The sequence below is a fragment of the Zea mays genome, chromosome 4 (genome assembly GCF_902167145.1).
Source record: "Zea mays cultivar B73 chromosome 4, Zm-B73-REFERENCE-NAM-5.0, whole genome shotgun sequence".
NCBI lineage: Eukaryota > Viridiplantae > Streptophyta > Magnoliopsida > Poales > Poaceae > Zea > Zea mays.
The window spans coordinates 163,767,668-163,838,673 of record NC_050099.1 but is presented as its reverse complement, the minus strand read 5'-3'; the positions used below and the strand labels follow the sequence as shown (position 1 = coordinate 163,838,673).

Sequence of the window (71,006 nt, the reverse complement as noted above, 5' to 3'; positions counted from 1 at the left end):
GTCGGAGGGTGGAGCGCATGACGTAACTCGGGAGCGAGCGGGGCATAACGAGGGGATTTTTTTAACCAAGCCGAAATTCGCCCTGAGGGTATTGAACCCGGGACCTGGAGGTGCTATTCGGAAGCCTTAACCATTAAGCTAGAGGCCCTTTCGCTTATATATATATATATATTAACACAAACATTCTAGAAAAAAAAATATAAATAGTGACTCAATCGTGCTACCACTACTTTGATATATCTGGCTGCTTGTGAAAAAAATTCCTTTACTCGTCTTCAGAACATCAATTCATATACCAAGATGCACCTTCGTTTCAGTTTTTAATGAAGAATACTATGCTGCATCTCATTGCATTGCAATCAGACTCTGTTATCTTAAAGAATGGTTCAGTCAGACCTTTACGTATTATCTTATACTGTATTGATTTAACTCCCAGTGTTTAGTTTAATTTATGTGTAAATGTGATTGTTCTTCGCTGGCATCCGCAATTCAGGGTGAGTGCTGCATGAGGAAGGTATACTCTACCATGAAACATATCATTGCTTGCAAGACGCGTTTCATTTATTGGCCTGTTGTTAAGGACAATATGTGAAGAATATGTCTGTGTCTTGATCAGATATGTTCTTGTGCATCTGTTACATAAAACACCCTCTGCACTTAATAAGTACACCTGTGTTAGCTGCTCCTCCCTAATGTAATTTTCCTTGTTTTTTTTAGAAAGGGGCAATGACACCAATGGAGGTGTGTGAGGGCCTTGGCCTCTACGATTTGAAGAATCGCACCTGGCACATCCAAGGCTCCTGTGCGCTTAAAGGTGATGGCCTTTATGAGGGCTTGGACTGGATGGCAAGCACTCTGAAGGAATTGCAAGCTTCAGGTCGCCTACCCTCTGGAGGGACATCGTTGTTCTAAGAAGCAAATCTGCATGTAAGATCCTTGGGTTGATACTAGTAATAATGGATCAAGAGATCATCAATGATGTTAACATCTTGATGAGAATTTCCTTTCAAATTCATGCTGCACTGCTCAGGCTCCGTGGGGTGATTCTACTAAAGAAAAGGTGAAACATGGGCCTGACCGCATAAAAATATCGGTCATGCGTTTGTACTCACCCCTGGGGATTTCTTGTCAATGATCTAACCTGTGATATAGGCCTTGTAACTTCCGTTGTGAGTAAGTTTCATTCAAAGCTAACCGGCGGATGCATTTGTCACATATGAGAATTGAGGAGTCAACTTCCACATCCTGTTGTTGTAAGAATTTCTGTAAATCGAAGTTGGCAAACATAATTTATCTCAACAAGTTGGTCCGGTCATTATTCAGGATTGGGTTTATTTTTGTGCATGCTAAAATGATGATTGAATGTGTTTAGTGGGCTGCTTCACCCATTGTTCTCTTCTAAAAATACGTGGTGTGCACTGGTAATTTTATTTGATGCGGTGCCGAATATTGGTATGAATAATCAGATCGAGAACGGGCAACGTAGGCCATTAATTTTCGTCCAGAACACATGTGATGTGTATTGGGGGGTTTTATTTGGTGCGGTGCCTAATATTTCTATGAATAATCGAGGTCGAGAACAGCCAACGTAGGTTGTATCTGTACCATTTCCTTTTCTTAGAAGCAAGTCATATGTGTAGCCAATTTAAAAATAAATGATGATAAAAATATCTGGGAAAAACAAGCCGTGAGGCTAGAAGGACAGGTAGAGGAAGAGGAAAGAACCGTGCCACTGACGAACGTCGACAGCTCCCGTGACCCAGTTCCCAGCCGCAGCCACACAAACAGACCGCCCCCTCTCGTGCTCTCACCCTCCGTTCCTCGTCGCCACTCGCGTGCCGTGCCGTGTGAGTGACCCTCGTCGCGACTCGCGTCGCTAGGATGAGATAGAAACGAAACCGGCCCCCACACCCGGCTCGCTCGCATGAAGCAATCGCCGGCGTCTACTGCAGTCTCCGACTCTGGGATGCTGGGCCGCCGCCTCGCCTTGCTCCCGGCGGCGACCGTCGGGCGCGGGGGTAGGACGACGCGGGCGCGGATGACGATGGGGTGCGTGCTGCTCGACCACGTGGCGCCGCGGCTCGCGGTGGCCTCGGCCACGCTCGTGGGTGCCCGGGAGGTGATCGCGGCGGCTGCCGCCGCGGGCGCGGGGGGAAGCGGCGCGGTGCACGGCGCCGTGGCGTCGACGCTCGCGCAGGTAGCGGTCACGGCCGTGGCGATTGCATCGGGGGCGTGCCTTTCGACCAAGGTCGACTTCCTCTGGCCTCGCATCGACCAGTTGCCAGGTAACAGACGTGCAATTGTGTAGATTTATACTGACTTGGCCGTATCGGCTGCATATTGTCTAAACCTCTAAAACTAACTGTTATTTAGATAATAAGTTATTAGCTGATTTTAGGATGTACTAAAGCTAATAGTTAGCGACTAAAATTAGCTGTAGACATCCAAACAACCTAACTAATAGTTCAGCTATTAGCTATTTTTAGTAAATTAGTTAATAGTTAGCTAGCTATTTGTTATCTATCTAATTACACTAGCAATTTTTAGCCAACTAAGGGAGTGTTTGAATGCACTAGAGCTAATAGTTAGTTGCCTAAAAATTTGCTAGTAGAATTAGCTAGCTAACAAATAGCTAGCTAACTAGTAGCTAATTTACTAAAAATAGCTAATAGCTGAAATATTAGCTATGGTGTTTGATGTCTATAACTAATTTTAGCCACTAACTATTAGCTATAGTGCATTCAAACACCACCCTAACTATTAGCTCTAGTACATTCAAACACCCGAGTTGGAGCAGCTAATAACTAATAGTTATTTGAGAGCTAATATATTAGCTAAACCTCTCAGCTAATTTTGGCTACTAAGTGCTAACAGTTAGTTTGAGGTTTAGAATCGGGCCAGCTATGTAAGAACATCTCGTTAAGCATTCATTTGTTGAAACAATTGCCACCGTAAGCAGAGCAATTATGTTCAGATCATTGTTTTCAGATCGTCCAACTAATTGCGATTAGTCGGGCTGATTGGTACTCTGGGTTCGATTAGGGTGCTCGATTCGATCAGGAGAGATAATCGTCCATATCGTCCGATTAGTCGGCGATATGGAGCGATGAGTCGACCGATGAGCGATCAGTCGATCAGCATATTAATTACTCAGGGTAGTCCAACAGGAGTGAAAGAGCTGCTGTCTTGTAAGTTGTAGACTTGCAGTTTCATAGTTTCATATAGACTTGCTGGTGCTGTTTTCATCTTTTCATACTGCTGCCTTGTTGGTGAATGGTGAATTGGTGATCATTTCAAGCTTGCTACAGCATCTTGGTCATATAGTCTAATCCTTTTATTGAGTTTATTTTAAGTATAGTCTATACTATATAAGTATATATCTATATATAGTGTTATATATGTGTGTGTATATATATGTCCTAGAAATATGCAGGACGACCAGGTGGACGATTTGGGTCGATCAGGGGCTACTAATCGCCCTAATTGTCACCTAATCGCGACTAATCGGCTGATCGCCCAGTTAGAACGATCAGACGATCTGAAAACAATGGTTCAGATATAAGCGATTCAATGACATGCCATTGCCTCTTTGAGAGCACTTAGAGGGGGGTGAATAGGTGATCCTGGGAATTTCAACACTAAATAGCCAACACTTGGTTATGAAATGTTAGTGCAATTAAAACCAAGTTGCTAAAGTGTGAATTCTAGAAGAAAGCCAATCACAAATAAGATGGACACAAGACGCAGTGATTTATCCCATGGTTCGGCCAATGTCTACTTCCACGTTGTGGTGACCTCCTTCGGTTAAGGATTGCACTCAATCTCTCTCAAGTGATCCAATGATCAACTTTGAGTACCACAGCTATCTTCCTTAGTAATCTTTCTCCCGTTTGCGAGGAATCTCCATAGATTGGAGCCTCTCGCCCTTACAAGTTTATCACAAGAGAAGCACCGTAGTGAGGGAGATTAACACACGCAAGACTCAAATCCGCAGCACACACACGCACACAAGCCAAGACTTGAGCTCGAAACACATCACAGAGGATTCACAACTCAAACGGAGCTCAAATCACTAACACAATCGATCAAATGCGTGGAGGCGGAGTCTGGGAGTCTTAGGATGCTTAGTGAATGCTTGGTGTACTGCTCCATGCGCCTAGGGGTCCCTTTTATAGCCCCAAGGCAGCTAGGAGCCGTTGGAGATCAACTTGGAAAGGCAATTCTTGTCTTCTGTCGAGTGGTGCACCGGACAGTCCGGTGCACCACTGGACAACTACTGTAGCAGTCCGGTGCGCGATCTCTTTCCTTTTCTGGCGAAGCCGACCGTTGGATCTTTGGATCTGTTGGCACACCGGACACTGTCCGGTGCGACCATTGGCTAAGCCACGTGTCGCCCGTTGATCGCGCAGGCGACCGTTGGCCGCTGGCGCCGTTGGCTCACCGGACAGTCCGGTGCACCACCGGACGGTCTGGTGATTTTAGCCGCGACGTCTTTTTCTTTCCCGAGAGCGACGAGTTCGTCGCCGAAGACTTGGGCGCGAGCGCTGATGACTCACCGGACAGTCCGGTGCACCACCGTACAGTCCGGTGATTTATAGCCATGTCGCCGCGTCGATTCCTGAGAGCGGCCAGTTCGCCGCCGGGCCAGCCTGGGCACCGGACAGTCCGGTGCGCCATAGGCTGGTGCTGTTTTGGCTGAACCGAGCCAGTCCTTCTCCATTTCTTTTCCTTTTTTCTTGGCTATGTCTCTAGCATTTAGATAAACATGTTAGTAACCAAAAACAATTTACTAAGTCTAGAAACATACCTTGTGCTTTGATGTGCACTTTTCACCTACTTAGCTCATATGAGTTTAAAACAAGGTGTTGGGCATTCAATCACCAAAACAATTATAGAAATGGCCCAATGGCACATTTCCCTTTCAATTAGCTGATTTCAATTCTTGTCTTATTTGATCGAAAGGTATTTTGTTCACTATGAGAATGTCAGATGCTTATGCTATCTCACTATGTATTTTGTGCTTGTAGTTTGACGTAGTAAATAAATAATCTACTTTGCCCCCTACTTTGTAGGGTTTGTTTCTTGGGCGAAACGTTCTTAGTTAGAATTATTGATGCAATTAGCCGATAACAACTTTATGACTAAAGGATTTTCACCTCGTCATTTTTTGTATTCATTCTGATTACTATCTCATATTTGTATTATGTGATTTAGCAGATACTCTTATATTTGAAGGAGTGGAGGTGACAGGATACCAGATATTTGAGGATCCCAAGGTGCAGAAAGCAATAGAATTTGCTAGTACAGCCCACCTTGGGCAATTTAGGAGAACAGGGGATCCATATATTACACACTGCATACACACTGGAAAAATTTTAGCTGCCTTGGTTCCGTCAACTGGAGAAAGAGTATTTCCCTCTCCTGTCTTCCGAGAATACATCTTCATTTTTTTTCTTCACTAACTTAATTGATGAGTGTTTTTCTTCTTTCTTCCCTTATAGGCTGTTAACACAATTGTGGCTGGCATTCTTCACGATGTTGTTTGTGATACATCAGAGAGCTTGAAGAGCATAGAAGAGCAGTTTGGGGCTGATGTTGCTAGCTTGGTATCTGGTGTATCAAAATTAAGCTACATAAACCAGGTGATGTATACCCTGTTGATATTGATTGAGACTCGATGTAAATTTCCATCTCTTTTAGGAAAACACTGTCTAGTGCCTACAATAAAAATTCCAGACTAAATCCAAGTTTCTTTGTTTGACATTGGAGGAAGCAATTTACTTCCCTCAGGAACTATTGCTATTGTTCATTACTATTTTCTGTGCGCTGCAGCTACTTCGCAGGCATCGACAAAAAAATACTGGTGGGAGCACTCTTACTTCAGAGGAAGTATGTTCCCTTCCACTAACCTTTATTGCATAGTGATGAGACTATATTGAACGGCTGTCAATCATCAGTCTTTTTGCATGATTTTGCTTGTTAATGCATGAGTTCAAACAAAATATCAGCATCTTCTGACAAAACTGTTGTGAGATGCCAGAAAAGTATATAAAACTGCTTTCTGAAAGCCGTGGTTTGATTATCCTCTTGTTGTCAGTCAGGCAAATAATCTACGTGTTATGTTATTGGGGATGGTTGATGATCCTCGTGTGGTGCTCATCAAGCTGGCAGATCGCTTGCACAATATGCGGACAATGTATGCAACTCTAGCCCTTTCATCTCTATTTAGCATGTCCTGCTTATTACTTGTTTCCTAAATGTAAAATCACCTTTGCGATCTGAAGTATTTTAGGGATGCAGTTCTTATTGACATTCTCTTTGTTCATCATGTTCCCTTTCCATGTTATGTTCTGTCGTCAATTTCTAATATTTTCATCAAAAATGGCAAGACATACTCAAAGCACTGGGAGGGTCATGAACATTAAAATGCAATAGGGATCTATATTAGATAAACACATTAGGTTTCAAGTAGAAAAGGAGGGTGAATTTTGATAACTGAATTCTGTTTTGTATTATCTGCCTCTCCTCAACATTTTCATTTTATCTGCTGCTATTTATGCAAGATGCATAAAATTCATTATTTATTAATCTATACTCCATGAACATTTCCATTGGCTCCAGTCTAGGCATCAGGCTTACAGAATACAGACTACCTTATTGTGCTTCATACCCATTGCAAAAGTTTTACTGTGTTCTCCTTATCAAATCCACAGCAGTGCATTTTAATCCATTTTAGCATATCAGCATCATAAGACAGTTCAAATGATCTCAATGCTTCTACTTTTGACTTCACTGTGCTTTCAAATAGCTATTGGATTCCATAAAATGTTGATCCTTGTGGAAAACTTTTTTGCAGTTATGCTCTTCCTGTACCTAAAGCTGAAGCTGTTGCTCAAGAGACATTGGCTGTCTGGTGCTCACTTGCTTCTCGATTGGGAGTCTGGGCTTTGAAAGCTGAGCTGGAAGATTTATGCTTTGCTGTCCTCCAGGTATTATTTTTATTCAACATTTATTTTATACCAAATGGTCGATTTTTTAGCTAACAAATGGGTACATTCATGTAAAGTACACAAACCTGTGATGATCTTTAGGGCCGTACCTAGAAATTGGAGGCTCTGAGGTGAAGCAATAAGGGCCCTAGTTTTTTTAAAAAATATAGCAGAAACACAAGCATCAAATTTTGGTAGTTACTAGTTGCTATAAAACAATACACAATTTATTTGTGACAACTGCCCAATTGGGGATGGCTGGATGGGGAGATGTATACCTTGCCTAGTTGCCATTGATGGAGCCATCTGTGTTGGCATTGGACCATTGGTGGCTGGTGGCACAGTGCAGGTAATCAGCATCTTGGTGGCGGCGCTGATGGCCCTAGCATGGTCCACGATGGGACAAGCAGAAGCGAAAAGCCAAAGAAAAAGGAATACAACATCGTCTCACCTGGGCCCTGGCGCCTACTCGGGTACATGTAGTCGCCAATGATCCAATATCCAAGGATCTAAGCACCAAGCGTGTGCCTGAAAGTGGAGGCTGGTGGGTGCCTGAGCCTTAGTTAGGTGGGGTTGAGCCTTTCTTAGTTCTTGCTCTAGCGTGTGCAACTAATGTTTTTTCTAATAACTATTAAACCTTGTTAATTAGTAGTTGATATACATCTGGGGGCCCTAACTTTTGGAGTCCCTGAACAGTCGCACATGTTGCACACTAATGTATGACCCTGATGATCTTCTACATTTTCACTTCTTTGCTTGAGTCTTAGACTCTCAGTTTTGTAGCAGCAACGATTAACCATTTACCCTTTATTTTAAATCAACTTGCTTTTGGAATCCATTTTTCTGTATCTATTAGTATATTTTTACTATTAAATACCTCTGTCTCTGCAGCCTCAAATCTTCAAGAAAATACAATCTGAACTTACTTTAATGTGGAATCGTACCGGAAAATCTAAAAATATGAGAAGATCATCAATTCGAAACGAATTACTTGCTTCAATGAAAGATGGGAATATGGTGTCCATCAATGATTTGTTTAGTTCATGTAACCAAGAAAGACCAAATATGAAGGTGAGTACTTTGTAAAATTGCACATGCGATCCTTGCACTCTTTTGCTCACTTGATCAACACTGACATTTTTCAGCATTCTCATTTGTACTTCCTTATAGCATATTTGTTCTTTTCATTTGTTTTCCATATGACAGCCATTACATCATATGAACATAGATTTGAATAGAAATCAATGCATCATTTTTACGTTTGTTGCCAGGTAGGTTGACCATATGTGATATCCAATATCTTAATATATAAATTGTGCTTTTCTATGTGCAGGACTTATTGCAGGCAGTTTTGCCATTTGACATCTTTTTGGATCGGAAGAGGCGTTCATACTTCCTTAGCAATCTCAATAGTAATTCTGGAGAATCTATACCAAATCCTAAGATAGTTGACGATGCTGCTGTTGCATTAGCATCTTTAGCATCTTGTGAGGAAGAACTTGAGCGAGAATTACTCATATCAACATCGTAAGCTTTTCATTCTAATTTCCAGAATGTGAAAATCTGTCCCTCGTTGTATTAATTGTTTTTTTCAGGGATCAAGAGAAGTTTCTCCCTACAGCTTATATATGTTAAAACTAGATAAAAAAGATAGTAAAGTACAAAAGCAGAGTATAAGAAGTGTAAAAGAGAAATAAAATTTTAAAATGTCACAGCACTTGTAGCTTCAATTAGAGGGAAATACTTCTTTGCTCTATGCATAAGCTTCGCAAAGTTGTTCCTAAAGAGCAGCTTGCAGGTTATTATTCAGGGAACAACAACATTGAAGATGAAACCATTTGTTGTCTAAACAACTAACTCATTAAATTGATAAGGAGCTGCCTCGCGTGGGGTGTGTGTTGAGGTTTGGCAACGACGGCGCACCGCGGTCTTCTTCCTTTTGTGCCGGTGTTTGGTGTAGGTACCGTCGAGTTCCTTTGGCCATGTGTAGCCCGTCTAGCGGAGTCGTAGTTGCTCGTTACTTGTGTTGAGCTCGACAACGATGACTCTGGATGGGTTTTGGGGGGAGGGATACCGGATACCGTTATCTGGGTTGTTTGTGCACTATGTGTAGGTTTCGGACCTGTTTTTCCTTAAAACTGAGTCAATTACATTCTTCTTAATTGAAATGCAGAGCTCCTGCCATTACGTTAAAAAAAATGAAGAAGGGAACCCTAGCTAACTCATCGTGTTAGTTGTGAAGATTACTAACATTGTGGTGGTTTTAATACTTGTATTATGTAATTTCTTGTTCAGGTACATACCTGGGATGGAAGTGACTTTGTCGAGTAGACTCAAGAGCTTGTACAGTATCTACTGCAAGGTACTACTGCTTATATACTGCAAAATATATGTATTGTTTGTAATCACATGTCTCAACCATCATGAACTTAAATTTAAGAAGGAGGGTGTCATGGACATACTTCAAATGGCCCTACACTCATGCAGCGTGGACCATGCCGATGCCCGGCGGTGCACAGCAAGGGCAGAGCCAAAAAAGGATAGGGACTCCTGAAGTCCTGATCTCTGGAAATAGATAACAGCTAAAACCAATCTAATATATCTCTACCAGAACTAAGCCACCTTGGGCCTGGAATGAAAAGTGTTGGAACATGACTCCATGTGGATAGTTATGCACGAGCCCTAGGGAGGTTTGGTGCTGCTCCTTGGGCCCTAATGTGCTGGATATGTCATTATGCTGGATTTTTTAGTCTAACCAAATTATATTTTCTTCTGTGCAGCATTCATTTTTAGTCTTAACGCATTCTGTCTCCACAGATGAAAAGAAAAGAAGTAGGAATTAGGCAAGTGTATGATGCTCGTGCATTGAGGGTGATTGTTGGAGACAAAAATGGTGCCATGCATGGATCTGCTGTCCGGAGTTGTTACAGCATCCTTGATATAGTACACAGGTGACAAAATGATCTATTGCTCAAATTATTCATATCAATAAGACTACTGAAACTAATGTGCTATTCGGTAAAAAAAAGAAAGAATCCGTTATTTTAAGACATTGTACATGGGTGAACTTACATTATATTACCTATGGAGTAAGTCTTGCCATGTTTATATTGTGAATGTTCGTTGTGGCTAATTTGAGATCTGTGTTTATGTTTGATTTTCCGAGTCCACAATTCACTACACAACAGTTATTTCAGTTTAAAACTTTGTTACTTACTCACTTCCAAACTTTGTAAATTGTCTGCTCCACCTGCAGGCTATGGACTCCAATTGATGGGGAGTTTGATGACTACATTATCAATCCTAAGGGTAGCGGTTACCAAGTAAGAATCATCTAAACATAACGTCCATTGTTAGGCAATACCCTCTGCAGCCAGGAGCCACTAGCCCAGTATCACATTCCAGCCAGGATGAAAATATGTTAGAATTCTGAGTTGTGGAATAGCAACCCAGGCTTAGTATTATACCTTACTTCCTCCAATTTTAAATATAAGTCCATCTATGTTTGTTCTAACTCCTAAGTTACCTTGAATTTTGATGATTAATACCTAAAACTATGTATGGATTGACAACACAAGGTTAGCATTAAAAAAACTTGGTCGATAGGGGAAAGACCGGCTCCATGATATTATATTAAGAAGAGGCTCAATTGGAGCCCCAACCGAGAAAAGGTCACAAAAGCTGCCCCCGGTGCAACATGAGGGTCCGCTCTCTATAGGCCAGATCTTTACTCGTGCTTTGAACCCTCTCAGCTCCTACACAAGGATCCGTCCTCCATAGATCAGTCCATATCATGTGTACATAACCAGGGAAATCAGCGATTGACCTTTTTTAACCTCAGCCTGAAATTCGCTCTCATTGGGATTCAAACTTAGGACCTGAGGAGTGCTACTCAGACCATCTAACCAACTCAGCTAGATGCCCTTTCACAAGGTTAGCCTTAAACATGAAAATACTTTCTAATATAATTAATTTAATTTAAGATAATATATTTTTATAGATATTGGTAGTCAAATCTACAAACTTTTGACTTAGATGGACTTACATTTGTGGGATGAAATAGTAGACTGCTGGAGTTCATAGTCTGCTTTCCCATCTTTGCTTATTAATTTGCCGTCGTTTTTCACTTTATAGTCACTACACACAGCAGTTCAGGCATCTGATAGCTCACCGCTGGAGGTCCAGATTAGAACCCAGGTAAATAATTTTGTGCCCTTATTTGAATAAATTCTGATAGTTCATGTTGATGCTGATGGAGGTCTCTTCACAGCGAATGCATGAGTATGCAGAACATGGACTTGCTGCTCATTGGCTGTATAAGGAGAGCAAAGTTGAGTACAGAAGTAGCATGAGTAAGAGAATAAGACAAAGTACATCATATTCATCTAGTTCTTCAGAAGATGAAAGTTCTGTACAGGATGATATCCCATCAAAGTACAGTTCAATGAAAGTGGGGCATCCAGTGCTAAGAATTGAAGGTAGTCACTTACTAGCAGCTGTCGTAGTCAGGTATATCTTCATTCAAAAATAGAAACTGTTGTTTGTTCTGGAAGACCAATATTGCAGCTGATATATGTTTAAATCAATTTGCAGTATAGATAAAGGAGGAAAGGAATTGATTGTTGCTGTAAGTTTTAGTCTTGAAGCTTCTGAAGCTGTAGCTGAGCTAAGGTCATCTTTTCAGTTGAAGCGTTGGGAAGCCTATGCTAGGCTTCATAAAAAGGTCAACGCGATAGCAATTTTACTCTTAATGGGGTTATTTTCACATACTTTCAGTCGAAACGGTAATACTGACTCTTATTTCAGGTTTCTGAGAAGTGGTGGTGTGCACCTGGACATGGTGACTGGTCAACAAATCTGGAGAGGTACACACTATGCCAGGATGGGATATTTCATAAGGTCTGTACAGCTGAAACATTAGCTCTTTATCAGTTTTTGTTTCTTCTTCTCAGCCTTTTGTTCTGTTTTAGATTATATGAGAATGCAAAACTGATATTGCATGCACATTTGGAATCATCGCACCAACTGAAAAATTTAGAGATACAAGTTACTGCTGGTGCCCTAAACTCCTATTATGTGATTATGTCGTGGGTTTGATTATATCCTGTGCGTCTAAGATGTCTTGTTTCAGCAAGACCAATTTGGGAGACTTTTACCTACATTTATTCAAATAATTGATTTGGCGGAAGAGGAAGAGGAAGAGTATTGGATGGTTGTATCTGCCATATTCGAGGGAAAGGAAACTTGCAGTCTACCATCTGAATCGAGTTATGCTGATAAATCATCATCTGAACCTCCAAGTTCTACTCCATTAAGCGACCCCATCAACAATAAGGTTAGCATATTACAGCCATCTATGAGAAAGTAAAGATTGTTTACAATCATTTTGTTGCTGTTGTTCTGTTACCTCTCTTCTTTCCCGTGGAATTGTGATGTATCTCGAAGGAAGAAAATAACATGAATCCTTATTGTTTCCACAATGTGCTCCGGTAGGTGCATTTGCTCAGAACCATGCTTCAATGGGAGGAGCAAGTTCGTCGTGGCGCATCTTTGGCAGAGAAAAGTCTCAGTGCAAGCATCTGCACAAAGGCAATCCTGCGTGAGGTGGCCATAATATTCTGGCCTAATGGCAAGATTATGAGAATGAGCACTGGTAGCACAGCTGCTGACGCTGCTAGAAGAATGGGCGTCGAAGGGAAGCTGCTCTGGGTTAATGGCCAACTAGTGCTGCCCCAAACAGAGCTAAAGGATGGGGATATAGTTGAAGTGAGGGTATAGATGCAAGTACCAGATTCCAGTACACCTTCCTCAGGGTTATTGATCATATTGGTTCCTCAGTTCTTGCCCTATCTTGGCAATGCATCGAACCTCAATTGTACAGTCCATTTGTCGAAATGAATCGAAGAAAGAAGGATTAGGTCCAGTAAGTGTTGTGTCATACAAGAGTTCACTGTGTACATAAGAAACTGCAAGTATAAAAGCTGTCTGTCCAGCTGTGCTTCTCCTTGCCCATAGTTACAGTGGTAATGTAAATTTCCGTAAGTAAAGATGTAGTAATGTTTAGTTAGTGGTCCACATTTCAGCGTGAAGTTATGAAGTGCAGTAGCGCTGCAAGTTTTTTTTTATATATGTCCAAAGTAGATGTCTCATGCTGCCTAAAAAAGATGTCCATGTCCCGTAATTTGGCAAGCCAAGATTTTCAACGTTGTTTGGTTTGTGGAGTCAACCTATGCTTGATGTATCATGAATTCATCCCTTAAATTTTGGTGGAAATCCTCATGAATATACTACTCCGTCCGTCCTAGGATATAAGGCGTAACCACTTTTTGTTCTTGTCCCACGATATAAGACGTGCTCTCTATGCATACGTACATCGATACAATGGTATAGACATAATTAAATACATTTTTTGGTCTTTGAACCAGAGGTGGTTGTGCCTTGTATACTGGGACAGAGGGAGTAATTGTTACTTTATGAGGAATGTGATGGTGATGGATCAACTCATTCTATTCCATAAACTAAACAAAAAATGAGGAGTGAGAATAAGATGGACCACCTCAAACCAAACACGAGCCTGTTCGGTTGGTTTTAATCCGTATCGGCTTCTACTGCTTCTACACTATGGATTCGTTTGACTTTAATCCGTACCGGTTTCTACTGCTTCTACACTATGGATTGCAGTTGCAGCAGGCCAAACAACTGGCTTTAATCTAAAAGTGGATTTGTTTTTTAAGATGATTGTCAACAAGTTAAATAACTCTGTCTCTATGATGCTGGTTAATGGTATGGATGCGCTGATTTTACACGTGTTGAGCACTAAAAAGAGACCGGACGGTCCGACCCTGAGGCCGGACGGTCCACGTTTGTGGGCCAGACGGTCCGCGCAAGCGCAGAACATATTAGGGTTCTGAGTTTCTTGCTATGTTTGTTGGCGAGAATCTTGGGATTAGTTCGGAATTTTGTTGGTAACGGGTCCAGCCCCCCCTCATCTATAAAAGCAGAGGAATACAACCGATTTAATCAATCAATCAAACCTTCAACCAATACAATTTACATTTATTCTTAGGAGTAGTTCTAGTCTAGTTCTAGGTTAGTCTTCCAATCCTCAAATTCTTCGCTTCTCTTCGACTCTACGTCGATTAGAGGAGTCTAGGTCAGTCTACCCGAGCCTAGACACCACCTAGGATCTCTACTCCCGACGGGGTCCCTCCCGAGAGCGAGATCCAGGCACCGTCGGCGACCTTCTGTCACCCCTGCGCACGCGCGGACCGTCTGGCTGTCAGGCAGGGAACCCTAGCCCTGCTCCAGGTCGTGGACCGTTCGGCCCTTGGTCGCGGACCGTCCGCGCCTGACCAGAGAGCACCGCCGCTGGTTCTTGTTGAGTGTTTGGCGCCCGAAAAAGGTGCCAACATACTTTTTGGCGACTCCGCTGGGGATAACACATATAGACTCATCAAATCGGCCCTCAATGGCCGGTTCAAGGGATAGCTCTGATATTTCCCCAAGCAACATTATAGAGCCGACTTGGGAGACCTTGCCGGCTGACGAACAGCTCCAGTTCGAGGAGCACAAGGAGCAGCTGATTCAAGAGGCAAAGGCGAAGTTCCTGGCCAACTTCAAGGTGGACAGGAACAATAAAGTCGTCCGATAACGGGCGACGGATCCAGCTTCGCTCCAACTCACACCATATATCCCCAATGTAAGTAACACAAACGAGCTACAATTTCTTAAGAATTATGTAGATGAACAGCGAGAACAAATGCAAAATATTATAGGGGGTATGCAAAATGATTATAGGAGACTAGTGCGTGCATTTGATAAATCCACTATTACAAATTTTCCTTCGCACAAGGTTGAATTAGGGGGAAACATGCGTAGTACATCAGCTATAGGTTGTCATGACCAGTTACAACCCCTTTATGGGATGCCGATGGATACATACCCTGAGCAGCCACAAATTGGCAGTAAATCAGCCGATCTACACATGGTCGGACCGTCCGCACGTGAGCGCGGACCGTCCGGGCCAGCTACGGCTGGACCCATTTTTAATGAGTTACCCAAACATGCACCCGAGCCACAACATATGGCACAGAATCTAAACTACCAAGTCGGACCGTCCGCATACAACGACGGACGGTCCGCATATAATCATGGACGGTCCGGGCCAATGTCCGGACAGTCCGCGCATGACTTTTTTGAGGAGGATTGTTACCTGAATCCTCACCCGTCCCAGCAACACTTTCCATCACACTATGCGATGCATCAGGCTATTAATACAAAATCCCGAGCTCAGGAAAGCTTTCCGGCCCTACCTAGAAGGCCAGAAAGGAACGATCAATCCTATGAGCCATATAGGGTAAATGGCAATGCACCACATAGCTCAAACCAATAGGGGGAAAGACAACATGCTAATATCCATCCAACCCCACCTATGTTTAACCAGAGAGTCGGTGGTCTCGTACCGGCTGTCATTGATATAGTGAGGGAGAAAATAGCCAGGGCGTTCCGAGATAAGCTCAAAGTAAGCATGGTGCCTGGGGGGCAATCATATCGGAAACCTTATGACAGCCGATTTGATCACCACCCATACCCCAGGGAACCAAGATACCCGAATTCGCAAAATTTTCGGGTGACCAAGGAAAAAACACGCGCGAACACATAGGCCAGTTCTTAGCACAATTAGGAGAATTGGCCTACACAGAAGCATTTCGCGTGCGTTTATTTTTATTGTCTTTAATAGGAACCGCGTTCGCGTGGTACGCCACTTTACCTCCTAATTCTATTTTGTCATGAGGGGAGTTAGAGCAAAAATTCCATGATCACTTCTTTTCCGATGATTATGAATTAGATCTGGTAGACCTAGTAGCCCTGCGATAGGGGAAGGACGAATCGGTTAATGAATACATCCGGAGGTTCCGGGATACAAGAAACCGATGCTTCCAAATACACTTAGCAGAAAAACAGCTAGCAGGATTAGCCTTTAATGGACTGAGATATTATTTAAAAGAAAGACTAGAAGGCATCCATTTTTTCACGCTAGCACAATTACACCAGAGAGCTTTGGCCTGTGAAAGCCGGAGCAAAGAGACTGCCAAAACCATTCGTCATAATGTCCATATAGTAGAGTGCGACCAAAGTAGCTCAGACGACGAATCAACAGAAGTATATGCTGTTGAAATGGTTTGGCCAAAGCAGGCCAAATCTTCGGCTTGTTCCTCCTTGCAGCCGGTTCAAAAGAAACGACAAGAGGAGATTAAGTTTACATTTAATATTGATAAATGTGATAAAATATTTGATGAATTACTCAAAAATGGCAATTAAAATAAATCACACTGTTCCATCCACCGACGAGTTGAAATGTCGTGCATACTGCAAGTGGCATAACTCATTTTCTTATGCCACTAATGATTGTAATGTATTCCGTCGACAAATTCAATCGGCCATTAACGAAGGACGATTGAAATTTCAGGAAATGCAGGTGGACACGGAGCCCTTTCCAATGAACATGATCGACTTTGAGGGCAAGAGGATCCTGGTTCGGCCAAACACAGCCGATAAGGGCAAAGGCAAAGAGATAATCATCGGCAACGCAAGAGAAGCTGATAGGAATCATAAAATTTCTTGCAGGAAAGTGGTGGCCGAGAAGACTCCCGATGGAAGGGAGACTCTTAAGGTGACCATCACGACCTCCAGCGATGGGGGGCAAGCGCAGACCAAGGGGCAGGAGCAGGAGCCTGCTGTAGGATAGGACACCGGCTAAAGGGGGGTGAATAGATGGTTTTGACTAAAATCAAAATCACTAGAGAAATTTAATCAATATGAAAAGAGGTATAAATTCTCTAGTGACAACAAGTAAGTAATCTATGAGAAACAACTATGGTAATTGTATGCAAGAGAGACAATATGTGAAATACTAATTACTTGCACGGTAATAAGTAATGCGAGAAAGAAAAACACCGAATTTTATCCCGTGGTATCGGTGATTTGCCGATCACCCCTAATCCACGTTGAGGTGGACTTCAAGCTCTCACTTGCTCCTCTATCAAGACGCGGCTTGATCTTTGAGCCAAGTGGACAAGAAATCACCCAATACCTCGTTTCCACTAGCGTCGCCTTTGCCGCTCCGGCGAGGTAGGCGCAAACCCCTCACAATCGATATCACGGCTCCTCCACAATCTTCTAGGAGAGCTCGACGGAGACAACACCCGAGCCGTCTAGGAGGCAGCAACCTCCAAGAGTAACAAGCTGATGACGCTTGCCCAGTGTACCACCTAGTGCCTCAAGAATCACCAATGGATGCAAATGCACTAGGAACTCTCAATCTCTCGCTAGAATGCAATCTCAAGCAAGGAGTGTGAGAGAATGAGTGGGAGGATCACAAATGAGCTCAATGTGTGCAAAGAATGGCCAAGAGGACCCTCACACACGAGCTCCCCTTCTATTTATAGCCCACCTCACAATTCCAACCGTTATGTGCAACTAGCACACTTTCTGCGCACACGTGAACGGTCCATGCCCTGAGGCCGGACGGTCCGTCGTACAAGTAACGGCTAGTTTTCCCGTTTAAAATCTGTCAGAGATGTCAGAAAAGCGAGGTCCGGACAGTCCGTCAACCTTGGCCGGACCGTCCGCGACCTAGCAACTTGGAGCACCAGAGCTCTGACCATGAAGAGTTAACACACGTGGACTGTCCGCCCTACAAGGCCGGACGGTCCGCGACCTGGGAGTCAGTACTGTCTGGGCTTAGGCCCCGGACAGTCCGTAGTACAAGTGCCTAAAAACACATAATCCCTGCCCAAACCAATTTGGCACCTGTGGACGGTCCGCCAACCCTGGCCGGACAGTCCGCACAATAATACAGGGACTATGCAGAGAGCAACCCTCTCTGGTCAGGACTGCGGATGGTCCGGTCCCAAGGCCCGGACAGTTCACAATACAAATGTACAGGACCAGTCCGAAGTGAACTACTTCGGTCTCTACTGGATGGATCGTGGATAGTCCGCCCACTTGGCCCGGACGGTCCGCCAGCCCCATGACTTAGCAACTTTTCAAACATGCTTTCGAAAAGATTTTTAACTCTCGAAACTGGAAGCATTGTTAGTCCTCATGCAAATGCAACCACTAGATGCTCTATGAGGCACTAAGTTTTACACAGACCAAAGTCATTGACCCCTCTTAATAGTACGGCCATCTAGCCTACTAATCCGGTCAAATATCTTCTCTAAACTCCTGGAGACCGGCAAAAACAAAAACCTATGTTATACCTTTGCCTTCACTTGATCCACAACCAATGCTTATAAGTCTCCAAGTTTTTCTATTCTATGTGGTCCAACCTGCATTCTTATTTCTTCAAGAACCGTTAGTCCACAAATGGTTGTCATTAATTACCAAAACATCACTAAGGGGCCTAGATGATTCACACCTGTGCTGCGCACCTCGGACGGTCCGACGCAGAGGCGCAGACGGTCCGGGACCACGCCGGACGGTCTGGAGAATTCCAGCGGACGGTCCGATCATAGTCAAAACCCGCAACGACCGTGTACCTTCAAACCACGACGACCAGAGATAGGTACGTGGAAAACAAATACATTTATAGCAGCTGGTTGGCTAGTCAAATCTGGCCTGACTTTCGATCAATTATGGTCCAAATATGTGAAAAAGAAGGCCAGCCCTAGTGACCGGCCAGCAAAGCGACCTCGCTCGCCCATTCGTGAGCAATATCAGGTAAGACCGATTGGACCACCCCACCAATCGAAAGAAATGGAAGGTCATACTGTCCAATTGAGACCTAACATACCTACATGGACACCTCCACCCCCTTATCCACCTATGCCATATCCATACACATATATACCTCCACCATATGTCCCAAATCAAATGTGGGGCATGCCACCATATCCATTTGGGATGCCACAGTACCCCGCTTGGGGGGGGCACCCCAAACATCTGTATTCAACAGGTTGGCACCTCCAGTACAAGATCGATTGAGCGTCGCTCAATCCGGTCACCAGACACAGGCCCAACAAGATTGCCGGAGTACTCGGCCTCAAAGGCCGACCAATCCGACAGGGGGGCATATACCTGCAGCGACCGAAAGAACAACAAAAAAGGATATCATCAAATAAGGTACTACAGATGTCATCATACAGGAACATAATGAAGGGCTGATGATTTTTGGTGAATCGGCCAACACAACCAAATAAGAAGATACGACTACCATCAAAACAGCCGATCCAAAATACTCCATGCCTCGATGGTGCCCAGTGGGATTGACATGGTCCCAAAAGCGAAAATTACAACGCCTAAGAGCAAAAGAGAACCAGGAAAAGAAGGCGGAAAAGATATTCAATGACACACATCCACAGTACCTGCCACCGCAAAAGAAATGGAGACCAAAGGCCGTTGAGGAAAAGCAAACGACCACAAAAATAGAAAATAAAACAACACTTGTGCAGCACCGTGCAGGTATGGCAGACAGCCCGGCTAAAAAGGCTGGACCAGCTACAGAAGGCGCGGACTGTCCGACCCCTGAGTCCGGACCGTCTGCACCACACCAGGACGCCTCCAACAACGTACCGACATCAATGGAGGAGGACGACCTACTGGGAGAAGACCTGGTCGACTACGAAGCTTCTCCAGAATGCCCAGGTATGGATGTAAATGTTATTACATTTTCCGCCGATTGTACTATTGTCGATGACGATGAATTTGTTGTTGCCTAGTTTGATTTTGGTCCTAAAGAAGCCGCCTTTACTAAACCAAATAAATTGGTAAATCATTTAAAGCCGCTCTTCGTGCGCGGTCACATTGATGGGATACCAATTGCTAAAATGTTGGTAGATGGAGGGGCGGCTGTAAATCTAATGCCTTATTCATTGTACAGAAAATTAGGTAAACAAGATGACGAACTTGTCAAGACCAACATGACCCTCAGCGGTGTTGGAACTGATAGTTCGATTAAAGCCAGGGGAGTCACGTCCATTGAATTAACCATCGGGACTAAGACCCTTGCTGTTGCATTCTTCGTCGCTGATGTAGAAGGAAATTACAGTCTAATCCTAGGCAGAGATTGGATTTATGCCAACCAATATATACCTTCTACATTACATCAAATGTTAATAGAATGGGTAGGCGATGATGTAGAACAAGTATATGTTGATGTATCGGTCTGTATCGCTATGGCCGATGCCCCTGTACTCTGGACTTATGAGACTGCTACATGTCTCACATGAGTAGATTTTTCTGATTACTAGTTCATAAGTATAGATAAGAAGGGTTTCATTCCTGTAATGCTAGAGCCGATGGAGAATCGGCTAAATCCTAAATAAAGTTTAAATGATGAGAACACACAAAATTCATGAGTCCTTGGTCGCGGACAGTTCGGCTTCTAAGGCCGGATGGTCCGGTCTTTCACAAAACAGTTCGGTCTTTAAGACCGAACATCTACCACAGCGTAAAGACAGTATTACGGATGGTCCGGCCCCCGAGACCAGAGAGTCCGCCATCACACAAAGATCATCTGATTCCTCTGTGGGGGACATGATAGAGGAATTCAGAGATCTCGATAAACTAGGACAGGGGTTTACTGAGAGCACCTAGAGGGGGGTGAATAGGTGATCCTGTAAAAATCAAATACTTGTAGCCACAAAACTTGGTTAAGTGTTAGTGCAATAGAACCAAGTGGCTAAGGACCGAGCTCTTGTGAAACACAATGGTCACAAAGAAAGACAACACACAAGACACGGTGATTTATCCCGTGGTTCGGCCAAGTGCAATACTTGTCTGCTCCACGTTGTGGCGTCCCAATGGACGAGGGTTGCACTCAACCCCTTTCAAGTGATTCTATGATCAACTTGAATACCACGGTGTTTTCCTTTCTTTTACTATCTCCCGTTCGCGAGGAATCTCCACAACTTGGAGCCTCTCGCCCTTACAATTGATGATCACAAAGAAGCACAGAAGTAAGGGAGGGGAGAGCAACACACACAAGACTCAAAGCACGAGCACAATCACGCACACAAGCCACAACTTGAGCTCACAACATAATACGAGGAGTTCTCTACTCAAATAGAGCTCAAGTCACTATCACAAAGAATCAAATGCGCGAGAATGGAGTCTTGGTGCTTAGAGATGATCAAAGAATGCTTGGGTTACTCCTCCATGCGCCTAGGGGTCCCTTTTATAGCCCCATGGCAGCTAGGAGCCGTTGGAGGCAATCTGGGAAGGCAATTCTTGCCTTCTGTCGGGTGGCGCACCGGACAGTCCGGTGCACCACCGGACAGGCACTATTCATGGTCCGGTGCAGATCGCCTTCCTGAAATGGCACAGCCAACCGTTGCAGAATTGTAGCCGTTGGCGCACCGGACACTGTCCGGTGCACACCGAACAGTCCGGTGCCTCCTACCGACTGTTAGAGCGGGCCACGCGTCGCCCGCGGATTTGGCGGCCGACCATTGCGCTGGCGGTCGTTGGCTCACCGGACAGTCCGGTGCACCACCGGACAGTCCGGTGAATTATAGTTGTACGCCACCGGTGAATTCCCGAGAGTGGCCAATTCGCCAGAAGCCAGCCTGGCGCACCGGACACTGTCCGGTGCACCACCGGACAGTCTGGTGTGCCAGACTGCGCTGAGTCTTGGCTGCTCCAGCCAAGTCTTTTCCTTTTTCTCTTTTCTCTGATTCTAGCACTTAGACAAATATATTAGTACACAAAAACCAATGTACTAGGTCTAGAATCATACCTTTGCTTTGATTATCACTTTTATCTTGATTTAGCACAAGAGGGCTCATTTAAATGTGTTGGGCACTTAATCACCAAAACATAATGAAAATTGCCCAAAGGCACATTTCCCTTTCAATCTCCCCCTTTTTGGTGATTTATGCCAACACATCCAAAAGCAGTGCAAAACATGCAACATCGATTCAAATTGAAGACCAAATTGTTTTAAACTCTAATTTGGCATATTTGGATCATTCTTTGCCACCACTTGGTTTGTTTTTGCAAATCAAAATCATTTTCCTATCTCTAAGTCAAACACACATGTTTAGGCACAAAGAGAGATATTCCAATTGAAAAATTGATCGAGTGCCAAAACTCCCCCTTTTTCTCATAACCATTAATTCTCCCCGCCAGAGACCAAATTTTGACAATAAGAGTATTTTGACAAATCAAAAGTTCTAACTCTACTATTTTCAAAGTTCCCAAGTGGTAGCTGATCCATTTGCTTTGGCCTTAATTTCTCCCCCTTTGGCATTAAGCACCAAAACGGGATCATTATTGGCCCTTAAACCCCATTGCCTCACCAAAATCATCAATTAAGAGTAAAAAGGCAATAAGAGCATGGAGATGAACTTGGAGTAAATTACCCTCTCATCGGAGTGCAGTGGAAGTCTTGCATGGTCCAAGTTCACATTTCCCTTTCAATCCACCTTTGAGACTAAATTAAGTAAACTCAAGCACACGATTAGTCTCAAAAGGTCAAGTTGTAGCATTTCTCCCCCTAAATATGTGCATCATTCACACATGGACTTGTGAGGTCCGGGGATCCCTTGCACAACTTGAGCACCATAAATAAGCAATAATATGCATAAAGGAACATGATCAAGGACATAAAACACATGTATGCTATAGATCAATCCAAGTTACGCGAATCTAAGACATTTAGCTCACTACGCAGCCTGCAAAAGGTCTTCTCATCTAAAGGCTTGGTAAAGATATCAGCTAGCTGGTTCTCGGTGCTAACATAAAACACTTCAATATCTCCCTTTTGCTGGTGGTCTCTCAAAAAGTAATGCCGGATGTCTATGTGCTTTGTGCGGCTGTGTTCAACAGGATTGTCTGCCATGCGGATTGCACTCTCATTATCACATAGGAGTGGGACTTTGCTCAGATTGCAGCCAAAGTCCCGGAGGGTTTGCCTCATCCAAAGTAGTTGCGTGCAACACTGTCCTGCAGCAACATACTCGGCCTCAGCGGTGGATAGGGCAACGGAAGTTTGTTTCTTTGAACTCCAAGACACCAGGGACCTTCCTAGGAATTGGCACGTCCCTGATGTACTCTTCCTATCGACATTGCACCCAACATAATCAGAGTCTGAATATCCAATTAAGTCAAAGGTAGACCCCTTTGGATACCAGATCCCGAAGCAAGGCGTAGCAACTAAATATCTAAGAATTCGCTTAACGGCCACAAGGTGACACTCCCTTGGGTTGGATTGAAATCTAGCACACATGCATACGCTAAGCATAATATCCGGTCTACTAGCACATAAATAAAGTAAAGACCCTATCATAGACCGGTATGCCTTTTGATCAACGGACTTACCTCCTTTGTTGAGGTCGACATGTTCGTCGGTTCCCATTGGAGTCTTTGCGGGCTTGGCGTCCTTCATCCCGAACCGCTTGAGCAAGTCTTGCGTGTACTTCATTTGTGAAATGAAGGTGCCGTCCTTGAGTTGCTTCACTTGGAACCCAAGGAAGTAGTTCAACTCGCCCATCATAGACATCTCGAATTTCTGTGTCATCACCCTGCTAAACTCTTCACAAGACTTTTGGTTAGTAGAACCAAATATTATATCATCGACATAAATTTGGCACACAAATAGGTCACCATCACAAGTCCTAGTGAAAAGAGTTGGATCGGCTTTCCCAACCTTGAAAGCATTAGCAATTACAAAATCTCTAAGGCATTCATACCATGCTCTTGGGGCTTGCTTAAGTCCATAGAGTGCCTTAGAGAGCTTACACATGTGGTCGGGGTACCGTTCATCCTCAAAGCTAGGGGGTTGCTCCACGTACACCTCCTCCTTGATTGGCCTGTTGAGGAAAGCGCTCTTCACATCCATTTGGAACAACCTGAAAGAGTGGTGAGCGGCATAGGCTAATAGAATGCAAATAGACTCTAGCCTAGCCACAGGAGCAAAAGTCTCCTCGAAATCCAAACCTGCGACTTGGGCATAACCTTTTGCTACAAGTCGAGCCTTGTTTCGTGTCACCACCTCGTGCTCGTCTTGCTTGTTGCGGAACACCCACTTGGTTCCCACAACGTTTTGCTTAGGACGTGGCACTAGTGTCCAAACTTCATTTCGCTTGAAGTTGTTGAGCTCTTCCTGCATGGCCAACACCCAGTCCGGATCTAGCAGGGCCTCTTCTACCCTAAAAGGCTCAATAGAAGAGACAAACGAGTAATGCTCACAAAAATTAGCTAGACATGAGCGAGTTGTTACTCCCTTGCTTATATCTCCCAAAATCTGGTCGACGGGATAATTCCTTTGAATCGTCACTCAAACTTGAGTTAGAGGGGCCCGTGGTGCTTCTTCCTCCACAACTTGTTCTTCTTGTGCTCCCCCTTGATCACATGCCTCCTCTTGAGGAACCTGTTCTTCATCTTGAGTCAGGGGATGCACCAGCGGTGAGGAAGAAGGTTGATCTTGCACTTGGTGCTCCTGTGGTCGCACATCTCCAATCGCCATGGTGCGAATTGCGTCTGTTGGAACATCATCTTCATCTATATCATCAAGATCAACTTGCTCTCTTGCTGAGCCATTAGTTTCATCAAATACAACGTCGCTAGAGACTTCAACCAAACCCGATGATTTGTTGAAGACTCTATACGCCTTTGTATTTGAGTCATAACCTAGCAAAAACCCTTCTACAGCTTTGGGAGCAAATTTGGAATTCCTACCTTTCTTCACTAGACTGTAACATTTACTCCCAAATACACGAAAATAAGACACGTTGGGTTTGTTACCAGTTAGAAGTTCATACGACGTCTTCTTGAGGAGGCGATGAAGGTAGACCCGGTTTATGGCGTGGCAAGCTATGTTCACAGCTTCCGACCAAAACCGCTCGGGCGTCTTGAATTCTCCAAGCATCGTCCTTGCCATGTCTATCAGCGTCCTGTTCTTCCTCTCTACCACACTGTTTTGCTGTGGTGTGTAGGGAGCGGAGAACTCGTGCTTGATTCCTTCCTCCTCAAGGTACTCCTCCACTTGTAGGTTCTTGAACTCAGACCCGTTGTCGCTTCTTATCTTTTTCACCTTGAGCTCAAATTCGTTTTGAGCTTGCCTTAGAAAGCGCTTGAGGGTCCCTTGGGTTTCTGATTTATCCTGCAAAAAGAATACCCAAGTGAAGCGGGAAAAATCATCAACAACAACAAGACCATACTTACTTCCCCCGATGCTGAGGTAGGCGACGGGTCCGAAGAGGTCCATATGAAGTAGCTCCAGAGGTCTTGATGTGGTCATCACATTCTTGCTGTGATGAGAGCTTCCCACCTGTTTACCTGCTTGACATGCTGCACAAGGTCTCTCTTTTTCGAAATACACATTTGTCAGTCCTAACACATGTTCTCCCTTTAGAAGTTTATGGAGGTTCTTCATCCCAACATGTGCTAGACGGCGATGCCACAGCCAGCCCATGCTAGTCTTAGCTATTAAGCATGTATCTAGATCGGCCTCCTCTTTCGAAAAATCAACTAAGTAGAGTTTGCCATCTAGTACACCCTTAAATGCTAATGAACCATCACTCCTTCTAAAGACAGACACATCAACATTTGTAAATAAACAATTGTAGCCCATGTGGCACAATTGACTAACAGACAACAGATTATAGCCTAGCGACTCTACTAGAAATACATTAGAGATAGAGTGCTCATTTGTGATGGCTATCTTGCCTAAGCCTTTGACCTTGCCTTGATTCCCATCTCCAAATATGATTGTATCTAGGGAATCCTTGTTCTTGACGTAGGAGGTGAACATCTTCTTCTTCCCCGTCATGTAGTTTGTGCATCCGCTGTCGATAATCCAGCTTGAGCCCCCGGATGCATAAACCTGCAAGGCAAATTAGGCTTGGGTTTTGTGTACCCAACTCTTGTTGGGTCCTACAAGGTTAGTTATAATAGTCTTTGGGACCCAAATGCAAGTCTTATCTCCCTTGCACTTGGCCCTCAACTTCCTAGCAATCACTTTCTTATTCTTACAACAAATTGCAAAAGAAGTATTGCAAACATGGTAAATTGTAGAAGGTTCATTACATACTTTCCTAGGCACATGAACAACATTTTTCCTAGGCATATTTCTACCATGCACAAGAGAAGAACTTGAAGCAATCATAGCATGTGAATCATAAGCATAACTGAGAGCACCTAGAGGGGGGTGAATAGGTGATCCTGTGAAACTTAAAAACTTAAGCCACAAAACTTGGTTAACCGTTAGCACAATAATTGCCAAGTGGCTAAAGAGGAATCCTCAACAAAACACAATAACCAACAAGGATCAATCACAGAGATGGCACGGTGGTTATCCCGTGGTTCGGCCAAGACCAACGCTTGCCTACTCCACGTTGTGGCGTCCCAACGGACGAGGGTTGCAATCAACCCCTCTCAAGCGGTCCAAAGACCCACTTGAATACCACGGTGTTTTGTTTGCTTTACTCAATCCCGTTTGCGAGGAATCTCCACAAATTTGGAGCCTCTCGCCCTTACACTTGAAATTCACAAAGAACACGGAGCAAGGGAGGGATTAGCAACGCACTCAAGACAAGAAATCACAGCAACACCACGCACACAAGTCGCAACGAGAGCTCACAACACAACTCAATGAGTTCACCACTCAACTAGAGCTCTAATCGCTATTGCAAAGAATCAAAGGCGCGGAATCGATGTCTTGGTGCTTAGGAATGCTTAGGAGATGCTTGGTATACTCCTCCATGCGCCTAGGGGTCCCTTTTATAGCCCCAAGGCAGCTAGGAGCCGTTGAGAGCAATCTTGGAAGGCTGATCTTGCCTTCTGTCGACTGGCGCACCGGACAGTCCGGTGCACACCGGACATGTCCGGTGCCCGATTTCTTTCCATAAATAGCACAGTCGACCGTTGGCAGCATGGGAGCCGTTGGTGCACTTGACATGTCCGGTGCACACCGGACAGTCTGGTGCCTTCTTCTAGCCGTTGGCTCGGCCACGTGTCCCGCGCAGATTGCGCGGCCGACCGTTGGCCCGGCCGACCGTTGGCTCACCGGACAGTCCGATGCACACCGGACAGTCCGGTGAATTTTAGCCGTACGCCGTTGATGGTTTCCCGAGAGCGACGAGTTTGCCTGTGAGCGGCCCACCGGACAGTCCGGTGCACACCGGACAGTCCGGTGCACACCGGACAGTCCGGTGAATTTTAGCCGTACACCGCCGTCGAAGTCCCGAGAGCAGCCTTTTCCCTCGAGCCAGCCTGGCGCACCGGACACTGTCCGGTGCACCACCGGACAGTCCGGTGCACCCAGACTGAGCAGACTTTTGGCTGCTTGAGCCATCTCTTCTCCAACTCGATTTTTTCTGTTTCCAGCACTTAGACACAATACATTAGTCCATAAAACAATGTACTAAGTCTGAGAAACATACATTTATCCTTGATTTGTACTTTGTCCACCTTTTTACACTTAGGCACTTGTGTTGGACACTAAACCACCAAAATACTCCCCCTTTTTGGTGATTTATGCCAACACAACATAAAGCTAGTAGAACAAGTACAAAATCAATTCAAATAAGAACTCAAATTGTTTTGATTCAAATTTGACATATATGGATCACTCTTTGCCACCACTTGATTTGTTTTTGCAAATCAAACTCAAATTCCTATCTTTAAGTCAAAACCACTTGTAGAGACATAAAGAGAGGTTTTCCAAAGAAATTTGATCAAGGATTTCAAAAACTCCCCCTTTTTCCCACAATCAACACTTCTCCCCACAAGAGGCCAACTTTTGACATAAGAGGCAATAAAAGAGTTTTGACAACCCAAAAACTCTAATCTACTATTTTCAAAATTTCTCAAGTGGTAGCTGATCCATCTATTGCTTTGGCCTTTATTTTCTCCCCCTTTGGCATCAAGCACCAAAACGGGATCAATCTTGGCCCTTTAACCCCATTGCCTCACCAAAATCATCAAATGAGAACACAAAGGCAATAAGAGTATGAAGATGAACTTGGAAAGTTACTCTTTGCATCGGAGTGCAGTGGAAGTCTTGCATGGTCCAAGTCCACCTTTTCCCTTTCAATCCTCCTTGAAGACTAAAACAACCAAACTCAAGTACATGGTTAGTCTCAAAGGGTCAAGTTGTAGCACAGCTCCCCCTAAATATGTGCATCACTTACAAAATGGACTTGTGAGGTCCAGGGAGTGTTTGTACAACTTGAGCACCACAATAAGCAACAAAATGCAGAATGAACATGATCAAAGGCATAAATACATGTATGCTATAATTCAATCCAAGTTCCGCGAATCTAAGATATTGAGCTCACTACGCAGCCTGCAAAAGGTCTTCTCATCTAGAGGCTTGGTAAAGATATCGGCTAGCTGGTTCTCGGTGCTAACATGAAACACTTCGATATCCCCCTTTTGCTGGTGGTCTCTCAAAAAGTGATGCCGGATGTCAATGTGCTTTGTGCGGCTGTGCTCAACAGGATTTTCCGCTATTCGGATAGCACTCTCATTATCACATAGGAGTGAGACTTTGCTCAGATTGTAGCCAAAGTCCCGGAGGGTTTGCCTCATCCAAAGTAGTTGCGCGCAACACTGTCCTGCGGCAACGTACTCGGCCTCAGTGGTGGATAGGGCAACGGAAGTTTGTTTCTTAGAATTCCATGACACCAGGGACCTTCCTAAGAATTGGCACGTCCCCGATGTACTCTTCCTATTGACCTTACATCCAGCATAGTCGGAATCTGAGTACCCAATCAAGTCAAAGTTAGAACCCTTTGGATACCAGATCCCGAAGCAAGGCGTAGCAACTAAATATCGAAGAATTCGCTTCACAACCACTAAGTGACACTCCTTAGGATCGGATTGAAATCTAGCACACATGCATACGCTAAGCATAATATCCGGTCTACTAGCACATAAATAAAGCAAAGAACCTATCATGGACCGGTATGCTTTTTGATCAACGGACTTACCACCTTTGTTGAGGTCGGTGTGTCCGTCGGTTCCCATCGGCGTCTTTGCGGGCTTGGCGTCCTTCATCCCAAACCTCTTTAGCAAATCTTGCGTGTACTTCGTTTGGGAGATAAAGGTGCCGTCCTTGAGTTGCTTCACTTGGAACCCAAGGAAGTAGTTCAACTCGCCCATCATTGACATCTCGAATTTCTGCGTCATCACCCTGCTAAACTCTTCACACGACTTTTGATTAGTAGAACCAAATATTATGTCATCGACATAAATTTGGCATACAAAAAGATCACCATCGCAAGTCTTAGTAAAAAGAGTTGGATCGGCTTTCCCAACCTTGAAAGCATTAGCAATTAAAAAGTCTCTAAGGCATTCATACCATGCTCTTGGGGCTTGCTTAAGTCCATAGAGCGCCTTAGAGAGCTTACACACATGGTCGGGGTACCGTTCATCCTCGAAGCCAGGGGGTTGCTCCACGTACACCTCCTCTTTGATCGGCCCGTTGAGGAAAGCGCTCTTCACATCCATTCGGTACAACCTGAAAGAATGGTGAGCGGCATATGCTAGCAAGATATGAATTGATTCTAGCCTAGCCACAGGAGCGAATGTCTCCTCAAAGTCCAAACCTGCGACTTGGGCATAACCTTTTGCCACAAGCCGAGCCTTGTTCCTTGTCACCACCCCGTGCTCGTCCTGTTTGTTGCGGAACACCCACTTGGTTCCCACAACATTTTGCTTGGGGCGAGGCACCAGTGTCCAAACTTCATTGCGCTTGAAATTGTTGAGTTCCTCCTGCATGGCCAACACCCAGTCCGAATCTAGCAAGGCCTCTTCTACCCTGAAAGGCTCAATAGAAGAGACAAAAGAGTAATGCTCACAAAAATTTACTAATCTTGAACGAGTAGTTACTCCCTTGCTAATATCACCCAATATCTGGTCGACGGGATGATCCCTTTGAATCGTCGCTCGAACTTGGGTTGGAGGTGCCTGAGGTGCTTCTTCCTCTTCAACTTGAACATCCTGTGCTCCCCCTTGATCATGCACCTCCACTTGAGGTACCTGTTCGTCATCTTGGGTTGGGGGATGCACCATAGTTGAGGAAGATGGTTGATCTTGCTCCAAATGTTCCTGAGGTCGTACATCTCCAATCGCCATGGTGCGTATCGCGGCCGTTGGAACGTCTTCTTCATCTACATCATCAAGATCAACAACTTGCTCTCTTGGAGAGCCATTAGTCTCATCAAATACAACATCGCTAGAGACTTCAACCAAACCCGATGATTTGTTGAAGACCCTATACGCCTTTGTATTTGAATCATAACCTAATAAAACCCTTCTACGGCTTTGGGAGCAAATTTGGAATTCCTACCCTTCTTCACTAGAATGTAGCATTTACTCCCAAATACACGAAAGTACGATACATTGGGTTTGTTACCAGTTAGCAGCTCATATGAAGTCTTCTTGAGAAGGCGGTGAAGGTAGACCCTGTTGATGGCGTGGCAAGCCGTGTTCACGGCTTCCGACCAAAAGCACTCAGGGGTCTTGAACTCTCCAAGCATAGTCCTCGCCATATCTATGAGTGTCCTGTTCTTCCTCTCTACCACACCATTTTGCTGAGGTGTGTAGGGAGCGGAGAACTCGTGCTTGATCCCCTCCTCCTCAAGGAACTCCTCCACTTGAAGATTCTTGAATTCGGACCCGTTGTCGCTCCTTATCTTCTTCACCTTGAGCTCAAACTCATTTTGAGCTCTCCTTAGGAAGCGCTTGAGGGTCCCTTGGGTTTCAGACTTATCCTGCAAAAAGAACACCCAAGTGAAGCGGGAAAAGTCATCAACAATAACTAGACCATACTTACTTCCTCCTATGCTCAGATAGGCGACGGGTCCGAAGAGGTCCATATGCAGCAGCTCCAGAGGTCTTGACGTGGTCATCACATTCTTGCTGTGATGAGCTCCCCCCACTTGTTTACCTGCTTGACAAGCTGCACAAGGTCTATCTTTTTCGAAATGAACATTGGTTAGACCTATTACGTGTTCTCCCTTTAGAAGCTTGTGGAGGTTCTTCATCCCCACATGTGCTAAGCGGCGATGCCACAACCAGCCCATGCAAGTCTTAGCCATTAAGCATGCATCTAGACCGGCCTCTTCTTTTGCAAAATCAACTAAGTAAAGTTTGCCGTCTAGTACACCCTTAAAAGCTAGGGAACCATCACATCTTCTAAAGACAGACACATCTACATTTGTAAATAAACAGTTATATCCCATATTACATAATTGACTAACAGATAGTAAATTATATCCAAGACTCTCCACTAAAAACACATTAGAGATAGAATGCTCATTTGATATTGCAATCTTCCCTAGACCTTTCACCTTGCCTTGGTTCCCATCACCGAAAATGATTGAATCTTGGGAATCCTTATTCTTGACGTAGGAGGTGAACATCTTCTTCTCCCCTGTCATATGGTTTGTGCATCCGCTGTCGATAATCCAGCTTAAACCCCCGGATGCATAAACCTGCAAGGCAAATTTAGGCTTGGGTCTTAGGTACCCAACTCTTGTTGGGTCCTACAAGGTTAGTCACAATTTCCTTAGGGATCCAAATGTAAGTTTTATCGCCCTTGCATTTTGCCCCTAATTTCCTAGCAACTATCTTCCTATCCTTTCTACAAATAGCAAAGGAAGCATTCAAAGCATGATAAATTGTAGAGGGACCATTCATAACTTTCCTAGGAGCATGAGCAAAATTCTTTCTAGGCACATGATGAATATTTTTCCTAGGCATATCTCTACAGTGCATATAGGAAGAACTAGAAGCATACATAGCATAAGAATCATAGGCATGTGAATCAAAAGTATTACAACTCCTATGGGACTGTCTTCTATTATTGTACATAAAAGCATGGTTCTTTTTAGTACTGCTTGCCATAGGGGCCTTCCCTTTCTCCTTGGCGGAGATGGGAGCCTTATGGCTTGTTAAGTCCTTGGCTTCCCTCTTGAAGCCAAGTCCATCCTTAATTGAGGGGTGTCTACCAATCGTGTAGGCATCCCTTGCAAATTTTAGCTTATCGAAATTACTTTTGCTAGTCTTAAGTTGGGCATTAAGACTAGCTACTTCATCATTTAATTTTGCAATAGAAGCTATGTGTTCACTACAAGCATCAATGTCAAAATCTTTACATCTATTGCAAATAACAACATTTTCTACACAAGTTGTTGATTTCCTAGCTATTTCTAACTTAGCATTCAAATCATCATTAATGCACCTTAAGCTAGAAATTGTCTCATGGCAAGAAGATAATTCACAAGAAAGCATTTCATTTCTTTTAACTTCTAGAGCATGAGATTTTTGTGCTTCTATAAATTTGTCATGTTCTTCATACAACAAATCTTCTTGTTTTTCTAGAAGCCTATTCTTATCATTCAAGGCATCAATCAATTCATTAATTTTGTCTACCTTGGTTCTATCTAGGCCCTTAAATAGACATGAATAATCTATTTCATCCTCATCACTAGATTCGTCCTCACTTGAAGAAGCATAAGTAGTGTCTCGAGTACATACCTTCTTCTCCCTTGCCATAAGGCATGTGTGACGCTCGTTGGTGAAGAGGGAGGACTTGTTGAAGGCGGTGGCGGCGAGTCCTTCATTGTCGGAGTCGGACGAGGAGCACTCCGAATCCCACTCCTTGCCAAGATGAGCCTCGCCCTTTGCCTTCTTATAGTTCTTCTTTTTCTCCCTCTTGTTCCCTTGATCCTGATCACTATCATTGTCGGGACAGTTAGCAATAAAATGATCAAGCTTACCGCATTTGAAGCATGAGCGCTTCCCCTTGGCTTTGGTCTTGCTTGGCTGTCCCTTGCGACCCTTAAGCGCCGTCTTGAATCTTTTGATGATGAGGGCCATCTCTTCATCATTAAGTCCGGCCGCCTCAATCTGTGCCACCTTGCTAGGTAGCGCCTCCTTGCTTCTTGTTGCCTTGAGAGCAAGGGTTTGCGGCTCGTTGATCGGACCATTCAAGGCGTCGTCCACGTACCTCGCCTCCTTGATCATCATTCGCCCGCTGACGAATTTTCCAAGGACTTCTTTGGGCGACATTTTGGTGTACCTGGGATTCTCACGAATATTATTCACCAAATGAGGATCAAGAACAGTAAAGGACCTTAGCATCAGTCGGACGACGTCGTGGTCCGTCCATCACGTGCTTCCGTAGCTCCTTATTTTGTTGATAAGGGTCTTGAGCCGGTTGTATGTTTGAGTTGGCTCCTCGCCCCTTATCATCGCGAACCGTCCAAGCTCGCCCTCCACCAACTCCATTTTGGTGAGCAAGGTGACGTCGTTCCCCTCGTGAGAAATCTTGAGGGTGTCCCATATTTGCTTGGCGTTATCCAAGCCGCTCACTTTGTGGTATTCATCCCTGCACAATGAAGCTAGAAGAACAGTAGTAGCTTGTGCATTCTTATGAATTTGTTCATTAATGAACATGGGACTATCCGAACTATCAAAGTGCATTCCACTCTCTACAATCTCCCATATACTAGGATGGAGAGAGAATAGGTGACTACGCATTTTGTGGCTCCAAAATCCGTAGTCCTCCCCATCGAAGTGTGGGGGCTTGCCGAGTGGGATGGAGAGCAAATGTGAATTAGAACTTTGTGGAATACGAGAGTAGTCAAAAGAAAAGTTCGAATTAACTGGTTTCCTTCTCTCGTAGTCGTTGTGGTCGTCATCCTTTTGGGAAGAAGTAGACTCATCACTGTCGTCGTAATATACGATCTCCTTGATGCGCCACGTCTTCTTCTTATTCCCCTCCTTCCGTTTATGGCTCGAGCCGGAGTCGGTAGGCTTATCGTCCTTCGGCTCGTTGACGAAGGATTCCTTCTCTTTGTCGTTGATCACGATTCCCTTCCCCTTAGGATCCATCTCTTCGGGCGGTTAGTCCCTTTGTGAAGAGAACGGCTCCGATACCAATTGAGAGCACCTAGAGGGGGGGTGAATAGGTGATCCTGTGAAACTTAAAAACTTAAGCCACAAAACTTGGTTAACCGTTAGCACAATAATTGCCAAGTGGCTAAAGAGGAATCCTCAACAAAACACAATAACCAACAAGGATCAATCACAGAGATGGCACGGTGGTTATCCCGTGGTTCGGCCAAGACCAACGCTTGCCTACTCCACGTTGTAGCGTCCCAACGGACGAGGGTTGCAATCAACCCCTCTCAAGCGGTCCAAAGACCCACTTGAATACCACGGTGTTTTGTTTGCTTTACTCAATCCCGTTTGCGAGGAATCTCCACAAATTTGGAGCCTCTCGCCCTTACACTTGAAATTCACAAAGAACACGGAGCAAGGGAGGGATTAGCAACGCACTCAAGACAAGAAATCACAGCAACACCACGCACACAAGTCGCAACGAGAGCTCACAACACAACTCAATGAGTTCACCACTCAACTAGAGCTCTAATCGCTATTGCAAAGAATCAAAGGCGCGGAATCGATGTCTTGGTGATTAGGAATGCTTAGGAGATGCTTGGTATACTCCTCCATGCGCCTAGGGGTCCCTTTTATAGCCCCAAGGCAACTAGGAGCCGTTGAGAGCAATCTTGGAAGGCTGATCTTGCCTTCTGTCGACTGGCGCACCGGACAGTCCGGTGCACACCGGACATGTCCGGTGCCCGATTTCTTTCCATAAACAGCGCAGTCGAGCGTTGGCAGCATGGGAGCCGTTGGTGCACTTGACATGTCCGGTGCCTTCTTCTAGCCGTTGGCTCGGCCACGTGTCCCGCGCAGATTGCGCGGCCGACCGTTGGCCCGGCCGACCGTTGGCTCACCGGACAGTCCGGTGAATTTTAGCCGTACGCCGTTGATGGTTTCCCGAGAGCGACGAGTTCGCCTGTGAGCGGCCCACCGGACAGTCCGGTGCACACCGGACAGTCCGGTGAATTTTAGCCGTACACCGCCGTCGAAGTCCCGAGAGCAGCCTTTTCCCTCGAGCCAGCCTGGCGCAACGGACACTGTCCGGTGCACCACCGGACAGTCCGGTGCACCCAGACTGAGCAGACTTTTGGCTGCTCGAGCCATCTCTTCTCCAACTCGATTTTTTCTGTTTCCAGCACGTAGACACAATACATTAGTCCATAAAACAATGTACTAAGTCTGAGAAACATACCTTTATCCTTGATTTGTACTTTGTCCACCTTTTTACACTTAGGCACTTGTGTTGGACACTAAACCACCAAAATACTTAGAAATGGCCCAAGGGCACATTTCCCTTTCAATAACTCCTATGAGCATTTCTAGAAAATTTTCTATCACTATAGATGAAAGCATGATTCCTTTGAGCACTATTAGCCATAGGGGCCTTCCCTTTCTCCTTGGCGGAAATGGGAGCCCTTTGACTTGTTAAGTTCTTGGCTTCCTTTCGAAAGCCAAGCCCATCCTTGATAGAGGGGTGTCTACCAACAGTGTAGGCATCCCTTGTAAATTTTAGTTTATCAAAATCCACCTTGCAAGTCTTAAGTTGAGCATTAAGACTTGCAACTTCATTTAATTTAGTAATGGATGCTAGATGTTCATTACAAGCATTAACATCAAAATCCTTGCACCTATTACAAATTACGACATGTTCCACACATGAACTAGACTTATTAGCTACTTCTAACTTAGCATTTAACTCATCATTAACACTCTTCAAACTAGAAATAGACTCATGGCAAGCAGAAATTTTAGAAGATAAAATCTCATTCCTTTTAGTTTCTAAAGCAAGAGATTTTTGTACACTAATAAACTTATCATGTTCTTCATACAATATATCCTCTTGCTTTTCTAAGAGTCTATTCTTTTCATTTAAAGCATCAATCAATTCATTGATTTTTTTCTACCTTGGCTCTATCTAAACCTTTAAATAAGCTAGAATAGTCTACTTCATCATCACTAGAATCTTCATCGCTAGAAGTAGTATATTTAGGAGTTTCTCGAATGCTTACCTTTTTCTCCTTTGCCATTAGGCAAGTATGACGCTCGTTGGGGAAGAGAGACGACTTATTGAAGGCCGAGACGGCGAGTCCTTCGTCGTTGGAGTCGGACGAAGAGCAATCTGAATCCCACTCTTTGCCTAGGTGTGCCTCGCCCTTCGCCTTCTTGTAGGCCTTCTTCTTCTCCCTCTTCCCGCTCTTTTCTTGTTCCTGGTCATTAGCATTATCGGGACAATTTGCTATGAAATGACCAGTCTTACCATATTTAAAACAGGAGCGCTTTCCCTTTGCTTTGCTCTTGTTGGGATGCTCCTTTCGTCCTTTTAGCACCGTCTTGAAGCGCTTGATAATGAGGGCCATTTCATCCTCGTTTAGCCCGGCCGCCTCAACTTGCGCCACCTTGCTAGGTAGCGCCTCCCTGCTGCTTGTTGCTTTGAGAGCAATGGTTTGAGGCTCGTAGATGGGCATTGGGCCATTCAATGCCTCATCAACGTATCTTGCTTCCTTGATCATCATACGCCCGCTTACAAACTTTCCGAGTATTTCCTCGGGCGTCATCTTTGTGTACCTAGGATTCTCACGGATTGAGTTCACAAGATGAGGATCAAGAACAGTGAAGGACCTGAGCATAAGTCGGACGATGTCGTGGTCCGTCCATCTCGTGCTTCCATAGCTCCTGATCTTGTTGACCAGGGTCTTGAGCCTGTTGTACGTTTGCGTTGGCTCCTCTCCCCTGATCATTGCGAACCTTCCCAGTTTGCCTTCCACCAACTCCATCTTGGTGATCATGGTGGCGTCGTTCCCCTCATGAGAAATCTTGAGGGTGTCCCAAATTTGCTTGGCGTTATCCAAGCCGCTCACCTTGTTGTACTCGTCCCTGCACAAGGATGCTAGCAAAATAGTGGTAGCTTATGCATTTTTATGGATTTGCTCATTAATGAAAACGGGGTTGTCAGTACTATCAAAAAGCATTCCATTTTCAACAATCTCCCAAATACTTGGATGGAGAGAGAATAGGTGACTACACATTTTATGACTCCAAAATGAGTAGTCTTCTCCATCAAAGTGCGGAGGTTTCCCAAGTGGAATTGAAAGTAAATGAGCATTGGAATTAAACGGAATACGAGAATAATCAAATGAAAAATTTAAGTTAACCGGTTTCTTTTTCTCGTCGTCGTCGTCTCTTGGGGAAGAAGAAGACTCGTCGCTGTCGTAGTAGACGATCTTCTTGATGCGCCTCTTCTTCTTCCTGTCTCTTTTCTTATGACTCGAGCCAGAGTCCGAGGGCTTATCATCTCTTGTCTTGTTGATGATGGACTCCTTTGTCTTGTCATTGACCACCATCCCCTTTCCCTTAGGATCCATCTCTTCGGGCGATTAGTCCCTTGCGTGAAGAGAACGGCTCTGATACCAATTGAGAGCACCTAGAGGGGGGGTGAATAGGTGATCCTATAAAAATCAAATACTTGTAGCCACAAAACTTGGTTAAGTGTTAGTGCAATAGAACCAAGTGGCTAAGGACCGAGCTCTTGTGAAACACAATGGTCACAAAGAAAGACAACACACAAGACACAGTGATTTATCCCGTGGTTCGGCCAAGTGCAATACTTGCCTACTCCACGTTGTGGCATCCCAATGGACGAGGGTTGCACTCAACCCCTTTCAAGTGATTCTATGATCAACTTGAATACCACAGTGTTTTACTTTCTTTTACTATCTCCCGTTCGCGAGGAATCTCCACAACTTGGAGCCTCTCGCCCTTACAATTGATGATCACAAAGAAGCACGGAAGTAAGGGAGGGGAGAGCAACACACACAAGACTCAAAGCACGAGCACAATCATGCACACAAGCCACAACTTGAGCTCACAACACAATGCGAGGAGTTCTCTACTCAAATAGAGCTCAAGTCACTATCACAAAGAATCAAATGCGCGAGAATGGAGTCTTGGTGCTTAGAGATGATCAAAGAATGCTTGGGTTACTCCTCCATGCGCCTAGGGGTCCCTTTTATAGCCCCAAGGCAGCTAGGAGCCGTTGGAGGCAATCTGGAAAGGCAATTCTTGCCTTCTGTCGGGTGGCGCACCGGACAGTCCGGTGCACCACCGGACAGGCACTGTTCATGGTTCGGTGCAGATCGCCTTCCTGAAATGGCATAGCTGATTGTTGCAGAATTGTAGCCGTTGGCGCACCGGACACTATTCGGTGCACACCGGACAGTCCGGTGCCTCCTGCCGACCGTTGGAGCGGGCCACGCGTCGCCCGTGGATTTGGCGGCCGACCATTGCGCTGGCGGCCGTTGGCTCACCGGACAGTCCGGTGCACCACCAGACAGTCCGGTGAATTATAGCTGTATGTCGCCGATGAATTCCCGAGAGTGGCCAGTTCGCTAGAAGCCAGCCTGGCGCACCGGACACTGTCCGGTGCACCACCGGACAGTCCGATGTGCCAGACTACGCTGAGTCTTGGCTGCTCCAGCCAAGTCTTTTCCTTTTTCTCTTTTCTCTGATTCTAGCACTTAGACAAATATATTAGTACACAAAAACCAATGTACTAGGTCTAGAATCATACCTTTGCTTTGATTATCACTTTTCTCTTGATTTAGCACAAGAGGGCTCATTTAAATGTGTTGGGCACTTAATCACCAAAACATAATGGAAATTGCCCAAAGGCACATTTCCCTTTCATTTACATAGACTGATCCTTTGGAGGAGATCGACATAGGAGATGGTAAAACTCCAAGGCCGACTTTTGTAAACAAGACCCTAGAGACCGATCCTAGAAATGAAATGATCGGTCTATTGAAGGAATATTCAGATTGCTTTGCTTAGCATTACACTGAGATGCTGGGATTAAGCCGAGAGATTGTAGTGCATCAACTGCCCATTAAGTCCGGTTTTAGACCTTTCAAGCAGAGAGCTAGAACGTTTTGTCCAGATCTTCTCCCACGAATCAAGGACGAAATCCATCGGCTGCTAGAAGCTAATTTTATTAGACCTTGCAGATACGTAGAGTGGGTCTCCAATATTGTGCCGGTGGAGAAGGAGTTAGGTAAGCTTAGAGTATGCATTGATTTTCGCAATTTAAATAGAGCAACTCCTAAAGATGAGTATCTCATGCCCATAGCCAACACATTAATCAATAATGCATCAGGAAATAGAATTATTAGCTTTCTTGATGGTAATGCTGGATACAATCAGATTTTCATGGCCGAAGAAGATGTGTCTAAAACGACCTTTATATGTCCAGGCTTTATTGGTTTATTTCAGTGGGTTGTCATGATATTTGGTCTGAAAAATACCGGTGCTACTTATCAGAGGGCTATGAATTTGATCTTTCACGAGCTGTTGGGAAACATTGTGGAAGTCTACATTGATGATATTGTAGTAAAATCGGCTGAGGTTTAGTTCTCATTTAGCTGATTTGCGCAAAGCCTTTGATAAGATGCTTCAGTATGGTTTGAAAATGAACCCACGTAAATGTGCTTTTGGAGTGTCGGCTGGTAAGTTTTTAGGATTTGTCATCCATGAACATGGTATAGAGATAGACCCTGACCGAATCAAGTCCATTCGGAATGTGGGACCTCTGACCTGTAAGGTCGAAGTGCAGAAGTTTCTCGACAAGGTGAATTATTTACGAAGGTTTATTTCTAACCTGGCCGGGAAGATTGATGCCTTCACCCCTATCCTTCGGCTTAAGAATGATGTCGAATTCGCTTGGGGGCAGAGCAGCAGGAAGCATTTGATCTCATTAAAAAATATTTGTCTTCGGCTCCCGTATTAAAAGCACCACAAACAGGAGTACCATTCCGATTATACATTGCAGCTGAAGATAAGGTCATTGGGGCTGTTCTGACACAAGAAACTAAAGGAAAGGAGCATGTGGTGACATATCTAAGTCGGAGGTTGGTGGATGCTGAAACGAGGTACACTTTTATTGAGAAGTTATGCTTATGCTTGTTTTATGCATGCACCAAGTGTAGATGTTATTTACTGTCTAGTCATTGCACTGTTTCTGGTCAAGCCGATGTGATCAAATACATGTTGCATAACCCAATTATGAGTGGTAGAATTGGTAAGTGGGCTTATGCACTCATAGAATATGACTTGGTCTATGAACCATTGAAATCTATGAGAAGCCAGGTCGTAGCGAATTTTATTGTAGAACATCGGATTAATGATACCCATAAACTAGACATGTCATACCTCACTATTACTCCTTAGACTTTATATTTTGATGGATCGGTTTGCAATGAAGGACAAGAAATTGGTATCGTACTTGTTTCACCAAGTGATGTCTCCTTCGACTTCTCTAGCCGATTGAAAACTTATTGCACTAACAATCAAGCCGAATATGAGGCCCTTTTGTTCGGCTTGGAACTTTTAAATTATATGGGAGTAAAACATGTGAAGGCATTTGGTGATTCTCAGCTGGTCGTCTAACAGGTGTTAGAAGAATATCAATGTTTTGATGGTACTCTAAATAGTTACCTTGAAAGATGTTGGGGGCATAATTCATTCTTTTGATGAATTCAGTATTCGGCATATCTCTAGAGTTGAGAATCATAGAGCTAACAATTTGACACAAGATGCATCAGGTTATCGAATAAAGCGAGGGAGATTTCACAACACTAAAAATCTGATAACCGGTGCAGGGCCAATTCCCCAGGTCGCGGACCGTCCGAGTAAAGACTCTGGACTGTCCGGGGTTACCAGGAAAGTTCTCCTAATTGATTCGGCTGATAATGAAGCCGATGCAAGTGATTGGAGGACGCTCATAACTAATTATTTACGAAATCCCAATATCAGGACAGATAAGAACATTCGGTGTACAACTTTCAAGTATGTTTTGATGAATGATGAACTCTACCGTCGAACAGTCAACGACGTCCTGCTTAAGTGCTTGGGCCCAGATAATGCTATATTAGCCATGGCCGAAGTACATGAAGGAATTTGTGGTACCCATTAATCGGCTCCAAAGATGAAGTGGTTGTTGCGAAGGTCTGGTTTTTATTGGTCTAACATGATAGCTGATTGTTTCAAGTACTACAAATGATGCCAAGTGTGTCAAAGATTCGGCGACCTACAGTTGGTCCCTGCAGCCGAATTACATCCTATCATCAAGCCTTGGCCTTTCAGAGGATGAGCCTTAGACTTTATAGGGGAAATTCATCCTTCGTCATCGAAGGGGCATCGGTTCGTGTTAGTTGCCACTGACTACTTTAACAAATGGACTGAAGTCGTTGCTCTGAAAAACATGACACACAAGGAGGTAATTAAGTTCATAACTAAACATATTATTCATAGATTCGGCATTCCCCAGATCTTGACTACAGATCAAGGAACTTCTTTTATGTTAAAGGAGGTACGTGAATTTGCTGAATTATATAGAATTAAGTTTCTTAATTCATCTCCATATTATGCTCAGGCCAATGGACAGGCCGAGTTTAGTAATAGGACATTAATTAACTTGATAAAAAAGAAGATATCCGATAATCCTAAGCATTGGCATAAATTTTTGTCCGAAGCTTTATGGGCTCACAGAATATCTAAACATAGTACTACTAAAGTGTCTCCTTTTGAGCTTGTCTATGGGCAGGAAGCAGTGTTGCCTGTGGAAATAAGTTTGAATGCTGTCAAATTTGCTAGACAAAATGATCTAACCATCATTGATAATTATAATTTAATGATGGATAATATTGATGAGGTGATCGACAAGAGGGTCATAGCTTTGGGAGCAATAGAAAAGGACAAGATTATGGTAGCCAGGGCCTACAACAAGAAGGTCAAAGCAAAGTCATTTTCAAGTAGGGGACCTGGTGTGGAAGACCATCCTGCCTCTAAGGAATAAAGACCGGAAATTTGGGAAATGGTCGCTAAGCTGGGAGGGTCCTTATAAAGTAAAACAGGTAATGTCTGGTAACGCCTATTTACTATAAACATTACAAGGCAAGGATTTACCCAAGGCTTTGAATGGGCGTTTCCTCAAACAGTACCATCCTAGTATGTGGCAAGATGCCTAAGAGAACCGATGTAATCACATCGAGTTAGTTGCTTTTGGTTTGCTCAGCTCCACCAAAAGGCAGGAGGGCATATGTTGAACACTAAAAAGATACCGGACGGTCCGGCCCTGAGGCTGGACGGTCCGTGGTCTGGACGGTCCGCGCCTATGGGTCGGACGATCCGCGCAAGCGCAGAACATATTAGGGTTCCGAGTTTCTTGCTATGTTTTTTGGCGAGAATCTTGGGATTAGTTCAGAATTTTGTTGGTAACGGGTCCAGCCCCCTCCTCTATAAAAGCGGAGGAATACGATCGATTTAATCAATCAATCGAACCTTCAATCAATACAATTTTTATTTATTCTTAGGAGTAGTTCTAGTCTAGTTCTAGGTTAGTCTTCTAATTCCCTTTTTTTTCGCTTCTCTTCGACTCTACGTCGATTAGAGGAGTCTAGGTCGGTCTACCCGAGCCTAGACACCACCTAGGATCTCTACTCCCCGACGGGGTTCCTTTCGGGAGTGAGATCTAGGCGCCGCCGGCGACCTTCCGTCGCCTCTGCGTATGCGCGGACCGTCCGATCTATAGGCGCGGACCGTCCGACCGTCAAGAAGGGAACCCTAGCCCTACGCCAGGTCGCGGACCGTCCGCGCCTGACGGAGAGCATCACCGCTGGTTTTTGTTGAGTGTTTGGCGCCCGAAAAAGGTGCCAACAAAAAAAAAGAAACATAGAGGGACGATCATTATTTTGACAAATTTATTGTTCACACCTATCTTCGTCAAGTTAAACGGATCAATGGTATGGAAGCTGTCAAGCTGATGACCTGTTCGCACCTAAACTTGATAACCATTTTCCAAACCAAGCAACAAATATTGAAACGATACGAATCGCAATTACAAGACAAGAAGAAAGCTTGAAACAACCTGTTCCAGATCCTCAATTAACTCCTTCCGTATTTCGACTATTCGTACTCGTTAATCACCCTAGGTCCCACATGCAGCGAGACGCTCGCACAGCGAAGCTAATCGAAGGAAGAGGAGCTGTGGACCGCGTGCATACTCGTCAATCACCTCCGGACCCCACCTGCAGTGACAATACATGCTCCACTAAACGCCACGCCAAGCCGCCTCCACTTGAGCTGACAGCTGAGCAGCGTTCAAACTTCAAACAATCAAACGAGAGGGGAAAACCCTAGACGAGCCCCCCTTGCAACGGTCAGATCCATTCCTATATAGTATTCCTCCGCCGCCAACCTCCTGAGCATCCCATATCTGTGTGTGCTCAATTCGCCATCCACAAAATCACTGCACCCGATCATCGTATCAGGAGGAGAAGGTAAGAGACGTGAGGGAGATGGAGGCGGCGACGGCCATGGATTTCCACACGCTCTCGCGCCGGGAGCTCCAGGCGCTGTGCAAGCGCAACGGCGTCCGCGCCAACATGACCAACGCCGCCATGGCCGAGGCGCTGCAGGGCCTAACCTCGGTGAGTTCTCGATTCCACTCGTGTAGTATGTTCGTGAGTCCTATTAGGTTCGGAATGGTAGTTGATTTGGGGTTTTGCTTGTCGGTCAGGTCGACGGGGTCGACGAGATCGGCACGACTCTCTGTCTGCCGACGGCGACGCCAGGAAGGTCGGCGATGAAGTCGGCGGCGAAGATGGTGGCCGTCGAGGAGCAGCAGCACGGTAGCCCGCTCCCCCGCGGCCGCCGCGTATCGGTAAAATCACCAGAGGCCATCCGGATGGAGGTTGGAGGAGAGGACGAGATGAAGGAGAACGTGAAGACTCCCGGCGTGGTGCTGCGCAGCACTCGCCGCGGTATTCGGGCCACACCCGCGCCTCTTCCTACTCCGGTTCCGGCGTCCAGTGCGCGCGCAACAGCGAGGAGGACTGCCGTTCGTAGGACGGGCGAGGTGGCGCCGACCCCAGCCACCCGGAGGAGGGCGGCCTCTCGCAAAGCCGCGGGGGCAGTGGAGGTGGACCGCCCCGCCGAAGATGTATCCGAGGACAAGACATCGAAGATGACGAGAGCTTTGGATCAGGAAGCCGAGGTGGTGGCGGTCGCATCAAAAGAGGAGAAGGGGCAGCAAGACGAACCGAGAGGTGAGAGGATTTCATTTCCCAGATCAACTTGCTTCTACTATCCTGTTGTTTGTGGACAGCCTTTTGATGCTGATTTCGTTATCATGTAGCTGCTCTCTCGGATGTGAAATGTGATGACCCAAAGGGGGAGGAGAAGGTGCAGCAAGAGGAACCAAAAGGTCAGAGGATTTCACTTCCTAGATTGATTTGGTTCTACTGTTCAATTTTTATGGGGACAGTGTTTGATGCTGGTTGTGTGTTATCATCTAGCCGTGGTCTTGGATGTGAAATGTGATGGCCCAGAGCAGGAGGAAGTTGTCCAGTTTTTGGAAGGGGACAACAAAGTGGAGGAAGTGGAGGAGGGTGAGGAAGGTGAAATTTATTTTTGCGCTCTATCTGTTATCGTGAAAGCTTTAAAGTTCCTTGTTTGTTACGTAATTCGAAATTTACTATTAGGTATTGTTCCTAAGTAGTCATTGATCTTATTTGTTGAATGCACAGTTGATTCTTCTGATGCAACCACAGGGTCTGCAGCTGTTTTGGGTAAGAGCTGCAATGATCCTAAGGTGGAGGAAGTGGTGGTTGTCATGGAGGAACAGTTCACAGAGCCCCATGAAGGTGAGAGGCATTCCCAAATACTGTCATTTGTACCTTGAATTGTTGGAGATTCTGACAATGCCTTCTTGAAATCTATCCATATGATTTTTGTTTGCATGCTCAAGACCAACCATTAGTTTTTTGTCACAAAAGGATATCACAGAAGGTAAAAGACAAGTTTTATAGCACGATGACTAGAACTGCTATGTTGTATTTTATAGAATGTTGGTCTACAAAGAGATGTCATGTTATATGTTTGCGTAAATGCGATCGTACAAGAAGTGGTCGATACATGATAGGTTAGAAGTAGCACCAATTGAAAAAAAACTTGTCTAACACCGATTGAGAGACATGTCCATCGGAGATATCTAGAGGCACACAGTGTTGTGGAATCCTAAGGTGTGATAGTAGTGTGAAGAGAGGCAGGAAAAGGTAAGTTAACTTAAAAGGATAGAATATGCCCAAAAAATAGCTTTAATGTGAAGGAATGGAAAACAGCTATCCACGTGCTTGAACCTTGATCCATGGCTTCTGTTGAATTTCAACTTGAAACTAAAAAAACTTTGTTGTTGTTGTCATCTCTTTGTCTGCATGCTTAATTGTTGCTTTTTTGTCGTTGTTTGCTGAGTTTCTGAATTGTGTGCTCGTTGAACCCATTTTACTAATTGTGTATTCTGATTCTGATGCGTCACTGTCAGGAATTGTGAAAGAGCAGGAACCTATCAGTGTTGAGAGATCTGCTTCAGTGGAAGTCATGGATGATTCACCAATCCTAGGTGTGATTGAGAAGAAACAGGATGCCTCAGTTGAAGATTGTGAGGACTTGGCTGAGTTCTCACCTGCAAGGGAGATGACTGATGAGGCCATTCCTGTTACTGAAGATAAGGAAGTGGCCATCAGTGAGGAGTCTGTTACTGAAGATAATGAAGTGGCAATCAGTGAGGAGGCTGTTACTGAAGATAAGGAAGTGGCCATCAGTGAGGAGGCTGTTACTGAAGATAAGGAAGTGGCCATCAGTGAGGAGGCTGTTACTGAAGATAAGGAAGTGGCCATCAATGAGGAGGCTGTTACTGAAGATAAGGAAGTGGCCATCAGTGAGGAGGCCATCGAGGAAGATGGTTTTGCTAACACTGTTGAGACTGATCCTACCCCAAAGGAGATTCTTCTGACTGAAGGTGAAATCATACTCATTGAAGGCAAAGAAGGTGCTGCTAATGAGATGCCACAGGCTGGTGAGACCAGTGAAGAAGATGAGGAAGATTACCTTGCTGAATTGAAAGAAGGGGCTGCTGATCAGGTGCTGCAGGCTGAGCTGGCAGACAATGAAACAAGTAAAGAAGATGAAGATGACCTAAGTGAAAAGAGAGAAGGGACTGCTGCTAAGATGCTGCAGGGTGAACTGACGGACGATGAGACCAGCGAAGAAGACGATCTCGATGAAGATGAGGAATGGGTTTCAGATGATGATGAGAACACCGAGGAAGATTACCTTGCTGAATTGAAAGAAGGGGTTGCTGATCAGGTGCTGCAGGCTGAGCTGGCAAACAATGAAACAGGTGAAGAAGATGAAGATGCCCTAAGTGAAGAGAGAGAAGGGACTGCTGCTAAGATGCTGCAGGGTGAACCGACAGACGATGAGACCAGTGAAGAAGACGATCTCGATGAAGATGAGGGATGGGCTTCAGATGATGATGAGAACACTGAGGAAATTGGCTCTACTGACGAGACCGATGAAGATCCTGATGAGACCAATGAGGAGAGTTACACCTCTGATGCAGTCCAAATGATGCAGGGATCTGGGATAGCTGAAGATGCCAACGAAGATGCCTCTACTGAAGATGATGATTTCAGTGGCGACCTACCACCAGAGTTTGAAAATATCATGATATTCAGTGGTGCTGAAACCGAGAGTGACATTGCTCCTCCAGTGCTCGAGGAAAACAAGGATGCTGTTGTATCTGCAACAAAAACTGCAAAGTCCCTGGATGATTCTGCCTTAAAAACAGGGCAGGAGGAGGAGGGTCCTGAAGAGGTTGACAACGTTGTGAAGTCCCTGGATGAAGAGGTAGAATCAAAGGAGATGCAGAAGCAGCAACCACAGGATTATAATAGCATGAGCCTCAGGAAGCTTAAAGCCACACACAAGAAATATCTCATTGCTGCAAAGGTATGAAATTAATTGACTCATCTCGTGTGCACTCATTTAAGATTGTCGTTAGTGAATCTTTCTTTACTCTTTGTTCATTATGTAAAGGAGGAGGTCACCGAAGGGAAGAGGCTTCCTCTCGAGGAGGTGGATGAAAACGCCTGCATCGACCACTGAACAGAACAAGCAGGCGAAATTTTGTGTGGATGGCGTCTGCCACAAAAGGATTGAAACGCGGAGTGTGCTCTGGTTGTGAAGTGATAACTAGGCTACCGCATGTTCATTTTCAAAAGTTTTCGTGTGTGATCGTGATCAGGGGTGAAACCATGGTTTCAGCCAACAAACTTGCAGTTCCTGTTGCTTCTCCCCCTTTTTTCCTTTATATATATATTTTGTATCGGTTACAGAACATGGTTTATCCAGTGAAGATGCTAAGTTTCGCTTAATAATGTATATGAAGGTCCTGGATACCTCAAATTTTGTTCATGTTGAACCAGTGCGAAGTTATAGAAACGCTTCAAAGTTCAAATAGCATTTAGCATGTTCCATGTGCTGCTATTTCAGCACTCATTCCCGTGCTGGCAATGCAAACTGCAACTGGTCATTAGTTAGCATTGACTGAATTTTCTAGCCTGTTCGCTTTTTATTTCGAGGAACCTGCTTTGTATCGTTGAAGTATCTCTCTAATATCTGTGTAGAGCACAAAAAAAGGTGTCTCCAAAATTCTTATATAGTTGTTTTTGGACTTAGTTCTTCGTTTTCGAGTACCGAAAAATCTCTCCTAGAAAGAAAGGACTTGATTCACTGTTGTACAGTAACAGTTCGGAATGGAGGCGGTGCTAGAACCACTTTTCTCCCTGCTACTTCTAGTATCGAACACGAACACGGTCGTCCGGAGCAGTGGAGCACTAGCAGGAATGCACAGAGCTAGATTAATTAGGAAGATGAAGAGTTTGTTTAGATCGTGTTTTAATCATCAGTTTTTTTTATTTTTACCTATAAACAAATTTAGCTAGGTTTTTGGAGTTGGAGCTGCTAAACTGGTACTGCAGCCTTTGGACAATGCGACTCGGCCCAGTTCACGACGGCCCAACTGCAGCCTTGTCGGGACAACCGTAATATAATACCCACAACCCACTCGATAGAAGCATCGCCCCGCGAACCCTAGCTCCCGCAACTGCCGCCGCCACTCCCACGCTCGCAGCCATGCCGCCCAAGCTCGACCCGTCGCAGGTGGTGGAGGTGTTCGTCCGTGTGACCGGCGGCGAGGTCGGCGCAGCGTCTTCGCTGGCCCCCAAGATCGGCCCGCTCGGTCTTTCCCCCAAGAAGATCGGAGAGGACATCGCCAAGGAGACGGCCAAGGACTGGAAGGGCCTCCGCGTCACCGTCAAGCTCACCGTCCAGAACCGGCAGGCCAAGGTCTCCGTCGTCCCCTCCGCCGCGGCGCTCGTCATCAAGGCGCTCAAGGAGCCAGAGAGGGACCGCAAGAAGGTCAAGAACATCAAGCACAGCGGCAACATCAGCCTCGACGACGTCATCGAGATCGCCAGGACCATGAGGCACAGGTCCATGGCCAAGGAATTGGCCGGCACCGTCAAGGAGATCCTCGGTACCTGCGTCAGCGTCGGGTGCACCGTCGACGGCAAGGACCCCAAGGACCTGCAGCAGGAGATTGACGACGGCGAGGTGGAGATCCCGTCCGCTTAAGAAGGTATTGTGAGCAAGTTTCTGTTATTTTACTGTAATAATATTGATGACCCATTTTGCATTGAAGTTAGCCAATACAGTTTATGCTATGCTTTGTTCACGTTCACGTCACGTTCCCTTCAGCTTATGTCAGTATGAACTCTGGGAATTGCCTTCATTTAAGCGATGCTCCACCGATCCTTTTGTTCATGAATTGATAGAATGTGATTAAACATTGCTATCAAGTGGGTTTCAGGGTTTTAATTGCTGTTAAATATTCAAAATCTAAAGATTTAGAGTTCAATGTACTGAATGAATTATGCTTTTTCTCTCGCTGATCGATGTCTCAGTTATGGATGCCGTGTTCAGTTAGTAGCTTGACACAGTCCCTTTTGTAACCTTGCAGGATTGGTGTCCAGGACTGTGTTATCTTTGCTGCTGAAGCCATTCTCTGCCTAGATTTTCTCATATTTATTTGAGGTGGGGGTGGACGTGGACGTGGAACTATGGAAGTTATCACAGCGGAGTTTTGCTTAGAAACTTTGTCATGCTTTAAGTCTGAGACAATTTCTGTCAAATTTTATGAACATTCCTAGGTACAATCGAAGTTACCAGTGCCTGAGTTTTGTTGGAATTTTTCATGCGATGTTTAAAATTTGACTATATTGCATGGCCAATTGGTTATTTGTCTGGTTAGTGATTACATCGTTGAGGCGCATAGTACTTGAAATATGTTTCTGCTACCCGTTGCTATGGTTTTCTGGTGGATGCGTGCTCTTATATATATATAAAACAAAGTGTTTTTTCATTAGCTGCATTGCACAAGGCCCTGGCTGGATGTGGCAGTAGTAAGATTTCCCACCATATGCAGCTAAACAATGTGCTGTATAACTTGAGCCTCCTTTAACACAACAACAACATTTGAAAAGATGCATTACAAATATTTCTTTTTTCAAGAAGGCCATCCGTCTGCAGAATGCTTTATGTAACATTACATGGCTAAGTATCTGCATGCAGAGAATCACACTTTGATTTTGTGCACTGAAAATTGCCATTATGCTTAAGACTTGTTCCATACTTGTACGTGTTTTGATGGCTTGCCTGAGTGTCCATTGGTTCTAGTCCTGTCTCCCTAGTATCTCTCATTTCCATATCAGGGCTTTCGGTTTCATCTCAATCCGTGTGAATTGGATGTAATTGGGTAGTGTGAATTGGATGTAATTTGGTAGGTTTAAATTCGTAGAAAGTTAAAATCTCTACATTTTTTTAATCTCATCCTATCCATATAGTAGAAATAGTCGAACAAGCTTTAGTTGATGCATTCGTGAGGACCATCAATCCATCATTTGACCGTCAATCCATCCAACATAGTGTATCTTGTTGTCAGGTGGATTTTCTTTTACAACGTTGAGTGGCCGTCATTTCAATATAGATTCATTCAATCCCGAGTCTCATCTTGCATCCCTATTTAGCCAAATCATTCATGCAACAAAGTATTGTCTTATTATTAACTAGATAATCAAATGTGTGTTAGTATCAAGTTTCAGACATATGATGTGAGTTTTGTATAAAATAGCTAAATAATTATATCATAAGAAGACATCGATCCTCCGCAACCATAGTTGACTAGGAACCGACGATCTAGACTTCTCACGAACTCATAGCAGCATTCTTATATCTTTTACATGTGAGGATGTGAGTATAGCAAGAGTGAGCTCGTATACGTTCGCTCTCAAAAAGTTGTGAGAATAATGTGCCTGAGCTCACTTTCGGTGGAGGTCATGTGAAATGTAAGGCTTACAAAAAAGGTTAAAGTTGAGCATTGTTTTTAAAGTTGGTCCAAGTTTTATTAGCAGTTACTAAATATAAATAGATACCAACCAATTAAATAAGAGATCACAATTAATAATAAAACCCACAATGCAATGCAAAATGATAGATTAAGTTTAACTTCATAAGTTACTCATGTGAGTGTCCGAGCCGCTCATAACCGTGAGCACGGCTGCTATACTAGTTTTAAATTCTGCATAGGTTGCACATCTTTACCCACAAGATGTCTTTTCCATTTAGCCAGGGTTAGCTAGACCCTTAGACACTTTTAAGGTTGGCTAGGGATCCACCGTGAGGCCTTTCCAAAGTTCTACTAGTTCGATAAAATTTGCTACGAATGCAGAAAGAAGGAAGCATAGGAATCCCTCGTCTGAAAAGCTTTACAGACAGTCCGAGTCGAGGACCTCTGTATACTCTGCAGCGATGCACTCCCCGCTTGCCCTTTTCGGGTAAGGTAATCTCTCCCTAGCTTTTCTAACTACTTGGCCAAGGGCGTCCCATTCCACCCTTGTGGTAGCACTGTTTTTCCGGGTGGTTCTTTATGTTCCAATTAATACAATACTCTTATCATGAACAATAATTAAACTAACAATATTAATGAAACATTATCGTAATTCAGATATAATATTAATCCCAAAACCAGGTAGAGCAATAGTAAGTCTACCTAATAGTTCATTTGTTTGCAAGGTGTGGGGTAAACAACACTAGGGTAACATATTAGGTCCCATCAAATTAACCTGGAGCATGTTACAGTGATTAACAGGAACAATATTAGGTAAAGAAGAGTGATCAATGTCACAACTTGCCTTGTTCAGGTAACACGAGGTACTTCGCCAATTTTCGAACCTAGTGAGGGGATTGAATTGGATCTTTTTCACACCCTGATCGAGGGCATAATAACCATGAGCAAATCTTGAATTAAGCTCATGAATCTCTCTTTTGTATTCATCCTGCAAGCAATAAAATATATGAAGATATGAGGAATAGATTTTGGTGGGAAGGTCTAAGGGTGTGTTTGGTTAGGCTGTGGCTGTGAAACAAAGCTGCTGTGGGCTGTGAGCTGTGAAAAAGTTGCTGTGAAATATTAGCTGTGAAAAAAGCAGAAAGCTGTTTGGTTCGAACAACTGTAAATTGTAGGTTTGGTATAAAATGTCTGTAATCGCCCTATCTTGTAGGAGACACTTGATATTCGAATTGATTATAAAACTTTATTTTGTGCAATAAATGACAAGGAAAAACATTTTACAGATAGAAACTAGTTTTTTAAGTTTTGTATTCACCATTAACATTTGTTTCACATAAATAAACTGTTATGATCCAGAATATCCTTCTTCAACATAAGTATCTCCCTCTCGCATTACTCAAAGCATCAACTATCTTTATTGCGAATGGTATTCATGGTATTCTCATTATCTCCCTCTGGACTGTCATCTCCTTGTGTTTGTGATGTGGAACTCTGTTGTACCAAGTACTCCTCATCAGCATCACATCTATCAAACAACCTATCCTGTGAATTGCTGTCATGAATAAAATTATGCAACGCCATGCAAGCTATAACTATATGTTTCTGTGTACGTGTAGGAAAACTTGGAATGCCTTTCAAAATACGCCACTTCTGCTTCAAGACTCCAAAAGCCCGCTCAATGACTCAAATCTCACTTTCCTCTAATGTTTCTCATTTTCATATTTTACAGGTTGCAACAATCACTTGGTTTGAACTCTGTTGTAGCCCACAATCATTTATCTCTAACATTTACTCGTAACAATGCAACTGAGTTGAAAACAAGGAAGGGAATACATGAAAGGCTTCCCCAAAAAATAGATGAGCAATATACAAATCGAACACCTAAATGCAACAGTCAAGAAACACGAGCCAGAGTTTGACTCCGGTGGCCTAGAGATCGGCAACAACAGGGGACCGAAGCAATCTGTTCGAGGCAAGAGAGAGAGAGAGAGAGAAGAGACTCCGGCGGGCGGGTGGATGGAGCATGCACACTCACCGCAAATATGTAGAGAGCGCGACGAGGAAGAGCGAGGTGGCCAGGAGCCGATGCTGGAGACGAGATGGGCACCGCCGGCCAGGAGATGGTTTTCCGTTGTCATGGCTGTTTGTGTTTGTTGGCTCTCAGACGCGCCCAGGAGAATAGGAGATCGAAACGGTACGCTTCATAATGGCATTGGTGGGTAATTTTGTGCAAAGGCTCGCCCTCACAGCCCAAAAAAGCACCGCATAGGTTGCTGTGGCAAATGAACTAGATAAAAGCTGCTTCCGTGAAAGATTATTATTAAAAGTTTACCCCTTTGGTTACTATTGACTTTTTTTAGAAGCCAAAGCAGGTTTGGAAGCCAAACCAAAGGGACCCTAAAGCAAGACATTGCACGATTTATCAAGATTTATGGCAGAATGTGACACTCATTGTAAGTTGAAGGTCGAACATCTTAAACTAGCTCACACTCTTCAACCATTGCCAATTCGAGCATGGAAGTGGGAAGATATCTCAATGGATATCATCACTAGTCTACCAGGGACTACAAGTGGATACAACTCGGTTTGGGTCATAGTTGATTGACTCACAATGTTCGCACACTTCATTCTAGTGAAGACCAATTACTCTTTTTCCATGCATGCTCAATTTGGGTCATAATTGATTGACTCACAATGATTATATGCATACATGGTGTGCCAAAATCAAAGTGTACAATTGAGCACCTCGGTTCACCGCAAAAGTTTTGGGAAGCTTTGCATGCTGATATGGGTACTATTTTGATATTAAGCACAACCCATCATGAAAGGGAAATGTGCCCTTGGGCCATTTCTAAGTATTTTGGTGATTAAGTGCCCAATACAAATGGTTTAAGTATTAAATTGTGCCAAATGGTGGATGAAGTGTAAATCAACACAAAGGTATGATTCTAGACTTAGTACATTGGTTTTTGTGTACTAACATATTTGTCTAAGTGCTAGAATCAGAGAAAATACAAAAGGAAAAAGACTTGGCTGGGGCAGTCAAGATTCTGCGCAGTCTGGGTACACCGGACTGTCCGGTGCGCCAGGCTGGCGTTGGTCAACTGGCCGCTCTCGGGAATTTGTCGGCGGCGTACGGTTTAAAATTCACCGGACTGTCCGGTGGTGCACCGAACTGTCCAGTGAGCCAACGGTCGGTCGCGCAATCCGCGCGTGACGCGTGGCTGAGCCAACGGTCTGATGGGGGCACCGGACAGTCCGGTGCGCCAACGGCTCCAAATCTTCAACGGTCGGCTAGGCCAATTTTTGAAGGCGATCTGCACCGGACAGTGAACAGGGGATGTCCGGTGGTGCACCGGACTGTCCGGTGCGCCACCCGACAGAAGGCAAGAATTGCCTTCCCTGATTGCCTCCAACGGCTCCTAGCTGCCTTGGGGCTATAAAAGGAACCCCTAGGCGCATGGAGGAGATACACAAGCATTCTTTGATCATCTCTAAGCACCAAGACTTCATTCTAGCGCATTTGATTCTTTGTGATAGCAATTTGAGCTCCTCTTGAGTTGAGAACTCCGTGTGTGAACTTAGAGCTCAAGTTGTGACTAGTGTGCGTGTTTTGTGCTGTTGCTTTTGAGACTTGTGTGTGTTGCTTTTCCCTTCCTTACATCCGTGCTTCTTTGTGATCATCATTTGTAAGGGCGAGAGGCTCCAAGTTGTGGAGATTCCTGGCAAACGGGATATAGTGAAAGAAAGAAAAACACCGTGGTATTCAAGTGGATCTTTGGATCACTTGAAAGGGGTTGAGTGCAACCCTCGTCCATTGGGACGCCACAACGTGGAGTAGGCAAGTGTTGTACTTGGCCGAACCACGGGATAAACCATCGTGTCTCTTGTGCTTGTTCTCACTGTGACTATTGTGTTTCTGAAAGGGAAATGTGCCCTTGGGCCATTTCTAAGTATTTTGGTGATTAAGTGTCCAACACAAGTGCTTAAGTGTTAAATTATGCCAAGGACTCAAGAAGTGCAAATCAAGATTAAAGGTATGTGTCTAGACTTAGTACATTGTTTTGAAGACTAATGTATTGTGTCTAAGTGCTAGAAATAGGAGAAACAATTATGGAGAAGTTGGCTGTGTACAGCCAAAAGGCTGCTCGGTCTGGGTGCACCAGACTGTCCGGTGGTGCACCGGACAGTGTCCGGTGCGCCAGGCTGGCTATGGTGAAAATGCCGCTCTCGGAATTCGCAGGTGGCGTACGGCTATAATTCACCGGACTGTCCGGTGGTGCACTGGACTGTCCGGTGAGCCCACGGTCGGCTGAGCCAACGGTCGGCCGCGCAATCCGCGCGTGACGCGCTGAAGGGGGCACCGGACTGTCCGGTGTGCACCGGACAGTGTCCGGTGTGCCAACGGCTCCAAATTGCCAACGATCGGCTGCGCCAAAACAGGAAAGAAATCCGCACCGGACAGTGTCCGGTGATGCACCGGACTGTCCAGTGCATCAGTCGACAGAAGGCAAGAATTGCCTTCCTGGAATGCTCTCAACGGCTCCTAGCTGCCTTGGGGCTATAAAAGGGACCCCTAGGCGCATGGAGGACACCACCAAGCATTCTCTAAGCATTCCTAAGCACCAAGACTCCAATTCCGTGCATTTGATTCTTTGTGATAGCAACTAGAGCTCCATTTGAAGTAGAGAACTCTTCGGGTTGTGTTGTGAGCTCGAGTTGTGACTTGTGTGCATGTTTGTGCTCTGATTTTGTGTCTTGTGTGCGTTGATCATCCCATCCTTACTTCCGTGCTTCTTTGTGAACATCAAATTGTAAGGGCGAGAGGCTCCAAGTTGTGGAGATTCCTCGCAAGTGGGATATAGTGAAACAAAGCAAAACACCGTGGTATTCAAGTGGGTCTTTGGACCGCTTGAGAGGGGTTGATTGCAACCCTCGTCCGTTGGGACGCCACAACGTGGAGTAGGCAAGTGTTGGACTTGGCCGAACCACGGGATAAACCACTGTGCCTATCTGTGTTGATCTTCTTGTGGTTATTGTGTTTTGCAAGAACTCCTCTCTAGCCACTTGGCTTTATTGTGCTAACTCCTAATCAAGTTTTGTGGCATTAAGTTTCAAGTTTTCACAGGATCACCTATTCACCCCCCCTCTAGGTGCTCTCAATTGGTATCAGAGCCGTTCTCTTCAAGAAAGGACTAATCGCCCGAAGGGATGGATCCTAAGGGAAAGGGGATAGTGATCAATGACAAGGAGAAGGAGTCCTTCATCAATGAGCCAAAAGACGACAAGCCCATTGACTCAGGCTCAAGTCATAAGAAGAAGGACGAGAAGAAGAAGAGCCGCATCATGAAGATCGTCTACTACGACGACAGCGACGAGTCCTCTTCTTCCCAAAAGGACAACAATGACAACGACTACGAGAAAAAGAAGACGGTTAACTCGAACTTTTCTTTTGATTACTCTCGTATTCCGCATAGTTCAAGTGCACATTTGCTTTCCATTCCTCTTGGCAAACCTCCACACTTTGATGGAGAGGACTATGGATTTTGGAGTCACAAAATGCGTAGTCACTTGTTCTTTCTCCATCCAAGTATATGGGAGATAGTAGAAAATGGAATGCAATTTGATAGCACGGATAGTCCCTTATTCATCAATGAGCAGATTCATAGAAATGCACAAGCTACTACTGTGTTGTTAGCCTCATTGTGCAGGTATGAATACCATAAGGTGAGCGGCTTGGATAACGCCAAGCAGATTTGGGACACCCTCAGGATCTCTCATGAGGGAAATGACGTCACCATGCTCACCAAGATGGAGTTGGTGGAGGGCGAACTTGGGAGATTCGCAATGATCAGGGGGGAAGAGCCAACCCAAACATACAACAAGCTCAAGACCCTCGTCAACAAAAAAGGAGCTATGGAAGCACGCGATGGACGGACCACGACGTCGTCCGCCTAATGCTAAGGTCTTTCACTGTCCTTGATCCACATCTTGTAAACAATATTCGTGAAAATCCTAGGTACACCAAGATGTCGCCCGAAGAAATACTTGGAAAGTTCGTAAGCGGGCAGATGATTATCAAGGAGGCAAGATACGTCGATGAGGCGTTGAATGGTCCAATTCATGAGCCTCAAGCCATCGATCTCAAGGCAACAAGTAGCAAGGAGACGCTACCTAGCAAGGTGGCACAAGTTGAGGCGGCGGGGCTCAATGAGGAAGAAATGGCCCTCATCATCAAGCGCTTCAAGACGACGCTAAAGGGTCGCAAGGAGCATCCCAAAAAGAGCAAGACGAAGGGAAAGCGCTCCTGCTTCAAGTGTGGTAAGATTGGTCACTTTATTGCTAACTGTCCCGATAATGATAGTGACCAGGAACAAGGAAAGAATGGGTAAAGAGAGAACAAGAAGGTTTACAAGAAGGCAAAAGGCGAGGCACACCTTGGAAAGGAGTGGGATTCGGATTGCTCTTCGTCCGACTTCGACGACGAAGGACTCACCGCCACCGCCTTCAACAAATCGTCTCTCTTCCCCAACGAGCATCACACCTGTCTCATGGCAAAGGAGAAGAAGGTAAACACTCGAAAGTCTACTTATGCTTCTTCTAGTGATGATGAATCTAGCGATGATGAAATAGACTACGCTAGTTTGTTCAAGGGCCTAGATAGAACTAAAATCGATAAGATCAATGAATTAATTGATGCTTTGAATGATAAGAATAGATTGTTAGAAAAGCAAGAGGATCTTTTGTATGAAGACCATGATAAATTTGTAGAAGCACAAAAATCTCTTGCTTTAGAAGTTAAAAGGAATGAAATGCTTTCCTGTGAACTATCCACTTGCCATGAGACCATTTCTAGTTGAAAAAGTGTTAATAATGATTTAAATGCTAAACTAGAAGTAGCAAATAAATCAACCTCTTGTGTAGAACATGTTGTGGTTTGCAATAGGTGTAAAGATTTTAATGTTGATGCTTGTGGTGAACACATAGCCTCCATTTCTAAATTAAAGGATGAAGTGGCTAGTCTTAATGCTCAACTTAAGACTAGCAAAAGTGAATTTAATAAACTAAAATTTGCAAGGGATGCCTACACGATTGGTAGACACCCCTCAATTAAGGATGGGCTTGGCTTTAAGAGAGAAGCCAAGAACTTAACAAGTCATAAGGCTCTCATTCCCGCCAAGGAGAAAGGGAAGGCTCCTATGACTAATAGTAGTCAAAAGAATCATGCCTTCATTTATGGTGATAAGAGATATTCTAGAAATGATCATTATAATAGGAGTTGTAATGCTTATGATTCAAATGCCATGTTTGCTTCAAGTTCTTCCATTATGCATGATAGAAATTTGGCTAAGAAAAATGTTATGTCTAGAAGAAATGTTGTTCATGTACCTAGGAAAACAAGTAGTGAACCTTCTACAATTTATCATGCTTGCAATGCTTCCTCTGCTATTTGTAGAAAGGATAAGAAAGTGGTTGCTAGGAAATTAGGGGCAGAATGCAAGGGAGACAAAACTTGCATTTGGGTTCCTAAGACTATTGTCACTAACCTTGTAGGACCCAACAAGAGTTGGGTACCTAAGACCCAAGCCTAATTTGCCTTGCAGGTTTATGCATCCGGGGGATCAAGCTGGATTATCGACAACGGATGCACAAACCACATGACGGGGGAGAAGAAGATGTTCACCTCCTATGTAAAAAACAAAGATTCCCAAGACTCAATCATATTCGGTGACAGGAATCAAGGCAAGGTTAAAGGACTAGGAAAAATAGCAATTTCTTCCGAGCATTCTATCTCTAATGTGTTTTTAGTTGAATCACTTGGATATAATTTGTTGTCCGTTAGTCAACTATGTAATATGGGATATAATTGCTTATTCACAAATGTAGATGTGTCTGTCTTTAGAAGGAGTGATGGTTCATTAGCTTTTAAGGGTGTATTAGACGACAAACTCTACTTAGTTGATTTTGCAAAACAGGAGGCCGGTCTAGATGCATGCTTAATTGCTAAGACTAGCATGGGCTGGCTGTGGCATCGCCGTTTAGCACATGTGGGGATGAAGAACCTTCACAAACTTCTAAAGGGAGAACATGTAATAGGTCTAACAAATGTAACCTTCGAAAAAGATAGACCTTGTGCAGCTTGTCAAGAAGGTAAACAGGTGGGAAGCTCTCATCATACCAAAAATGTGATGACCACATCAAGACCTTTGGAGTTGCTTCATATGGACCTCTTCGGACCCGTCGCCTATCTAAGCATAGGAGGAAGTAAGTATGGTCTTGTTATTGTTGATGACTTTTCCCGCTTCACTTGGGGTATTCTTTTTGCAAGATAAAACAGAAACCCAAGGGACCCTCAAGCGCTTCCTAAGGAGAGCTCAAAATGAGTTTGAGCTCAAGGTGAAGAAGATAAGGAGCGACAACGGGTCCGAGTTCAAAAACCTTCAAGTGGAGGAGTACCTTGAGGAGGAAGGAATCAAGCACGAGTTCTCCGCTCCCTACACACCACAGCAAAATGATGTGGTAGAGAGGAAGAACAGGACGCTCATTGACATGGCAAGGACGATGCTTGAAGAGTTCAAGACCCCCGAGCGATTTTGGTCGGAAGTCGTGAACACGGCTTGCCACACCATAAACCGGGTCTACCTTCATCGCCTCCTCAAGAAGACATCATATGAGCTTCTAACCGGTAACAAACCCAACGTTTCGTAACTTCGTGTATTTGGGAGCAAATGCTACATTCTAGTGAAGAAAGGTAGGAATTCTAAGTTTGCTCCCAAAGCTGTAGAAGGGTTTTTGTTAGGTTATGACTCAAATACAAAGGCGTATAGAGTCTTCAACAAATCATCGGGTTTGGTTGAAGTCTCTAGCGACGTTGTATTTGATGAGACTAATGGCTCTCCAAGAGAGCAAGTTGAGCTTGATGATGTAGATGAGGATGATGTTCCAACGGACGCGATTCGTACCATGGCGATTGGAGACGTGCAACCGCAGGAACACAAGGAACAAGATCAGCCTTCTTCCTCAACGACGGTGCAAACCCCAACCCAAGATGATGAACAGGTACCTCAAGAGGAGGCATGTGATCAAGGAGGAGCACAAGATGTCCAAGTTGAAGAGGAAGAAGCACCACAGGCCCCTCCAACTCAAGTTCGAGCGATGATTCAAAGGAACCATCCCGTCGACCAGATTTTGGGTGACATTAGCAAGGGAGTAACCACTCGCTCTAGATTAGTTAATTTCTGTGAGGATTACTCTTTTGTCTCTTCTATTGAGCCTTTCAGGGTAGAAGAGGCCTTGCTAGATCCGGACTGGGTGTTGGCCATGCAGGAGAGCTCAACAACTTCAAGCGTAATGAAGTTTGGACACTGGTGCCGCGTCCCAATCAAAATGTTGTGGGAACCAAGTGGGTGTTCCACAACAAATAGGACGAGCACGGGGTGGTAACGAGGAACAAGGCTCGACTTGTGGCAAAAGGATATGCCCAAGTCGCAGGTTTGGACTTTGAGGAGACTTTTGCTCCTGTGGCTAGGCTAGAGTCGATTCGTATTTTGTTAGCCTATGCCGCTCACCATTCTTTCAGGTTGTACCAAATGGATGTTAAGAGCGCTTTCCTCAATGGGCCAATCAAGGAGGAGGTGTACGTGGAGCAACCCCCTGGCTTTGAGGATGAACGGTACCCCGACTATGTGTGTAAGCTCTCTAAGGCGCTCTATGGACTTAAGCAAGCCCCAAGAGCGTGGTATGAATGCCTTAGAGACTTTTTAATTGTTAATGCTTTCAAGGTTGGGAAAGCCGATCCAACTCTTTTCACTAAGACATGTGATGGTGACTTATTTGTGTGCCAAATTTATGTCGATGACATAATATTTGGTTCTACTAACCAACAGTCTTGTGAAGAGTATAGCAGGGTGATGACTCAAAAGTTTGAGATGTCGATGATGGGCGAGTTGAACTACTTCCTTGGGTTCCAAGTGAAGCAACTCAAGGATGGCACCTTCATCTCCCAAACGAAGTACACGCAAGACTTGCTAAAGCGGTTTGAGATGAAGGACGCCAAGCCCGCAAAGACTCCAATGGGAACAAACGGACACGTCAACCTCAACAAAGGAGGTAAGTCCGTTGATCAAAAAGCATACCGGTCCATGATAGGTTCCTTGCTTTATTTATGTGCTAGTAGACCGGATATTATGCTAAGCGTATGCATGTGTGCTAGATTTCAATCTGACCCAAGGGAGTGTCACCTTGTGGCCGTTAAGCGAATTCTTAGATATTTAGTTGCTACGCCTTGCTTCGGGATCTGGTATCCAAAGGGGTCTACCTTTGACTTGATTGGATATTCAGACTCCGACTATGCTGGATGTAAGGTTGATAGGAAGAGTACATCAGGGACGTGCCAATTCTTAGGAAGGTCCCTGGTGTCGTGGAGTTCTAAGAAACAAACTTCTGTTGCCCTATCCACAGCTGAGGCCGAGTATGTTGCCGTAGGACAGTGTTGCGCGCAACTACTTTGGATGAGGCAAACCCTCCGGGACTTTGGCTACAATCTGAGCAAAGTCCCACTCCTATGTGACAATGAGAGTGCTATCCGCATGGCGGACAATCCTGTTGAACACAGCCGCACAAAGCACATAGACATCCGGCATCACTTTTTGAGAGACCACGAGCAAAAGGGAGATATCGAAGTGATTTATATTAACACCGAGAACCAGCTAGCCGATATCTTTACCAAGCCTCTAGATGAGAAGACCTTTTGCAGGCTGTGTAGTGAGCTAAATGTCTTAGATTCGCGGAACTTGGATTGATTTATAGCATACATGTGTTTTATGCCTTGATCATGTTCTTTATGCATTTTGTTATGTATTTGTGGTGTTCAAGTTGTACAAACACTCCCCGGACCTCACAAGTCCAAATGCAAGTGATGCACATATTTAGGGGGAGTTGTGTTACAACTTGATCCTTTGAGACTAACCATGTGCTTGAGTGTTCGTAATTTAGTTTCGAAGGTGGATTGAAAGGGAAAGGTGGACTTGGACCATGAAAGACTTCCACTGCACTCCGATGAGAGGGTAACTTACTCCAAGTTCATCTCCGTGGTTCTTATTGCCTTTTTACTCTTAATCGAAGATTTTGGTGAGGCAATGGGGTTTAAGGGCCAAGATTGATCCCGTTTTGGTGCTTGATGCCAAAGGTGGAGAAAATAAGGCCAAAGCAAGAAATGGATCAGCTACCACTTGAGAATTTTGAAAATAGTAGAGTAGAGTTTTGTTTTGTCAAAATACTCTTATTGTCTCTTAGTGCTAAAAGTCTGTCTCTTGTAGGGAGAATGTTTGATTATGGGAAAAAGGGGGAGGTTTTGAATCTTTGATCGATTTCTCTTGAAATACCTCTCTTTATGTCTCAACAAGTGTGTTTGACTTAGAGATAGGAAATTGAGTTTGATTTGCAAAAACAAACCAAGTGGTGGCAAAGACTGATCCAAATATGCCAAATTTGAATCAAAACAAATTTGTGTTCTTTTTGCGTTGATGTTGCACTTGTTCTAGTTGCTTTGTGTTATGTTGGCATAAATCACCAAAAAGGGGGAGATTGAAAGGGAAATGTGCCCTTGGGCCATTTCTAAGTATTTTGGTGATTAAGTGTCCAACACAAGTGCTTAAGTGTTAAATTATGCCGAGGACTCAAGAAGTGCAAATCAAGATTAAAGGTATGTGTATAGACATAGTACATTGTTTTGAAGACTAATGTATTGTGTCTAAGTGCTAGAAACAGGAGAAACAATTATGGAGAAGTTGGCTGTGTACAGCCAAAAGGCTGCTCGGTCTGGGTGCACCGGACTGTCCGATGGTGCACCGGACAGTGTCCGGTGCGCCAGACTGGCTCTGGTGAAAAGGCCGCTCTCGGAATTCGTCGGCGGCGTACGGCTATAATTCACCGGACTGTCCGGTGGTGCACCGGACTGTCCGGTGAGCCCACGGTCGGTCGAGCCAACGGTCGGCCGCGCAATCCGCGCGTGACGCGTGGCCAGGCCAACGATCTGAAGGGGGCACCGGACTGTCCGGTGTGCACCGGACAGTGTCCGGTGCGCCAACGACTCCAAATCGCCAACGGTCGGCTGCGCCAAAACAGGAAAGAAATCCGCACTGGACAGTGTTCGGTGGTGCACCGGACTGTCCGGTGCGCCAGTCGACAGAAGGCAAGAATTGCCTTCCTGGAATGCTATCAACGGCTCCTAGCTGCCTTGGGGCTATAAAAGGGACCCCTAGGCGCATGGAGGACACCACCAAGCATTCTCTAAGCATTCCTAAGCACCAAGACTCCAATTCCGCGCATTTGATTCTTTGTGATAGCAACTAGAGCTCCATTTGAAGTAGAGAACTCTTCGGGTTGTGTTGTGAGCTCGAGTTGTGACTTGTGTGCGTGTTTGTGCTCTGATTTTGTGTCTTGTGTGCGTTGCTCATCCCATCCTTACTTCCGTGCTTCTTTGTGAACATCAAATTGTAAGGGCGAGAGGCTCCAAGTTATGGAGATTCCTCGCAAGCGGGATATAGTGAAACAAAGCAAAACATCATGGTATTCAAGTGGGTCTTTGGACCGCTTGAGAGGGGTTGAGTGCAACCCTCGTCCGTTGGGACGACACAACATGGAGTAGGCAAGTGTTGGACTTGGCCGAACCACGGGATAAACCACTGTGCCTATCTGTGTTGATCTTCTTGTGGTTATTGTGTTTTGCAAGAACTCCTCTCTAGCCACTTGGCTTTATTGTGCTAACTCCTAATCATGTTTTGTGGCATTAAGTTTCAAGTTTTCACAGGATCACCTATTCACCCCCCCTCTAGGCGCTCTCAGTTTCAAAAGAGCTCGATCTTTAGCCACTTGATTTCATTGTGCTAACACTTAATCAAGTTTTGTGGCTTTAAGTCTTAAGTTTTTACAGGATCACCTATTCACCCCCCTCTAGGTGCTTTCAATTGGTATCGGAGCCGTTCTCTTCACGAAAGGGACTAATCGCCCAAAGGGATGGATCCTAAGGGAAAGGGGATGGTGATCAACGACAAGGAGAAGGAGTCCTTCATCAATGAGCCAAAAGACGACAAGCCCACTGACTCGGGCTCAAGTCATAAGAAGAAGGATGGGAAGAAGAAGAGGCGCATCAAGAAGATAGTCTACTACGACAGCGACGAGTCCTCTTCTTCCCAAAGAGACGATGACGACGAGAAAAAGAAAACGGTCAACTCAAACTTTTCTTTTGATTATTCTCGTATTCCGTAAAATTCTAATGCTCATTTGCTTTCCATTCCTCTTGGTAAACCTCCACACTTTGATGAAGAGGACTACGGATTTTGGAGTCACAAAATGCGTAGCCATTTGTTCTCTCTTCATCCAAGTATATGGGAGATAGTAGAAAATGGAATGCAATTTGATAGTACGGATAATCCCATGTTTATCAATGAACAAATTCACAAAAATGCACAAGCTACCACTGTTCTTTTAGCATCCTTGTGCAAGGAAGAGTATCATAAGGTGGGCGGCTTGGATAATGCCAAGCAAATCTGGGACACCCTCAAGATCTCACATGAGGGGAACGACGCCACCATGATCACCAAGATGGAGTTGGTGGAAGGCGAACTAGGACGGTTCGCAATGATCAGGGGGGAGGAGCCAACTCAAACGTACAACAGGCTCAAGACCCTGGTCAACAAAATCAGGAGCTATGGAAGCACGAGATGGACGGACCACGACGTTGTCCTGCTTATGCTAAGGTCCTTCACTGTCCTTGATCCTCATCTTGTAAATTCTATTTGTGAAAATCCTAGGTACACCAAGATGACGCCCGAAGAAATACTCGGAAAGTTTGTAAGCGGGCGAATGATGATCAAGGAGGCAAGATATGTTGATGAAGCGTTGAATGGCCCAATGCCGATCCACGAGCCTCAAACCGTTGCTCTCAAAGCAACAAGCAGCAGGGAGGGACTACCTAGCAAGGTGGCGCAAGTTGAGGCGGCCGGGCTAAATGAGGATGAAATGGCCCTCATCATCAAGCGCTTCAAGACGGCGCTCAAAGGTCGCAAGGAGCATCCCAACAAGAGCAAGACAAAGGGAAAGCGCTCATGCTTCAAGTGTGGTAAGATTGGTCACTTTATTGCTAACTGTCCCGATAATGATAGTGACCAGGAACAAGGAAAGAATGGGAAGAGAGAGAACAAGAAGGTTTACAAGAAGGCTAAGGGCGAAGCACACCTTGGAAAAGAATGGGACTCGGATTGTTCTTCGTCCGACTCCGACGACGAAGGACTCGCCGCCACGGCCTTCAACAAATCGTCTCTCTTCCCCAACGAGCATCACACCTGCCTCATGGCAAAGGAGAAGGTAAGCACTCGAAATACTATTGCATATGCTTCTTCAAGTGATGATGAATCTAGTGATGATGAAGTAGACTACGCAAGTTTATTCAAAGGCTTAGATAGAACTAAAATTAATAAGATCAATGAATTAATTGATGCGTTGAATGAGAAGAATAGATTGCTAGAAAAGCAAGAGGATCTTTTATATGAAGAGCATGATAAATTTGTAAATGTGCAAAAGTCTCTTGCTTTAGAAGTCAAAAGAAATGAAATGCTTTCATGTGAATTATCTACTTGTCATGAGTCTATTTCTAGTCTAAAGAGTGTTAATGATGACTTAAATGCTAAGTTAGAAGTAGCAAATAAATCTAGCTCATGTATTGAATATGTAGTAATTTGTAATAGGTGTAAGGATTTTAATGTTGATGCATGTGTTGAGCACCTTACCTCTATTGCAAAATTAAATGGTGAAGTGGCTAGTCTTAATGCCCAACTTAAGACTAGCAAGAGTGATTTTGATAAACTGAAATTTGCAAGGGATGCCTACACCATTGGTAGACACCCCTCAATTAAGGATGAGCTTGGCTTCAAGAAGGAAGCCAAGAACTTAACAAGCCAAAGAGCTCCCACTTTCAACAAGGAAAAGGGGAAGGCTCCTATGGCTAATAGTAGTCAAAAGAAGCATGCATTTATTTATGATAGAAAATTTTCTAGAAATGCTTATCATAATAGGAGTTGTAATGCTTATGATTCACATGCCATGATTGCTTCAAGTTCTTCCTTTGTGCATGGTAGAGATATGCCTAGGAAAAATGTTGTTCATCATATGCCTAGGAGAAATGTTGTTAATATGCCTAGAAAAATGCACAATGAAAATGCTACTATTATTCATGCTTGCAACACTGATTTTGTTCTCCAATGTAAAAATAAGAAAGCGGTTGCTAGGAAATTAGGGGCAAAATGCAAGGGAAATAAAACTTGCATTTGGGTCCCTAAGGTTATTGTTACTAACCTTGTAGGACCCAACAAGAGTTGGGTACCTAAAACCCAAGCCTAATTTGCCTTGTAGGTTTATGGATCCGGGGGCTCAAGCTAGATTATCGACAGCGGATGCACAAACCACATGACGGGGGAGAAGAAGATGTTCACCTCCTACGTCAAGAACAAAGATTCCCAAGATTCAATCATATTCGGTGACGGGAATCAAGGCAAGGTTAAAGGACTAGGAAAGATAGCTATTTCATCCGAGCATTCCATATCTAATGTGTTCTTGGTTGAATCGCTCGGGTATAACTTGTTGTCCGTTAGTCAATTATGTAATATGGGTTACAATTGCTTATTTACAAATGTAGATGTGTCTGTCTTTAGAAGGAGTGATGGTTCATTAGCTTTTAAGGGTGTACTAGACGACAAACTCTATTTAGTTGATTTTTCGAAGGAGGAGGCCGATCTAGATGCATGCTTAATCGCTAAGACTAGCATGGGCTGGCTGTGGCATCGCCGTCTAGCACATATGGGGATGAAGAACCTTCACAAACTTCTAAAGGGAGAACATGTGTTAGGTCTAACAAATGTAACTTTCGAAAAAGATAGACCTTGTGCAACTTGTCAAGCAGGCAAACAAGTGGGAAGCTCTCATCACAGCAAGAATGTGATGACCACATCAAGACCCCTGGAGCTGCTGCATATGGACCTCTTCGGACCCGTCGCCTACCTCAGCATCGGGGGAAGTAAGTATGGTCTTGTTATAGTTGATGATTTTTCCCGCTTCACTTGGGTATTCTTTTTGCAGGATAAATCAGATACCCAAGGGACCCTTAAGCGCTTCCTAAGGAGAGCTCAAAATGAGTTTGAGCTCAAGGTGAAAAAGATAAGAAGCGACAACGGGTCTGAGTTAAAGAACCTTCAAGTGGAGGAGTACCTTGAGGAGGAAGGAATCAAGCACGAGTTCTCCGCTCCCTACACACCTCAGCAAAATGGTGTGGTAGAGAGGAAGAACAGGACGCTCATAGACATGGCGAGGACGATGCTTAGAGAGTTCAAGACGCCCGAGCGGTTTGGTCGGAAGCCGTGAACATGGCTTGCCACGCCATAAACCGGGTCTACCTTCATCGCCTCCTCAAGAAGACGTCATACAAACTTCTAACCGGTAACAAACCCAATGTCTCGTATTTTCGTGTATTTGGAAGTAAATGTTACATTCTAGTGAAGAAAGGTAGAAACTCTAAATTTGCTCCCAAAGCTGTAGAAGGGTTTTTGTTAGGTTATGACTCAAATACAAAGGCGTATGGAGTCTTCAACAAATCATCGGGTTTGGTTGAAGTCTCTAGCGACGTTGTATTTGATGAGACTAATGGCTCTCCAAGAGAGCAAGTTGATCTTGATGATGTAGATGAAGAAGATGTTCCAACGACCGCAATACGCACCATGGCAATTGGAGATGTGCGACCACAGGAACAAAAGGAGCAAGATCAACCTTCTTCCTCAACAATAGTGCATCCCCCAACTCAAACTGATGAACAGGTTCATCAAGAGGAGGCGTGTGATCAAGGAGGAGCACAAGATAATGATGTTATGGAGGAAGAAGCACCTTAGGCCCCTCCAACTCAAGTCCGAGCGACGATTCAAAGGAATCATCCCGTCAACCAGATATTGGGCAATATAAGCAAGGGAGTAACTACTCGCTCTAGATTAGCTAATTTTTGTGAGCATTACTCGTTTGTCTATTCTATTGAGCCTTTCAGGGTAGAAGAGGCCTTGCTAGATCCGGACTGGGTGTTGGCCATGCAGGAAGAGCTCAACAACTTCAAGCGAAATGAAGTTTGGACCCTTGTGCCACGTCCAAAGCAAAACATTGTGGGAACCAAGTGGGTGTTCCGCAACAAACAGGACGAGCACGGGGTGGTGACAAGGAACAAGGCTAGACTTGTGGCAAAAGGTTATGCCCAAGTCGCAGGTTTGGACTTTGAGGAGACTTTTGCTCCTGTGGCTAGGCTAGAGTCTATTCGCATTTTGTTAGCCTATGCCTCTCACCATTCTTTCAGGTTGTTCCAAATGGATGTGAAGAGCGCTTTCCTCAACGGGCCAATCAAGGAGGAGGTGTACGTAGAGCAACCCCCCGGCTTTGAGGATGAACGGTACCCCGACCACGTGTGTAAGCTCTCTAAGGCGCTCTATGGACTTAAGCAAGCCCCAAGAGCATGGTATGAATGCCTTAGAGACTTTCTAATTGCTAATGCTTTCAAGGTTGGGAAAGCCGATCCAACTTTATTCACTAAGACTTGTGATGGTGACTTATTTGTATGCCAAATTTATGTCGATGACATAATATTTGGTTCTACTAACCAAAAGTCTTGTGAAGAGTTTAGCAGGGTGATGACTCAAAAATTTGAGATGTCGATGATGGGCGAGTTAAACTTCTTCCTTGGGTTCCAAGTGAAGTAACTCAAGGACGACACCTTCATCTCCCAAACGAAGTACACACAAGATTTGATCAAGCGGTTTGGGATGAAGGACGCCAAGCCCGCAAAGACTCCAATGGGAACTGATGGATATGTCGACCTCAACAAAGGAGGTAAGGCCGTTGATCAAAAGGCATACCGGTCTATGATAGGTTCTTTGCTTTATTTATGTGCTAGTAGACCGCATATTATGCTGAGCGTATGCATGTGTGCTAGATTTCAATCTGACCCAAGGGAGTGTCACCTTGTGGCCGTTAAGTGAATACTTCGATATTTAGTTGCTACGCCTTGCTTCGGGATCTGGTATCCAAAGGGGTCAACCTTTGACTTGATTGGATACTCAGACTCCAATTATGCTGGATGCAAGGTTGATAGGAAGAGTACATCAGGGACGTGCCAATTCTTAGGAAGGTCCCTGGTGTCTTGGAGTTCTAAGAAACAAACTTCTGTTGCCCTATCCACCGCTGAGGCCGAGTATGTTGCCACAGGACAGTGTTGCGCACAACTGCTCTGGATGAGGCAAACCCTTCGGGACTTTGGCTACAATCTGAGCAAAGTCCCACTCCTATGTGATAATGAGAGTGCTATCCGCATGGTGGATAATCCAGTTGAACACAGCCGCACTAAGCACATAGACATCTGACATCACTTTTTGAGAGACCACCAGCAAAAGGGAGATATCGAAGTGTTTTATGTTAGCACCGAAAACCAGCTAGCCGATATCTTTACCAAGCCTCTAGATGAGTCAACCTTTTGCAGGCTGCGTAGTGAGCTAAATGTGTTAGATTCGCGTAACTTGGATTGATCTATAGCGTACATGTGTTTATGCCTTTGATCATGTTCCTTTATGCATATTGTTGCTTATTTATGGTGCTCAAGTTGTACACATGATCCCCGGACCTCACAAGTCCATTTGCAAGTGATGCACTTATTTAGGGGGAGGCATGCTACAACTTGACACTTTGAGACTAACCTTGTGCTTGAGTTTATTTGTTTTAGTCTCAAAAGTGGATTGAAAGGGAAAGGTGGACTTGGACCATGAAATACTTCCACTGCACTCCGATGAGAGGGTAATTTAATCCAAGTTCATCCCCGTGCTCTTATTGTCTTTTTACTCCTATTTGAAGATTTTGGTGCTTGATGCCAAAGGGGGAGAAATTAAGGCCAAAGCAAGCAAATGGATCAGCTACCACTTGAGAATTTTGAAAATAGTAGAGTTAGTACTTTTTGATTTGTCAAAATACTCTTGTTGTCTCTTATTGTCAAAAGTTGGTCTCTTGTAGGGAGAATGTTTGATTATGGAAAAAAGGGGGAGTTTTTGAATCTTTGATCAATTTCTCTTGGAATACCTCTCTTTATGTCTCAACAAGTGTGTTTGACTTAGAGATAGGAAATTGAGTTTGATTTACAAAAACAAACCAAGTGGTGGCAAAGAATGATCCAAATATGCCAAATTTGAATCAAAAACAATTTTTGTTCTTATTTGCATTAATGTTGCACTTCTATGTGTTTGTGTTGTGTTGGCACAAACCAAGGGGAGATTGAAAGGGAAATGCGCCCTTGGGCCATTTCTAAGTATTTTGGTGATTAAGTGCCCAACACAAATGGTTTAAGTATTAAATTGTGCCAAATGGTGGATGATGTGTAAATCAACACAAAGGTATGATTCTAGACTTAGTACATTGGTTTTTGTGTACTAACATATTTGTCTAAGTGCTAGAATCAGAGAAAATACAAAAGGAAAAAGACTTGGCTGGGGCAGTCAAGACTCTGCGCAGTTTGGGTACACCGGACCGTCCGGTGGTGCACCGTACAGTGTCCGGTGCGCCAGGCTGGCGTCTGGTCAACTGGCCGCTCTCGTGAATTCATCGGCGGCGTACGGTTTAAAATTCACCGGACTGTCCGGTGGTGCACCGGACTGTCCGGTGAGCCAACGGTCGGCCGCGCCAACGGTCGGCCGTGCAATCCGCGCGTGACGCGTGGCTGAGCCAACGGTCTGATGGGGGCACTGGACCGTCCGGTGTGCACCGGACAGTGTCCGGTGCACCAACGGCTCCAAATCTTCAACGGTCGGCTGCGCCAATTTTGGAAGGCGATCTGCACCGGACAGTGAACAGGGGATGTCCGGTGGTGCACCAGACTGTCCGGTGCGCCACCCGACAGAAGGCAAGAATTGCCTTCCTTGATTGCCTCCAACGGCTCCTAGCTGCCTTGGGGCTATAAAAGGGACCCCTAGGCGCATGGAGGAGATACACAAGCATTCTTTGATCATCTCTAAGCACCAAGACTTCATTCTAGCGTATTTGATTCTTTGTGATAGCAATTTGAGCTCCTCTTGAGTTGAGAACTCCGTGTGTGAACTTAGAGCTCAAGTTGTGACTAGTGTGCGTGTTTTGTGCTGTTGCTTTTGAGACTTGTGTGTGTTGCTTTTCCCTTCCTTACATCCGTGCTTCTTTGTGATCATCATTTGTAAGGGCGAGAGGCTCCAAGTTGTGGAGATTCCTCGCAAACGGGATATAGTGAAAGAAAGAAAAACACCGTGGTATTCAAGTGGATCTTTGGATCACTTGAAAGGGGTTGAGTGCAACCCTCGTCCATTGGGACACCACAACGTGGAGTAGGCAAGTGTTGTACTTGGCCGAACCACGGGATAAACCATCGTGTCTCTTGTGCTTGTTCTCACTGTGACCATTGTGTTTCACAAGAGCTCGATCTTTAGCCACTTGATTTCATTGTGCTAACACTTGATATTCACCCCCCCTCTAGGTGCTTTCACATCATACTCATAGAACAAAAGGAAATGATCAATCAAATTCTAGAAGACGTTCTTCACTCATGTGATATTTAAAAGTCGCCTAGAGGGGGGTGAATACGCGAAACCTGAAAATTAAAACTTTATCCCCCAACTAGATCCCTTGATTAGTGGTTAGCACAAGATATACAATTATCGGAGTATAAAAATTAAGTACTTGCTTGTAAAGAGTATTGCTTTCAAATAATGCGGAATTGA

The 71,006-nt window shown here is 44.6% G+C and overlaps 4 protein-coding genes across 9 annotated transcripts in view; all 4 read left to right on the top strand.

Moving 5' to 3' along the window:
- LOC100284295 (ADP-ribosylation factor) overlaps window positions 1-1,342 on the top strand; it is a 3,335-nt gene extending 1,993 nt beyond the window's left edge. For 2 of the 4 annotated variants that reach the window (XM_035966944.1, XM_020551587.3), the window contains 2 exons: window positions 718-927; window positions 1,031-1,334. In XM_035966944.1, the coding sequence (XP_035822837.1) occupies window positions 718-912 (195 nt within the window). In that variant the 3' untranslated portion in view covers window positions 913-927; window positions 1,031-1,334. Of the gene's footprint in view, window positions 1-717 lie in introns of all 4 variants that reach the window. The other 2 variants (NM_001157190.3, XM_008679107.4) reach the window with 2 other exon arrangements.
- Window positions 1,343-1,704: 362 nt separating this feature from the next.
- LOC103653954 (putative GTP diphosphokinase RSH2 chloroplastic) lies at window positions 1,705-13,217 on the top strand. Of its 2 annotated transcripts, none has more exons than XM_008680773.3 (17): window positions 1,705-2,285; window positions 5,218-5,408; window positions 5,502-5,642; window positions 5,833-5,889; window positions 6,102-6,196; window positions 6,857-6,989; window positions 7,881-8,060; window positions 8,323-8,516; window positions 9,285-9,351; window positions 9,807-9,940; window positions 10,246-10,312; window positions 11,124-11,186; window positions 11,260-11,498; window positions 11,583-11,712; window positions 11,796-11,888; window positions 12,121-12,324; window positions 12,483-13,217. In XM_008680773.3, exons 1-17 carry the CDS (start codon window positions 1,925-1,927, stop codon window positions 12,765-12,767), a joined length of 2,634 nt encoding a protein of 877 aa, XP_008678995.1. In that variant the 5' UTR covers window positions 1,705-1,924; the 3' UTR covers window positions 12,768-13,217. The 2 variants fall into 2 exon arrangements, with proteins under 2 accessions (XP_008678995.1, XP_008678994.1); XM_008680772.4 differs by having other exon boundaries at window positions 5,215-5,408.
- A 29,669-nt stretch (window positions 13,218-42,886) lies between these two features.
- Window positions 42,887-47,246, top strand: LOC103653953 (titin). 2 transcript variants are annotated; one of them, XM_008680770.3, is made up of 7 exons: window positions 42,887-43,372; window positions 43,462-43,990; window positions 44,080-44,148; window positions 44,240-44,341; window positions 44,471-44,587; window positions 45,265-46,733; window positions 46,821-47,246. In XM_008680770.3, exons 1-7 carry the CDS (start codon window positions 43,241-43,243, stop codon window positions 46,887-46,889), a joined length of 2,487 nt encoding a protein of 828 aa, XP_008678992.1. In that variant the 5' UTR covers window positions 42,887-43,240; the 3' UTR covers window positions 46,890-47,246. The 2 variants fall into 2 exon arrangements, with proteins under 2 accessions (XP_008678992.1, XP_008678993.1); XM_008680771.3 differs by having other exon boundaries at window positions 42,993-43,372; window positions 44,495-44,587.
- A 625-nt stretch (window positions 47,247-47,871) lies between these two features.
- On the top strand, window positions 47,872-49,073 carry LOC100281960 (60S ribosomal protein L12). The gene is made up of 2 exons (NM_001154878.2): window positions 47,872-48,423; window positions 48,805-49,073. The coding sequence occupies exon 1, from the start codon at window positions 47,919-47,921 to the stop codon at window positions 48,417-48,419; it is 501 nt and encodes a 166-aa protein (NP_001148350.1). The 5' UTR covers window positions 47,872-47,918; the 3' UTR covers window positions 48,420-48,423; window positions 48,805-49,073.
- Window positions 49,074-71,006: the final 21,933 nt, after the last annotated feature.

Coding starts and splice junctions, on each gene's coding strand:
- LOC103653954 (XM_008680772.4), top strand. CDS start 1,925: ATGAAGCAATCGCCGGCGTCTACTGCAGTCTCCGACTCTGGGATGCTG. Junction 5,409..5,501: donor TTCCGTCAACTGGAGAAAGA/GTATTTCCCTCT, acceptor CTTCCCTTATAG/GCTGTTAACACAATTGTGGC. Junction 11,713..11,795: donor ATGCTAGGCTTCATAAAAAG/GTCAACGCGATA, acceptor CTCTTATTTCAG/GTTTCTGAGAAGTGGTGGTG.
- LOC103653953 (XM_008680770.3), top strand. CDS start 43,241: ATGGAGGCGGCGACGGCCATGGATTTCCACACGCTCTCGCGCCGGGAG. Junction 43,373..43,461: donor CGCTGCAGGGCCTAACCTCG/GTGAGTTCTCGA, acceptor CTTGTCGGTCAG/GTCGACGGGGTCGACGAGAT. Junction 44,588..45,264: donor GTTCACAGAGCCCCATGAAG/GTGAGAGGCATT, acceptor CGTCACTGTCAG/GAATTGTGAAAGAGCAGGAA.
- LOC100281960 (NM_001154878.2), top strand. CDS start 47,919: ATGCCGCCCAAGCTCGACCCGTCGCAGGTGGTGGAGGTGTTCGTCCGT.